The sequence below is a fragment of the Martes martes genome (assembly GCF_963455335.1).
Source record: "Martes martes genome assembly, chromosome: 11".
NCBI classification, from domain to species: Eukaryota; Metazoa; Chordata; class Mammalia; order Carnivora; family Mustelidae; genus Martes; species Martes martes.
The window spans coordinates 94,173,710-94,234,657 of NC_137899.1; the positions used below are offsets into that span (position 1 = coordinate 94,173,710).

At 47.5% G+C, this 60,948-nt stretch overlaps 2 protein-coding genes across 2 annotated transcripts in view; one reads left to right on the top strand and one right to left on the bottom strand.

Moving 5' to 3' along the window:
• Window positions 1-9,097, top strand: part of TBXAS1 (thromboxane A synthase 1) — a 161,545-nt gene extending 152,448 nt beyond the window's left edge. The window contains exons 11-14 of the mRNA XM_080818371.1: window positions 1,249-1,340; window positions 5,023-5,160; window positions 6,519-6,681; window positions 8,856-9,097. Of these exons, the coding sequence (XP_080674497.1) occupies window positions 1,249-1,340; window positions 5,023-5,160; window positions 6,519-6,681; window positions 8,856-8,930 (468 nt within the window). The 3' untranslated portion in view covers window positions 8,931-9,097. The remainder of the gene's footprint in view (window positions 1-1,248; window positions 1,341-5,022; window positions 5,161-6,518; window positions 6,682-8,855) is intronic.
• Window positions 9,098-11,773: 2,676 nt separating this feature from the next.
• PARP12 (poly(ADP-ribose) polymerase family member 12) lies at window positions 11,774-52,367 on the bottom strand. Its single transcript, XM_080818372.1, has 12 exons — window positions 51,863-52,367; window positions 47,904-48,039; window positions 44,888-45,188; window positions 42,987-43,088; window positions 36,714-36,837; window positions 31,531-31,726; window positions 27,161-27,302; window positions 24,272-24,368; window positions 18,753-18,828; window positions 16,840-16,970; window positions 15,848-15,999; window positions 11,774-12,911 (listed from the first exon to the last, which is right to left on the bottom strand). The coding sequence occupies exons 1-12, from the start codon at window positions 52,189-52,191 to the stop codon at window positions 12,586-12,588; spliced, it is 2,112 nt and encodes a 703-aa protein (XP_080674498.1). The 5' UTR covers window positions 52,192-52,367; the 3' UTR covers window positions 11,774-12,585.
• Between the last annotated feature and the right edge of the window lie 8,581 nt (window positions 52,368-60,948).

The following is a 60,948-nucleotide window of genomic DNA, read 5'->3' on the forward strand; positions in this document are numbered from 1 at the left end:
TGGGGGCCCTTCCCTGTCCTGCTAGTCACTAGCCCCAGGGAGGGCAGCCGTGTGGCCAGCTGCAGGCCTGTGAAGGGCTCCCTGAGGGAGAGAAAGGCCACTCGGGGCCCATTCATGGACAGCTGGGGGCCACAGCCTGGACTTGCCCCCCAGTGCTGCCCTCTGTTGCTCTGGGAGGGGAGGTCAAAGGAAGCCAACCTCCAAGTTGGGGACGGCTCTTGCATCAGCACTATCTGCTTGAAAGAAAGGAGGCAGTCTCCTGCCAAGCGGGTGACCCCCTCTGGCTCCCTAGGGAATGGGGTGAGAGAGATTTGGGGAAACTCAGCAGAGCCACAGAAAAGCCTCCATGACCCCATTCTAACCAATCCTCCCACAACATCCTGCTCCCTAGCTCCCATTCCAGGTGTCCCTCCCTCCCCAGGCCAGGGGGAGGGGAGGGTGACAGTGTCACCCCAGTGGGCATTGTCCACAGGACTCTGGGGTCCCCCCAACACAGGATGCTGGGTCATGCTTCTCCACACCTTCACCCTTGATCTAATCCGTATTTCCCGACCTTTCTTGATCTGACTGAAGACCAAAATCTCTTTGTCTTCATTTGTATTTTTCATCATGGGCAACTTTATTTCTCCTTCTAGGCTCTACCTGTTCATACCCTTCGACCATTTTCCTAATGAGTTTCTTTCCTTCCTGACTTAGAATAGCTCTTTGGGTTTTGTCACTATACATCTTTTATGTCACTGGAACTTTTTTTTGCCTTTTCTGCGATTTCCCGCTGCATCTTTTAACTCTGTGATGTGCCAGTTACCGCCCCCCATGGCCACCCCCTCACCCAAGGCTCAATCTTCTCATCTGAGAGATGGGGGAATGACTGCCTCGTGGGTCTGCAGGGAGGATTAATCCGGGTCCTGTCTATGCGACGTGTAGCCACCAAGCCCCCTTCTCCCCATAAATGCTCACAGTCGCACCTACTGCCGTGATGTTAGAACCGAACTTCTCTGTAGGACATTCCGAGGTCCCCAAGGCCCAGGCTGGCCCAGCTGGTCCACGAGAACATACAGCACCACAGCCCAAGTCCGAGGCAGCATATGGGGCGCTGACCTAACACCGTGTGGACCGCACTGACCGCGTTTTGCCGAGTCTCCATTTACCACTCTCCATTCAGCGGGACCCTAAAGCTGATGGAGACGCCAGAAAGCTGCAGGGCTCCGTGTAACTCACCTTTCTTCCTCTATCATGACCCCCCACCAGCCGGCCCCTGACTACAGCAGCTTCCAGGAAGGCCTGCCCTACCTGGACATGGTGATCGCGGAGACTTTGCGGATTTACCCACCGGCTTTCAGGTATGCCTGCGCTGCCCCCCTCCTCCCCCTACTCAGCCCCCCCACACCCCAAAGCCCTTTCGAGGCATCACCGTCTAGGCCCGTCACTAGTCCTCAGTCTGTCACCACCTGCGTTATCAAGAATGCTGGACTTAGGCTCCTGGAGGGCAAGGTCTGAGTCCTGGGTTTCTCGGGTTTCGGTGCCTTCCACAGAGTGACCACAGCAGTAAATGTCTGGTTCATTTTCCTCTACGTGAACCACCTTCTCGAACTGTCACCAGTCTGTTCTTCACATGACCTTCCTCCCCAACCCAAGCCAATCTCCTTGGCCCCCTAGGCCTGAATGGTGTTTGCCGGTCCCCCTGCTTGCGGGTCCGTTCATCCATTCTTCCATTTGGTAACTATTTATTGAGCCGAATGCTGTGCCAAGCACAGCACAATCGGCCACGTACAAAACAGATAAAATCCCTGCCCTTGGAGTTGACAATCCAGGGAGAACCTTCCAAGGCCTGGGAATCCTCTCTTCACTCTCCAGCTACCCACCCCTGCCCCATCCTTGGAGCTCCAGCCCGACACTCGCTACCCCATGCAGTCTGCCCCCTCCTCCCCCAGCATTTTCCAGAAGACTGTACTTCCTATTATATTTCTGGACACTTCTCACCCGCTCTGCAACATCTCGCCCGTGGACATCCACTCACACCAACCTGTGCCTCGAGAGCAGGAATCTGGTCTTCTGCTTCTTTCCAACTCCCCCTAAACGAGGCATTCCGTGGGGCACAGGGTCTTAACCGGGGTCCTCAGGCCCACAGGGTGGGAAACAGTGGCCAGATTTCAGGTTCTAGAAACAGAAGCGACACAAAGCATTTAACCTATCCTAAGTTCCACTCTGCATGTCTTTAAATTAATACACTCCATCATCCATACGGAGGTAGATTTTGCCATTCTAAGAGAGAAAATGTGGATGCTTTGAAGGTATCTCATTATATTCCAAACCAAAAACATCACAGAGAGTGTGATCATAGATATTGTCCAAAGTGTTCAGACCCGGAGCAAACAGGATTCCAGAGACGTGAGTGGAACCACATGGTCCTCAAGCACACAGGGTATCAGTCCCCTGCTCTCGGAGCAGCCAGGACACCAAGACCTGCCTTGCCGCTCTCCTGGTGCGGACGTGAAGACAAATTCTTCCCTGATTTCCTTGGGAGCCACAGGGCACGCTGTCATCCAATCTTTGTTTTTTAGTGATTTACATCCAGCTTCCTTCCAAGGGAATGTGGACAGCTGGCGTCCACATTAAAGTGAAGCTCAAAGTAAAACATTCAGTGATGGAACAAAGGCCGTCCAGGGGGAAGAAGCCTTTACGGGACCCCAGAGATGGCTGATAACTGGGGTCAGGTCCCTACCACGGCTCCTCCCGAAGAGAAAAACCAGCAGAGTCAAACCGCTGCATTCTCCAGCAGGAGGAAAGTCTATACAGTGGTCAAAGGCAGGTCCCTTCCTAGACCTAAACCCAATCAAGAACTCATCACGTAAGACCTTGTAGAGGGGATGCATTGAGTGACGAAGTGAACAGGCTCTTCAACACCCAAATGCTCTGATCGATTCTCTGAGCGACCCCTAGAAACTTCAGAAACAGTACCGCATAAAGACGGCCAGCAAGGGCACGGCTCCCAGGAACCAGCAGCGGGTGGTCTCACTTGAAGGCAGGACACAAACGAGGGAACTGGGATGAATTGATTGACTCCCTCCTCAACCCACATCGAGTGCCAGTGGTCCAAAACTACAAAACAGACTGAGACAGAAAGTCGAGACAGTCTCACACCCCGACCTCTTGCTGGCTGTGTGACCTTAGGTAAGCGCCGTGCTGCTCTGTGCTTTAGCTTCCAGGGCGTTCAGTGGGCACATAACGCCTGCTCGTCTTCCCAACACGAGTGGAGAGAAACAGTGGGACAGAACGGCTGAAAAGCCATACACTCTAAGTCTCGCATCACGTATGAGGGGAAAGCAAGAAGGACTGTCCTTCCAGTCGAATGGCCAGCCTGCAGCCAACTCTGGTCCCGGCAAGACACGATTTCCTGGGCCTCACCCTCCTCCATACCCACTACGCTGGAATTTTTAATCCTATCAGCTTGCAGACTTCTGCTGTCAAACAACAGAACGGAGAGAGAGAAGCCATCACTCTTCTCAGCCAAACGAGGCCAATTCGCTTCAGCCCAGACAACAGATACGGGGGCGAATAAAGATAGAATGCGAACTTATCTATTTTATTCTATTTTATTATTTTCATCTCAGAAAAGTGTGTTGGCTTTTCCCAAGCCCTGATGCACCTGGACTGATTACCATTATCCACCAAAAAAACCCTCAGAATGGCCCCTGTGTAAAACACAGCAACTCTTGCTGAAGGGTCGTCAGTGTGAATCCAGGATTCCAGGCGGTATAACTCAGCAGATTTTTCTGGCCTTGGATATGGCCTGGCCTAGCCGGACAGGAGGCCTGACCACATACAGAAGCAAAGGCCCTATTTTCTGGTTTCCAGGGGCCTTGGATCCAGGTCCAAGAAATTTCCAGTAAAGATGAAAAAGAAGAGGACTTTGGAAAAGGACCCCTTTAGAACCAAGGCCGATTTGAGCACTGGTGTTTCGCTACCAGATCCAAGCACGTGTTAACTGCTTTGGTAGCTCAGGATCTGAAAGGGGGGTTTCCCCAGTCCTGGCCTCTCTTGTTACATTAAAGGCCCCTGACGGAGTGATGAAGGCTGCTGGGAGCCTCGGATCGCTCTTCATTTCTTTTATAAGTGAGAACATAATATAATGGTAATTAGTATAATAATTTTATCTCCTCTAAGATATTTAGGGAAGTCCAGACTTCACAATCTGAAGTAAAAGCCAGCATAGATAATTTTTAATTTTTAAAGTGAATACCTGCATTACAAAAATAATAGTCTTATGCTATAAGAAAAAAACAACAATCAAAAACAAAAACCCTAAACAATACAGAAGGATCTGAAGAAAGGTTGGCATCTCTGATCCCCTGCCATCCTCGACCCCAGTCCCATCCCTTAGAAGAAATCATGGTGGAAGTTCAGGTATTCTTCCAGAAATTGTATATTTGTGTGCAAACATCTATAGTCCGGCTCTTAAAAACACAACATAAAAAGGATTGTGCCGTGGCCTTTGGTAACCAATCAGACCAGAAGTTTTACCCTCGAGTAGAAGTTATCCGTAGTGACGCAGACAAGGAACGGAGATCAGAGGTTCAAACTCAAATTTCCTTTAGGTAAAGCAAGGGGGTGGATGAGGGCCATTTAAAGAGGCTTGCCCATGGACGGAAGATGAGGGAAAGCGTGGCCAGAGCGATAACCCTACAACCCCCGCCCCCTGCAGGGAGAAGCCCTTCAGAGGTACCCCTGCTCCCCTAATCAGGCCTAAGAAAAGCTCTTCAGGCTTGATGGATGAATGCATTTTCACTGAGGGCCAAGGGAGTCTAAGAGCTCGGAGGCTGCAGGGCCGTGGGCAGTGGAAGGTTGGGGGTGGGGGCAGGGGTAGAAACCATCCTGGTCACCCTTGCAAGAGGGCTAGGCCTCCTGTCCCCCACCCTCTTTCCACACTTCAGGCTCAAACCCCATTTGCCCCAGTACGCCACTGGCAAGCTCTCCTCGTTGCTGCTGTGCCTCAAGGCAGGGGTGACCGACTTGTCCCCACAGGTTCACGCGGGAGGCGGTGCGGGACTGCGAGGTGCAGGGGCAGCGCATCCCAGCGGGCGCCGTGGTGGAGGTGGCCGTGGGCGCCCTGCATCATGACCCCAAGTACTGGCCACACCCCGAAACCTTCAACCCGGACAGGTGAGCTCAGTCCCTTCAAATGGGCGACGCGAGGGTAAAGCGCTTAGAGGTGGCCAAGGGGAGACGAGGATTTAGTAAAGCTGTCCCCAGACAGTTAAAAGTCATGGCCATTAAACACATGAGAGACATAATTTCTAAAGGAAATTAACTGTACCATTTTTAAAAGCCCTGAACAGAATACAGAGATTTCACATCTCAGCAGCCCTGCATGCAAGTAACGGGGCAATTTCTAACGGGGGTCCTTTGTCCCAGCCAAGAAACAGGACATGTGACCAGATTTCAGTTATGCACTGGAATGTAACAAAACATCATTTCCTTTTTTAAAAATTGGAGCTTGTTCCAAAACAAGCCATCAACAAATTTCTCCCCAATTTCATGAGACCCAGCTGTGCTCGCAAGGTAGCCCTAGATCCCCACTCCTGTCCCTTGTGTGGCTCTGGTCCCTTGTCTACATTTCATTTCTAGGCTCCCGGACTGATATTGTCTGAGCAGGCATCCACGCCCTTCTCGTGGGAATTGAGGGATATCCCCTCCTTGGCCTGATCTGACAATGGGGAGGGCCAGGCAGACAGACACTGTTTCCACCTTTAGGAATTTCAAATTTCCATGAAAAAGAGGCCCCAACCCTCCCACCCCACCTCGGGGCGAAGCGGTGGGCAGCAGGACCTAGATCAATTCATACCCCGCGGAACACAGGGGACCCCAGGCACCAGGGCTGCAGCTGAAGTGAGCTGGCTGTTATGAGGCAGTGGTGGACACCAGCTCTACTGTCACGGAGCACAGGTGACAGATGCTATGTGACAGCAGGGAGGACAATTCCTGCAGTGGTTCAAAGACAAAAAACCCCCAGTGGTTCCGTGTGGGCAGAGGAGATGGTGGCCCAGTGTGGCCTCCAAGGCTAAATCGGCAGGAGGCGGCCTGGAGGGCTGGTGGCCACTGGTGTCCTGCTGGGGCTCCTGGGGAATTTGGAGCCACAGGCTCAGGTGAGAGCTGTGGATTCCTGAGACTTTGATCCCAGTGGGCCTTCAGATCCATTAACACAATCAGTTCTTAAGGGGAGAGCGAAAGGGGCCAAGAGGGTCCTCCGGGTGATCCTCCTCATCAGCAGGGCCTCCGGGGCTTTGAGGACGGAGGAGAGGGCAGGACGGAAGCTCAGGGAGCAGCAGCCACCAGCTCCAGGGCCTGAGGGAGGCGGCCACGGGAAAACGGGATTCTGTGGACCGCGGTGGGGCTCAGGTCCACGTGCGAGGAGTGTGGGCTCAGATGAAGGGGTCCCTCGGCCACTGCGTGGGGCTGACGAAGCCCACGGAAGGGAAGCGGGTGTCCCGGGGCCTACCCTGACCGCCCGGCCCCCGCAGGTTCACGGCCGAGGCGCGGCGACGACAGCGTCCCTTCACATACCTGCCTTTCGGGGCGGGCCCGCGGAGCTGCCTCGGGGTGCGGCTGGGGCTGCTGGAGGTCAAGCTGACGCTGCTGCACGTCCTGCGCCACTTCCGGTTCGAGGCCTGCGCGGAGACGCAGGTGAGCCCGTCGCTCCCGGCGCGGGGGGAGGTGCTCTTGATCAGCGTTAGGGGGGCTAATAATCACGCCCTCTCCCGGTTCTCGTCGTGCGAGGATTAAATGGGTCCGCCCGAGTGGAGTGCTCGAGTGCTCGCGTACGCGCCTGGCCGAGTCTGCATTCCCATTACTATCACGGACCTTCTCTGTTATGCGAGGCTACGCCTCCGAGGCTGTAGCTCTTCCCTGTTCGGCGAAGAGAACCCAGGGATCCCCCAGAGTAGGTTGTATTATTCCCATTCTTCAGATGAGAAGCTTAAATAAAGCTCAGGTTAAGTCACTTGCCTGAGGCCACGCACTTGGACTGCAGGCTCTGTGAGGGCAGGAACCCAAGTCTGCCTTATTCACTGTGGCAGCCTCCAGCACCCGGCACCGCGCAGGTGCACACGCGTGCACTGAATGGATGTTGATGAGCAAACGAGTGATTAGCCGGGGAATGAAGAAACCGGCTCCAACCAGATCTGGCTCGCCCCTGTCTTCCTCTAGCCGCCTCGCTGCAGTGTGGGCTGTTCCCTACACAGCCTGAAACTTGTGTCCCTCCACGCCTATTCAGAGTCCCTCTGCACGGACAGGAGCCCGTTTAGGGACAGATTCTAAGTACACAGTGATGAAGGGACAACTGCTGGAGTCAGAGCGTGGCATTGCCTCTGACAGAGTCTGGCTTCCAGGCTGGAGAGAGGGAGAGGCCAGTTGGGAACAAAGAGCCAAACCAACAGAAAGAAAAGCAGGCCCCCCAAATGCCTGAGGTGTTTGTGTGTGCAAGACTTCCTTTTGGGGTTTGTCTCCTTAACCCTTGATCTTGACAGTACAGCAGCCATTGTCCCCAAACACTGCTTGTGCTTGGCATTCCCCACCTCAAGAACCAGCCGTGCTTCCCCCAGCCTGGGGGATCTATGGAGAGCTTGTCTGAGTCCACTGTGTTCCCTGCCCCAACTTCCCACCGTGAAAGGGCTCTCCCCACTCCTCCCTAGCTGGAATGCCACCACCTGCCCCTCTTCCCTGCCCCCAGCCTAATCCCGTCTTCCAAATCCTTTGGTGTTCCCTCAAATCTGGAAGTGGTCCCTGAGAAGTCCTGCTCATAAGGCTTCTCCCATTCCTAGGCCCACCTCAGGTGTCCATTCCTCCAGGAAGCCCTCCCTGACTTTGCTAGCCCCAACTGATCTCCTTTTTGGAAGTCCAATGGAGTTTCCAGTTTGTCTAGACCGGTGTTAATACAGTAGCTGCCAGCCACATTAACCTTTTATAATCAAATTTAAAATTCATTTGCTCAGCTGCCACACGTGCTATTGGCTACCGGACAGGATAGCACGGGTTTAGTTCATCTTGTTTCCTGGTCATGTAACTGGTCTCCCCTCAGAACTATAACCCCCAAAGACATCTGAAAAGCCCGCCAAGGCCCCAACACTGAGGCCCGGTGATTCTTCTTTCCCTTAAAGCGTTCATTCACATTAGCCACTGAACCATCATTTTACACAGGGCTCCAGGGGACACCGTCCTTCTTGAGCAATCCTCTGGCTTTTCTTCCAAGTCCCCAGTCCACCATCAATCTGCCTTGTAAGTTGGACAGGAAAGCTCTCTGAATGGCAGCAAGGTAGACCACACAGCACACATGAGAAGACGGTAAGGCTAGACCACAGCACACATGAGAAGGGGACACTACGAAGCCACTCTCCCAAAGCCCCTTGGAAAGAGAGGGGGCTGCGCAGTTACCGCTGGGGCACCAGGGAGTGAGAGGAGGGGAGGTGAGAGAGTTTGAGGCTTTGGTCCTCACTTTCAGGTCATGTGATCTTGGATGAGTCACCTGGTGTCTTTGAACCTCCATTTCTTCATTTGCAGAGTGAGCCGCTACCACGGCCTATGCAGGCTTCCTGGGAGGATAAACGCGGGACCGAGTACCTTACTCACCTGCGGTATTTCATCATGGGAAAGCGGGTCCGGCACCAGTGTGCTGCTGGGGCGCCAGCGTCCATTTTCCCCGAGACGCAGTTTTGCTGGCTTCTCAAGGCCGTGCTAGGAGGCTGCTTTGCCAGCTCAGCCCTGCTGTCCCTCATTCCCACAATCATTCTCCAGGCCCTGTTCCAAAGAAGCTACCTTGCAGATGCAGTTAGCTGTAACCAGTCTCTTCATCTCTCTTTCAGGTACCACTGCAGCTAGATTCCAGATCTGCCCTAGGGCCTAAGAATGGCGTCTACATCAAGGTTGTCTCCCGCTGACAGTGTTGTGATGACACTCCCAGATTCAAAGTAAACCTTCCTGTGGAAATTCAGATTCTGGGGAAAACATCACTGAAGCAATTGAAAGGGTGCCTGATGTGCAAGTAGAAAAGAGGTATTTAGATAACATTTCCTAAATGCCTAATAAATGTTTATTGCACTTGGTTTTGACTTTGCTGATGATGTATGAACCACTGACCCACCTCTCTCCATCAGGGATTGCTGACAACGAAGCAAAAATGTAATTTTGTCAGAATGACTGAGAACTCGGGGTTTTGAAGGAAGTCCTGGCCTCAGGATGGAAGGGAGCTGTAGGGCAGAGGACTTGGGGACACTGGGTGAGCTGCCTATACAGCACCAGCTCGTGGGCCTCCAGCTTCTGGTGCACTTAGGGCATTTGACTTAAAAAAATGAGATTTATCAGAAGCCCAGCTTTAACAGTGGCTCAAAAGCTTTCTTATGCTTTGATTTTCCTAGGTAGGATAATACTAACTTTATAAGGTTTTAATGCACAGAAGAGTGAGAGAGACGGAAACGTAGGCATTGGACCTTCTCTTCCTTTTGATCCAAGAGTCAAAACATAGAAGTGAATTTATTAAAACTATCGTGTTGCTGAGAAGTTGAAATTCAACAAGGAGCTCTCAAGTTGAATCCCACATCTGCCATCAGCCACATGTGGTTGTGGCTGCTGGTCTTCCCACGTCCCTGTGCCTCCGTGTCCTCATCTGTAAAACAGGGCCGCTGACCTAGATCAAAGCCCCCTCCCCTGTGCACCATCTGAGCAGCGAGAAGGGGCTGAGTGTCCTGTAGGTAGCATTCCAAGCAGGGGTCCGTGAGCGTGGCTACCCAGATGCTGGGCCACATGTAGGCTGTTTCAGAACTGGCACAAGAGGTTTCCATGTATCCCTGGCTGTGGATCCTGCCTCTGTCATTGGGTCCTCTCCTACTCCAGCCCAGGAGACCTCATGCTTCCCCCAAAGTCCTTCCTTGGAGAGCCCTCTTCTCACTTTCGGGCTTCCCCGGAGGCAGGAAGGCAACCTCTTCTCCCGGTGCAGTCCCAGCCCTAGGAGCTGCCCGGCCAGCCCATCACACAGCTCTCTCTGCACCCTTGCCCTCACCACTGCTCCTCCCTAGGCCCCAGCTCCTTCGAGATGTCTGGCTGTGTATGGCCACACGTTCCACTTCCTGGTGACCCATCTGTCCTTCCTGACCGGCCTGCCCGTCTCCCAGCCCCTAGCCCTCTATGGCCATCACAGAGCATCATCCTGCAGAAGAGCTCAGCTGAGCACCTGACTCCCTCCTCAGAGCACAGTCCGTGTGCGGCGCCCCCAGCCTGTCAGCTCCACTGGCTTCCCTCACCTTCTCTGTCCAGGTGCTTCCCACCTTCAGACACAGCAGTGAGGCCTCCTCATATTCTAGAATTGCTGGACTCAGCCCTTCCACTGTTTCAACCCACAGTCCCGAGCTCCCCTGAAATCCCACCACCCATGTTCGACACCAGCTACCACGGGGCTAGGAGCTGGCACGGACTGGGCTCTCCACAGGACCCTTTAGCTGAATCCCAACCAGGTCCTCGTGACAAGTCAGTCACACACACTTGCCCTGGGTCCCACCACCTCTCTGCACCAAGAGCTACTGTTATTTTGACTTCTTCCCATCACAGTGCCCATCCCCCCCCCCAAAAAAAAACAGGTCACATGGACCCTGTCCCTCTCTCAAATTTCAGGTGCAAGGTTGCTTTCTGAAAGGGGAGCAAATCCAGGGCCCCCGCAGTCTTCATAGCTCAACTGCCTTTTCTGGAGCATGTGACCACCACCCACACCAGGTTTCTCCAGCCGTCTGTCCCACTTACACTTCCCAGTGGACCATCCCTGCTGCCCACCACTCAGCTCCCAGCAGCGAGATGGGTAATGAGACATTTGAGACTTGGCTGGCAAGTACCTGACTTCATGTTTCTCCCTGACACCCTCTGGCCCTCCACCTCCACTGGAGTAGGACCTGGACTCAGTTGAAAAGCAATCAATAAGATTTCAGGATCAGGCAGGGTAGGGAGGAAATATTTGGGGGGCTCTGAAAAATCACACCATGTAAAACCCGGTGACTAGCCTGGCAGGTGGGGAAGATAGTACTGCTACTGCTACATTTTTCTGGTCAAAGAATTCAGTTCTTCTCTGCCTTGACCTGTGTAAGGTTACAAGGTACTGCCTACCCCTGTTCCAAAGATGGAAAAACTCAACAGCCTTGGATCTGAGCACTCGAGGACAGAGTGACAGAAGCGGAGGCAGCAGGCGGAGTGGACACACTGTATTAGGACGGTGGGGGATGGGCAGGAAAGGTGTAGGGGAAGAAGAGGAGCCCATTACTGAGGACTGAACTCAAGAGACCAACAGGGACGGCCACATCATGACACGGAGCTGCCCTGCCCATCCCTCCTCCCCCACAGCCAGCCAGTGCCCAGCAGGGACTCCCATCAACTGCTGTGTGTGCAAGGCAGAACGCACCCACCCCTCCACATCCACAACACACTCTGCTCAGGAGTCAGTCTGGATTTTGCAGAACTTGAAGTTCACAGCGGTTGAGGGAAAGAAAAAAAAATACGAATATGTAACTTCTGTAAATTGAACAGAGATGTAGGACCATGTGGCCATGTAGTTGGGGCTCCTCTTAGGATTGTGGAAGGAGCCCCAGGGAGTGAGAGGTCCTGAACCTTCAGGTTCATCAGCTTTAGGGTAAGTCCACACACAGCCCCCAAGGCCAGTACTGGGGGCTGTTATATCCCGACACCCAGAAAAGTACCTGTATCCAGCAGGTGCTCGATAAATAGACACTGAAGAATGAGCTTTGGTCGCCGCCCACTTCAGATAAATATTCTTTTATTTCCATGCTCCATTGTGACATTTGCAGCTCAGTTATTCAAATCTCACAGGAACAGAAAACCCACATTCGGAGGGTGTCCAGTGTGCTCAGATGTGGGAATGGGCCTTCGCGGGCAGAGCCCTGGGGGTCCTAGGGGGCGGCCACCCATCCCTGTCACCTTCCACTGAGTGATGCAGACCCCACCAGGACAAAGAGAAGCTGACAGGGCCCCAGTGATGCCACACAGTAGCCACTTGCTCTAACACCGTGACTGATGGGCCGACTCCAAGGCCAGAAGACCGGGAGGAGAGGTGCCTGGATTAGAACCAGAGCAACAGACAGTGACGGACGGCCTCCTGCACTGATGGCTACTGCGTCATTTTGACAAAAAATTAAACAAGATGCCACTGAGACCCTGAAAAACCAAATGACTCACTGCAGAGACAGAAACTTAAATTTAAAATCAATCCATAAAATAGTATCTAGAAACTCTATGCCTGGTGCCCATCGGCCACAGAGTCAACAGAGATTATGAATAATAAAACTTTAAGAGACTAGTAAAAGGCAGTAACGGGCCCACCTATAGTCACTTCCGGTTAGTCTACTAATGATCCCAGAAGTGGCTTAAAACTGAAAACCGTTATCAGTGAGAGATTAAGAATATAACTTCATCAGGAAGTCAACATTAAATGAACAGTTCATTAAAAGTTTTTGTTTAAAAAAAAAAAAAACCCCACCTTCCCAAATAGCTACTCCAAGGAAGCCACTCCTGAAAGGCATTAAAAACATCCTCACAGGCTCACTGCCGGCCACCAAAGAAAGACGCCAAGGAGAAGAGGGCGGAGGCACCAGCTGTGGGCTTGGTGGAGCTGGTATACTGAATCACATACTCCGGGTAGACCTGGTGCTTCTCGAAGACCACGAAGATGGACGGGTCGGACATGCTGTTCACGCAGCTGTCGTAGAAGACATTGCCAAGGCCCTCCTTGGCTGGGGGACGGACGAAGGAGGCATTGCCTCGGATGAACTCCCCCACCAGCACCCGGGCCAGGAACATCATGTGGTACTTGGTGTCAGATTTGCTGTAGTGGTGGGAGTACGCGGCATCCCGGGCAAAGTAGCTCCCTGCAAGGACACACACGGGCTCAGCTGGGGGGGCGGGGGGGTGCAGCCCGCAGCCTGGAAGGGGGGGCTTGGGGGTCCCGTCAGCCAGGCGACACCCCTGCCTCCCTCTTCTCACATTTCTCCAGCCTCTTCCCTCGTGAAGGGCATCAGAGGTCTCACCAAACTCTGAGACAGAAAGCTCAAGTTCTGACTCTGTCCCTCAAATCCTAAAGGTTCCCCTGGGCACATCACTACTTAGCCCCCAAACCTCAGCTCCCTCAGCTCTAAAATGCGGCTATCACACCAGCCTCATAGGGTTGGTGTGGAAAGGGAGCAAGATCCCATACACGGACAACTGTAGCCACTGGCAGCCCCGCAAAGAGAATTCTGAAGCTCGTCGAATGGGACCTACACTGGAGGCTGCCACATACACATTCAGAAATATGACCCACCACTGGCCTCCATCCATCCTGCGCCCACAACTGCTGCCACACCTGATTAAGGCTGATTGATGGACAAGTGACAAAGTCCAAAGAGGGCTGCGGACTACAGCATCACATCATATGAGATTTTCAACTTAGCAACTGTGTCATGGTTACAGCAAAGAACATCCTTGTTCTTAGGAGGCACTCAAGGGGGAAAGGGCATGACATATGCCACTTGCAAATGGGTCTAAAGAAATAAAGCCAATGTGGCAAAAGGTTAAAGCTGATGAATCTAGGTAAAATTTATGCAGGAGTTTTAAAAATATTATTCTTGAGGCTTCCCTGTGAGTTTAAAATTATTTCCAAATAAAGCTTGAAAATAACACAGAAAAATAGCTAACTCTCATTCTAGCTGGAATGACGCGTATACCAGCCTATCTGAAGTGTTCAGATTCCCATTCCAGTGATCACGCAGGCACAGTCAGGGCCGGACTCGGGGCTGGGAAGGCATCCTCTCTCCTCCCCCTACTCATGCTCACCATCTCCACAGCCTCCACTCCACAGGGACACAAAGCCCAGGCTGAGCAGGGCTGCTCCTGCTAGAACCTTGGGTGAGGCTCTTGGCTGCACACAGAGGACAGTAAGGGTGCCACCAGCTGGGCACCCTCCCCCAGAGGGCCGGGGTCCATAACTCACTGAGTTTAACCCCGCTCATCAACTCACACCGGTCCCCCCATGCCCTCTATCAATTTGCTTTAAAAGGGTTTCCCAAGAACAAATATTGTGAAAATGTCTATGCTATCTAAAGCAATCTACACATTTAATGCAATCCCTATCAAAATCCCATCCATTTTTTTCAAGGAAATGGAACAAATAATCCTAAAATTTATATGGAACTAAAAAAGACCTCGAATAGCCAAAGGAATATTGAAAAAGAAAGCCAAAGTTGGTGGCATCACAATTTCGGACTTCAAGCTCTATTACAAAGCTGTCATCATCAAGACAGTATGGCAGTGGCACAAAAACAGACACATAGATCAATGGAACAGAATAGAGAGCCCAGAAATAGACCCTCAACTCTATGGTCAACTAATCTTCGACAAAGCAGGAAAGAATGTCCAATGGAAAAAAGACAGCCTCTTCAACAAATGGTGTTGGGAAAATTGGACAGACACATGCAAAAAAATGAAACTGGACTATGTCCTTACACCACACACGAAAATAAACTCAAAATGGATGAAGGACCTCAATGTGAGAAAGGAATCCATCAAAATCCTTGAGGAGAACACAGGCAACAACCTCTACGACCTCAGCCGCAGCAACTTCTTCCTAGGAACATCACCAAAGGCAAGGGAAGCAAGGGCGAAAGTGAACTACTGGGACTTCATCAAGATCAAAAGCTTTTGCAGAGCAAAGGAAACAGTTAACAAAACCAAAAGACGACTGACAGAATGGGAGAAGATATTTGCAAACAACGTATCAGATAAAGGGCCAGTACTCAAAATCTATAAAGAGCTTAGCAAACTCAACACCCAAAAAACAAATAATCCAATCAAGAAATGGGCAGAGGATATGAACAGACATTTCTACAAAGAAGACATCCAGATGGCCAACAGACACATGAAAAAATGCTCCACATCACTTGGCATCAGGGAAATACAAATCAAAACCACAGTGAGATACCACCTCACACCAGTCAGAATGGCTAAAATTAACAAGTCAGGAAATGACAGGTGCTGGTGAGGATGCGGAGAAAGGGGAACCCTCCTACACTGTTTGGTGGGAATGCAAGCTGGTGCAGCCACTCTGGAAAGCAGCATGGAGGTTCCTCAAAAAGTTGAAAATAGAGCTACCCTATGACCCAGCGATTGCACTACTGGGTATTTACCCTAAAGATACAAACGTAGTGATCCGAAGGGGCACGTGCACCCAAATGTTTATAGCAGCAATGTCCACAACAGCCAAACTATGGAAAGAACCTAGATGTCCATCAACAGATGAATGGATAAAGAAGATGTGGTATATATATATACAATGGAATACTATGCAGCCATCAAAAGAAATGAAATCTTGCCATTTGCGACGATGTGGGTGGAACTAGAGGGTATTAGGCTTAGCAAAATAAGTCAATCGGAGAAAGACAACTATCATATGATCTCCCTGATATGAGGAAGTGGAGATGCAACGTGGGGGGTTTGGGGGGTAGGAAAAGAATAAATGAAACAAGATGGGATCGGGAGGGAGACAAACCATAAGAGACTCTTAATCTCACAAAACAAACTGAGGGTTGCTGGGGGTCGGGGGGGTCAGGAGAGGGGGGTGGGGTTATGGACATTGGGGAGGGTATGTGCTATGGTGAGTGCCGTGAAGCGTGTAAACCTGGAGATTCACAGACCTGTACCCCTGGGGCTAATAATACATTATATGTTTATAAAAAAAATTTTTTTAATACAATAAATAAATAAATAAAAGAGTTTCTCAGACCCTGGGAAGAAAGCCAGGTTCTGCCGGTGGGGCCACCTTTGCCCTTACCCTTGCCGTAGGAAGTACCATGAAGACCACAGACCCGCCAGTCGAAGTTCTGCTGGCAGATGGCATCAACAAAATTCACACTGGTGCCGTGGAAGAGCTGCCGCTCATCGACCACCTTCCCTCCGTTTCTCTTCTGCATCTGGCCTTTTTGCCTAGAATCATGAGACAGGAGGCAAAGGGTTCTTGCTGCCAAATGCAGGCCACTTGACCCAAGAAAACACATTTTATCAGAAGTGTCATGAGTCCAGGCCCGTGAGACCAGGGTGAACAGCACAACCTGGGTGAAAAACCCACGGGAAGCCTTTGCCTCCACAACTCAAGGCCTCTTCAGCTTCTTGAACTCCTGAAGCAGACCAGACCCACTTCTTCCCCACTACCTTGCTTCCTTCAGAGCTTAGCTAGGGAAGCTGGGAAGCTGGAGGATGCTGGTCAGTGGGGGGTCATCCCTCTCCCCCTGTTACCCCGATTTCATCACTGGTCCCAGAGTACAGATGACACTGCTCCAACCCCCTCTTCTGGGGACAGGTCAGCAGGACCCCAGGCCCGCCATGGTGACCTGCTGCAGATCTCCTCCCTACAAGGACAAGTCACTGAGCACCCAAGAACATGCTAGTCCTCAAGCACAAAAATGAGGCATGGCTCCCTGGCTGTCAGGACACAGCTCTATCTCCCTCTGCGCGTGGGTGGCTTATACAGACTGGTCCCGCTGATCTTCAGGCAGGGAGGCAGAAGGCACCAGCACAAGTGCTGGCTATCACTAGGGCAGCTTGAGTCCCCTCAGCTTAGTTAGTGTGCCAACACTAAGCTATAAAGATGGAGAGATGGGGAGAAAAGCAGGGACACAGTCCCTGATGCCCCCAGCACTGGGCAAGCAGTAGCCACCATCTCAGATTGTCCCTGAAACCCAGGACACGTCTGACAAGCAGCTAGCCTCCCAGTTATGTACTAGAGGGGATGGTGAGCAGCCCAGCAAGAGTGGGCCCTTCACGTACCACTGGTAGACTTCCCAGAGGGCCAGATTCTGGACTCGCTCAATCTTCTGAACAAAGCAAAAAGGCAGCGTACGGTTGAATAGGTTCCAGACCTTTTGATACTCGTCTGATGAAGAACTGAGGGTAATCTTCTGCAGGGAGCAAACATTTTTTTTTTCTCCATTATCCTCGAAGTGTATATAGATCAGTCCCTTCCCAAGGTTGTTTATAAAATGCTAGAACTGCAAGCAAGCCCAGACAGTGATCACTACTCTCCCTTTGGCCAGAGGTACAGTCTCTCCAGCTGTGGGGTGTTTGCGGTTTGTGGTCAGTTCCCTTCTGTTCACCGTGGAACCCTCCTGAAGGACGGGCACGTGATACGTCGGCACCACTCTGGGTGTCCCCAGGACATCCCCGCTCCTCCTCTGTACCCACACAGACTACATAGCCTACAGGACCAGAGCTGGTGTTAATACACGTGGAGTGTGCACGTTTGGCCGAGCAGGGCAGACCCCATTAAAGCAGGAGCCCTCCTCACCACAAGCGCCAGGGAAGATGTCAGGCTGGCAGACAATACACAGCAACGCAGGAGCACGAGGAGATTTGCAGGAATGGTGTCTGGCTACTGCGTCCTCCCAGCAGAGCCCACCTCTCCCTTAGCGCCTTGCTCTGGGAAATAGCACCCCCTAGGGGCCAGGAGGGGCCCTGACCAAGGGCAGCTGATCTCTGCAGTGACAATCCATCAATTCCTGCACTTTCAGCCTGCAACTAACCCGCCGCCCTGTTCCTGCTCCTCGAGGCTTGGCCCGATGACAGCCTGTTAAGGGATCCCTGGGTGATGGCTCTGTACCATGGCATTCCCCTATGGCGAGTGCCATCTGAATGTCCATGCATCTCCTGCAACTGAAGTTGTGACTCTGGTTTCCTTGCTTCCATCCCATGGGAGGACACCAAACTCCTCTCCCTCAAGCAGGGAACCAGCCTGCCCCTCCCCCAGACCAGACTGTCAAGGGCTCCCATACCTGTCATGGCCTACAGCTCAACCCCACAACCAAGCACTCCACAGCACTGCCTGATCTCCCTCTTGCTCCCCAGGGGCTATGCATGCCCTCCACCCTGATCTGGGCTCCTTCCCTATGCAGTCTCCATCGACCTGTATGTTCTTCCCCTACTTCTGTCTGTACAAGCATCAGCCATCACTTAGGTGCAGACCCAGTGAAACCTTCCCTATTCCCCTTAATCTGGCCACCTGGCCCTGTGATGCTGAGTACTATCGCTCAAGCTCGCCCAGCCCTTCGCACATGTGTCTGGGCTGCTGGGGTCTGTGTGCATACTGGGGTCTGTGTACAATTCGATAAGAGGAGTCCTCCCAGAGAAGATAGACACAGAGCCGTCCGCACAGTGCTCAGCAGGATGCCAGCATCAGAGGGCAGTCTGAGGGCCTCACATACACAAGGCGGTAGTGGACAATGGCCTGAGTACTGCATAGAACTCAGTGTAGCTCTTATCGGCTGGAAGGCCCGACATGAGCCATGTGAACTGGTGTCCCTATCTTCTGGTATCTGGCACCTTTCTACAGCAACGCCCCTCGACATGTCCCTCATCACACTCAAATCCTCCCCCCGTTTTTTCTTTTCTTGTTTAGTAAAACTAATACTTATTGGCTAAACAGCTGTTAAGCTCTTATTTCTGCCCTTTGAGAAATTTCCAGGTCATCATCCTTCATCCACAATACAGCCTCTCCCCTTGGGGCCCCAACCATCTTCCTGGTGGTCATCCAGCCTTAAAACCCCTAAGACCTGAAACTAAAACCCCACACGGCTCCTGCCTCCTGCCCCAGCCTCGCCTCATGGCTCCCTCAGTGGTGGAGTCTGCTCACTCACTGTGTCTAAGAACACCCTCCTCCGTGGCCCGAGGCAGTGTGAGTCCCATACCTTAAAGCCAGGGTCTGGCAGGGCCGAGGGGTCCCAATGGTCTGGGATGCTCTTTGGGCCTTGAAACTTGACACTGCTACAAAATGTAAACAAAAACACTGAGATTTTGTTTAGACTTATGCAGATCTACTACTGGTGGCTGCCACTCACAGGTACCAGCGGTCTGGGGTCTCAGCATACCATTTGGTAAGAGCAGGTAGAGGTGGGGAAGCCCCTAAGCACACTATCCATAACGTGGGAGCACATCTATCTTTGCCCACGCGGCCAAACCCCAAAACCTCAGGCACGAGGGATCCATTTCTCACCTGCATCTCAACTCTTGGATGGAAGGCAGAGATTAACTGATAAAAGGAGCACATACAAACTTTCATCCACAATTTAAAAATTCAAAGAGCTCTTTTTTCAAGCAGCCTCAATGAGGTGTAACTGGCATACAAAAACATTTTTTAAAAACAGGAAAGGTATGTCACAACTCATTTGGCAGGAGAGCCTGGCTGGCTCAGTCGGTTGAGCATCCCCCTTGATTTCAGCTCAGGTCAGGAGACGGAGCCCCGTGTCAGGCTCCACACTCAGTAGGGAGTCTGCTTTCCCCCTGCCCCCCAACACTCGTGCTCATGCTCTCTCTCAAATAAATAATAAAAAAAAAAACCTCCTCTGACAGTAGAAATTTGACTACAACTGCTAAGAGGCTATTTGTGGTCTGTAAATATCCTATTTAAAGGGACTAAGCTTATTTCATACAGCTGCAATATTAGCATGTTTAATTACAGGTTTCACATAACACAAGCACCTTATCATCTTTCCAAAAAATAAAAATAAACAAAGACTGAGTTCTAAAAGACATGTGACCCAACAGGTCTAGGAACAGGAACTATGTCACTGTAATACCAAATCCTTCTGATTCCGTTTCAGAATGATCTGTTCTTTCTACAATAGATCTACCTTCTGTTTCCACTGGCATGAGACATGTACCTTCATCCTAAGCCTCAAAGAACTCCTACAAATAACTCTCCTAGGAAAACAGCACAGTTTAAAATAACTAACCAAGGTCCCATAAGCAAAAATTAGCCAGAAACAGACTGTGGAGACTGAAGATGTTGAAATTATGAGGCAAGATTATAAGATTACAACACAACAATTATTTTTTCTGTGTTTAAAGAAATAAAAGAAAATTTTTAAAAATATATGCAAGGAACTGAACTATAAAAAGATGTGGAGGGTTTGAAAAAGAACGAGAAAGAACTTCTGGAAGTGAAAGACACTCCTTGCTAGGCGAAGTTCCAAGGACAGCCTTGTGAGCAAGGGAGACCGCCTGAGGAGAGGAGTAAGCTGAACGAAAAGGGAAGGGCGGTTATCCAGAATGGGGCCCCGGCAATGAGGAGATGAGAGATATGGAGGAGAAGCTGGGACAGGGAGAAGAGAGAGAGAAGGCCTGGTTCTGGTCAGAACCTAACCAAAGCTCTGAAAAGAGAGGAGAGGAAAGGCTGAAGGCTATTTTAAGGAGAACAAAAAAGATTCACGGACACAAAGGTCTAAAAAGCCCCAAGAATCTCCAACAGGATAAATAAGAGCACACGTCCTGCCACACCAGGGTGAGAGCACGGAACAGCAAGACCAACACAATCTGAAAAGCAGTCAGAGGAAGACAAGAGTGAGTCTGGAAAAGGGGCTCTGCTTAGACCAACAACCGATTTTCCAACGGCAGCAATGGAAACCAGGTGACAGTGGAATGACCTCTTCCGTGTTCCAGAAGAAAATAACCACACCCCAAAACGCTAGAGCCAGTGAAAATATCTTTCAAGACTGGGGGCAAAATGAAGAAGTAGTCAGGCAAACAAAAATACAATTTTCCAACAGATCTTCATTTAAGAAAATTTGAAAAGACAAAGCAGTAAAACATGAGTAAATCTAATGAAACATTCATTGTATAAAGTAACAATACTCATGAAGTTAAAAAACAAGAGAGGAAATTAATGCAATAAGGTATTTGAAAGCTCTTACATTAGTCGATAGGAAGACAAAGATACTGACCAACTCATAACTAAGAACACGTTATAATTTCTAGTGTGGCCTTTAAAAAAATAAAGTAATACAGTACATAACTTCCAAACTAATAGGAGGGAAAAAAATGAAATGACCAAAAATATCCATAAGGCGGCAAGAAAAGAAAAAATAGGACTCAATCACATGAATGAAACATTTTATGCAGGATATCAGGACAGTAAGGAACTAAACCAGAGAGCCGATGTGTAAATGCCATTTCAAACTTCACATCAAACTCTGGTATTAAAACTCTGGAATGTGGAGATCATATTCTGTGACCCTGTCATTCATGTAAACAGAGAAGTTGTTTCTGAAAGCAACCCACTCTAGGAGTCCCAGCTGGCTAGAGAGGCCGGAGCAGACTTGCTTACTAGAGTTGCAACAACAGCTGGCAGCCGTCACTTGGATTAGCAGGAAGAGCCACAGGCTTCACTGCACGGACACTGTGTGACTCTCAGGTTATACACTAGGAAGATCCTGCCTGAATCAGGCATATCTTAGTCTGAATCTGACCAAAATGATCGCTTTTATTTCTGATGTGTGGTGTCTATGGCCCTCTAAAGACCACCTTACAGTGATAACAAAAAACATCCAGTCTCAGAAAGGTGACAGATTTTTCCAAACTGTTATCTAAGGTAGGCTTTGATTAGGGGAAAAATAAAAAATAACTTCCAGAAGTAGAAGCGGCCACAGTTAACTAAACTCTAAATCCAGAAGCAATACCCAGGAGAGATGGATCCATTTTACTAAAAAATAAACATTTCTGCCTGGGTACAATACTTTATAAACAAAGCTGGCAACTAAAAAATCAAGAGAAAAGGTTTGTGATTTGTATAAGAAACTGAGTGCTGATCTCCCCAGTAGATAAAAGGCTCTTAACGTATCAAAAAAACCCACCAAAAGGCTGACAAAAAATTGAACAAAAAGACAAACTCCCCACAGAAAAAGAGGCAAATGGTTTGCAAATAGCAAAAAAACTTTAAACTTCACTCATAAGAGAACTCAAATTAAAATACACTGAAAACACCCTTTGCCACACGTGAAAACAGCAAAAGTCCAAGAGCTTGATGACTCACTTGTTGGCAAGACCAAGGCAGTACCTCAAGCACCTTGAGGCAAAGTGCATAATGGTTCAACCCCATTAAGAGGAATTTGCATTTACCTTCTAGAACGTTAACCTCCCTGAACATGAAACAGCACGTACACCAGATCATCCACTGTGGTGTTACCCTTGTAACAACAAAAGATCTGAAACAAGGCAAAACATCCCTCCAAAGGGGACAGATTAAATAAATTAGGGTATGCACAGGTGATGGAGAGCCATGCAGACAGACAGATTTCAGAAGACTTCAGTGTCCTGAAAGGGAAAAGAAAAGGTACAGAACAATACATACAGAATGCTGCCTCTAGTTTGGTGCAAGAAAAGTGAAATCCGAAAATACTTTTATGTATACGCATTTGCTTATTTTTGCAGAAAGAAAGATAATAAAGATAAATCAGAAATGTATGCAAATAGTGACTCATCGTGGAAACGCTGGAGACAACAGGGAGGAAGACGCTGACTACTGAGTATACCCTTTTCTTCAATTGATAATACCTTTTCCCTCTAGTTTGTATCAAATTTCTTTAAATGACCACGGTCCACAAATACAACAACTGAGGTCCATCTGCGAGACCCCAGAAGAGCCAGCAGAGAAACTATTCGGTTCACCATGAAACAGAAATGAGCCCAGTTTCTCTGGTTAAAGGCAGGCATAGCTGGTTGAGGACAACACTGGCTGAAGTCCCAGCTTAGGCTCTGACACACCCAATGTACCAGGTGCTGTGGTACCTATTGCCATCCAGCCACTCTCCCCCTGCATGTGGCCACGTGGATTGGAGAGAAAGGACCCTTCTCCCAGCTCCAATCCCGGGACATCTGCACCCAGCCTAAAACTACTGGTTCGGTGGGGGTCTGGGTAGAGCCAAGCTCTTAAATATGCCCCATCAGCTGCAGGAGGGCCCTCTCCTGCTCCTAAATGCTTACAAGGCCCCTAGTGGCTTCTGGAACTCAAAAGGGAACCCATCCTGAGGAAGAAGAGACTAAGCGGCCGCTAAGAGACCAGCAGCTGCAGCCATTTTCAGGTTTTTGGTATCCCATGATATGCAAGTACATAAAACCATGCAACACATGGTTTTCTTATTGGTATATAATTCCATTATTTTTCTATCACTTCGACATCTTTAAACACTCAGGTCTATGATTCAACTATTCAACTGAAAAATACAAACTGATGAGCCAGCTTCAAGCCTAACTGGCTTGCAGAGCATAATAAGCAGCCTTGTAATTGTGCATCACAAATCTTCTACCCAAAAGATGACGCTCTGGCTCCAAGCCTTTCCCAGCTCCTGGCATACGGACACCAGTAGTCACACTGCCACAGGTGACAGCACCAAAGCCGGCATTCACACGTGATGCGACTGTAGAACAAAGAGCAACGTGCTTTGTCAGAAGCGAAGACCGCAGCTCACTACCAATAACAAAATCGGACTCCAAAAACAAACAGAAAAACCCAAAGAGCTACTAAGACGATCCCTTCCAAGTTAAAAAACAAAATATACAATCACTTGAAGATGGAGACAGAGAAAAATTATGAGAAGTGAGATTATTACTGTTCCCTAACCATTCTCTAAATTAGTCTAAAGTCAGGAGTAAGTTTTTGGTTTCTGGAAAAATCTGCACAAGAATACCCTTATGAATCAGGAACACCACTCGCACACTTACAGTTAAAATATCTAATTATATGGCATGCGCCTAGGTGGCTCAGTCGGTTAAGTGTCCTACTCTTGATTTCAGCTCAGGTCACGTTCTCAGGGTTATGGGATCAAGCCCCACGTTGGGCTCCAAGCTCAGTGCAGAGTCTACCTGAGATTCTCTACCCCTGCCCTTCCCCACCTCTGCGCACACGCATGTGCACGCATGCACACACACACATACGCATACACTCTCTCAAATAAATCAATCTTTTTAAAAAAATCTAATTATACAATTTTTTCCAGTGTCTTAGGTCTTTTTTTCCCTTTATTTCATGTTGCACTTCGTTTGGCACCTTAATGCTTTATTAACTAAAAGTTAATTAGTCTACCACACAATTAGAAAAATATTCTGACATCTCTCTATAAACCTGAATTATATTTATCATCTTATAATCCATGCTAATACTTCTCTCTCTGAAATGTGCTAAGTGTACCCTGAATTTCCAGTTTCATGAATTCTCAGACCTCTTCTGGAACATGGATATTAATACCAGCACTATAGTATTAAGTGAAGGAAAGTACGAAGGTCCTGCCTGGGGGGCGGGCCTGGGTACTCAGAGACAGAGCGCTGGCACATTCAGTGACACAAGCCAACAAACCCTCTTACTGCATTATGCCAGCCCGAGGAGGCTTCCTGTACGTGCAGCAGAGCACAGCCCCCCGGTTCTCATGCCACCTACCAGGCTTGCTTCACCTTCACCTCCTGCGGGGACACGTATCTGGGTCGCCGGCAAACCTTTCTGACTGTGCCATAGACCAGGTTTTTCTGAACAAACGCTGAAGAAGAAAAAAAAAAAAAAAACACCAAATGCATATATATATACACATAGGATGGCAATGTTTTTTAAATACAAACTAAATGGTTTAGAAAACTAATCCTAATGTGTAAAGCCTAGAGTCAGTCTGTTAAAAAAACAAGGCAATTTTCACATTTCAAATATTCATAAAAGAAAATAGGTATCCTTAGGAGACTGGGTTTAATGAACACATGAATGATGAGTAATTGACGTATCAATTATACATGAGCACTTTTAAATTGTTCCTTCCAATCTTGTTTAAATCATTATTTTGCTTAGCAATTTTTCCCAACTTGGATATAAAAAAAGCTTCAGCCCAGCCTGAGACCAAATTACCACATTTTGAGCCAAGGGGATTTAGAGTTAATACACTAATTTTACTCTTATAACTTTTTTTAATTTGACTAAACTGACTCCACAGCAGTATTTCTCAACCTTTTTAAACCTGTACCATCTTTAATAAACAAAATCCTTGCCCTACACCCACCCCCAGGATCCTCAGGTTCATCCTGAGGGTTGAGGAGACATTGATCCTCAAGTTGAAAAATCACAAACAACTATGAGCTAGATTACATGTCCCCTGCCACCAGGAAAACCCTGTCACATCTTACTTTCTGCACCTAGAGTACAAAACCAGTTTTTTTTTTCCATTTAAAAAAACATTTTAACATTAATTTGTAGGTGTCTGTGACTTAAGTTACTGCATTTGAGCATATACTGTCTGATCACTGAGGTGGGTGTCCCTCACGCTGTTGCCCAGGTAGTCATTAAGATCAGAACTCCCAGGGGTCCCCCACCTTCTAATCAGGAGCCCAGGCATCAGACATGGCTACCACAAGCCCTACTGTTGTCCACCCCTCACTCCCATCAATAATTAGCACAGTTACATGGGTTTTATTGGCCTCTTGACTGACATCGTGATAAGTCTCGAATGGTCTTTCACTAGTGAAACTACTCAAGTCATGCAGACTGGCTAACTATATGTGAGACCCACTCCCTACCCTTCCGTGGATGGGGAAAAGTGAGAGTTTTTTCCCTTGTTACCCTTACCAGGGATACACTAGGCTAAGTCCCTAAACAACTGTGACCTTGGGGATTCTGCCCATCTGATGGTAGCTAACAGATACCGCAGCTCTCCCTCTGGAATCTGGGCACTGGCAGTGGCCTTGAGCAAAGCTTGTGACAAGAGTCCCTAAAATGACAGCGCCAAGTCTTCCTCAATCCTACAGAACCAATCATTTGACCTGTTGTGTGTTTCTTAACTGTACTTGTTTCCTAATAATATTTCGTTCATAAACGTGTTTGGCCGACTTGGGTCTGAGACTTGCTTTCACAACACCTCGCTGTGAGACAGGAACCTAACTCACCTCAAACTACTTCTGTTGCTGCTGTGATCCACCACCAACAAAACAAATTGTGCCTATCCACGTGAGACTGGGTCAGTGTGGGGTGAACCTGCAGTTTGCAGAAAACTGCATGTGTGTGCTCTTTCCCACCCTTATCCTGATTCTCGGTTCTGTCCCCTGGGGATGCAGTCTAGGCTGAGAATGGTAAAGGCTGCATCTGACATTTCTGGCTCTGACATTTTCCAGATACTTAAAAGGAGTGTTTCAAACAGTTGCCGGCGGCCTTCAGTTGGGTGCTACTTGCATGGACTTGATCCTCATGTAACTCGCTGCCCCTTTCCTGCATTTGTATCTATCAGACTGTGGACCGGAAACCAGACTTGACCTACGGCTGCTGGTCCCCAGCAGATGCCGAGGGCGGGTGAGCAGCTCTCCCTGCAGAGAACACACTTCTGTGTTCTCTGCAAGGGCACACTGAGGGGCAGCGGTTCCACCCTCACCAAGAAAATAAGCGCTACAAAACCACAGCGAGCAGGTCACGTGGTTTTAGGATAATTCAGCGCATGCACTCTGCTGCCCTCCACATAGTAGAAGGTCCACAAAACAGAAAAAACAGCAAATTGTATTTAAAGGAAGGCCCAGTGAATTCCCTCAAAAGGTGCTGAACATTCAGAAGGACTCAGAGTTTAAAAGATACGGCAACACTGAGTTAAACGGAGCTGGGCTGATAAAACCATGAGGAAATGTCTTAAGAGAAGCCACAGAAAACACTAAAATGAAAAAAAAAAATCTCCTCCAAAATCAGTCACTACATGAACTGGCCAAAGGGTATTTGGCCTGTTTCTGTCTGTCTGCAAAGGCAGCCAGGACGAGTCACTTAAAGTTCAGTGTCAGGACACTATGGGTGCAGGACAATCCGCTTCCAGTAACTTTTAAGGAAAGTGCATGTCTCGCATGTGCTCAGTCTGCAGCCCACCTGAGCCGCAGGTGCTGAGAGGACGATGGGGAGCCGCCAGGCTGGGGAGGACAGGGCAGAGCACAGAGCAGAATGGCTGACACCAGTCAGGGACCAAGGTTAACCCTGGGACCACAGAGCCTCGTCCATGGACTTACAGGACCACCCGCACTGCACAAAAGCGGCCCCTGCCTGTTCCTCCACACTTTGGGCTCCTGTCCTTCCTCGGGCTCCTCTCCCTTCACCTCCCTCTCCCCGGCAGCTGTTCCTCCACCCCACCCCGGGCTGCCACCATCTGTCACAGGTCTGACTCCCCTTCCACGTGGACAGCACTTCAGGAGCAGGGACCCCCTCTCCTTTTCTTTCCTGGCCCTCAGTGTGTACATGGAACTTCTCCAGGGTAAAGGAGGGAAAGGCCGGGCCAATAGATGGCCAAACCCTGCTGGGTGAGGGCAATGGGTCAAGATGTACCTTTGAAGTCTAACTCGTATTTGTGCTTTCCGGCCTGGAACTTCAGGACGGCTGCCTGGGCGTCAGAGCCCGGGGCACAGTACGCCAGGTAGGCCTTCTCCACATCGCTGCTGCTGACAGTGGTCACGGGGTGCTCCATGCCCTACAGGGAAAGCCAGATAGATACTCCATGAAGGCAAGAAGCTACGATGATGAAGAAAGCTGCTGGGCGCGATCCACACCACACTGCAGACAAGCCTGCGGTGGGTATCTGTGTCATGGGGGAGGCAGGGAAGTGGGGATAGAGAAGCCAGGGAGCAGGGGTGTGGCAGGAGAGGGAGACACAGAATAGAAGCCATCACGAATGCCTCCTAAAAGCTGGCCAGGAAAATAGTAAATGCAGGTCCTGCTAACCAGGTAAGTAGAAGGCTGCAACAGAAGAAAGCAGCATTCAAATTACTCATAATGGATGACACAACCGTTTGAATGAGGGTGAACGTCAACACTGAATTCTTCGATCCACTTGGAGGGATGGGCTGAGCATGGCTGCCTCTTCTCTGCCCATTCTTGCACCACCCACCACCCTTCAGAGCTTAGTCCCTCTCTGTGTTCTTTCCTGAGCCCGCGGAAGCTCTCTATTTTTGCATTACCCATTTTGATCCCACACCTTCTCTCTAATTACCTATAGGACATCTAAGATTTGGGGATGGACTGAGTTTGAATTTTGGCCCCTCTGAACTTCAGTGATCTCAACAGGACAGGAACAGGAACAAACTTAAGTCACACCCCTAACACGGGACAAGAGTGCCATCCCATCCTCAACAGGCTGGAAGAACCATTAAAATAAGGCCTGCAGGGGCGCCTGGGTGGCTCAGTGGGTTAAAGCCTCTGCCTTCGGCTCAGGTCATGATCTCAGGATCCTGGGATCGAGCCCCACATCGGGCTCTCTGCTCAGCAGGGAGCCTGCTTCCTCCTCTCTCTCTGTCTGCCTCTCTGCCTACTTGTGATCTCTCTCTCTCTGTCAAATGAATAAATTTAAAAAAAAAATCTTAAAAAAAAAAAAAATAAGGCCTGCAGCACAGTGCCTGGAACCAAATGCAAAGGTGCCACAGAAATATTGGGCCGGTTTCTAGAAATGCCCGTCTGAAGTTTGAAGAGGAATCTGGTCTGGAGACAGAGGTGTAGAGATCACTTAAGGTGGCCACTAATGTCAGAAGAACATCAGGCATGGGCTGAAAGTTCATGAAGGAGAGCAGAAAGAAACAGCCCATGAAGGAGACAGAGGAGGAACAAGGCAGCCAGGAGAGTGAGGAAGGAGTGGGCCAAGGCTGGAAATGCCACCAGATTTGGCACCTGGGCGCTTGACCATTTGCAGTGTCTACAGCACTGTGAGGGCTATGCCTGGCAGTGTCCCACCTCCTGCGGGCACTCCAAGAATAGTGACTAGATGAGGGGCACCTGGGTGGCTCTGTTGGTTAAGCAACTGCCTTTGGCTCAGGTCATGATCCTGGAGTCTAATCCCACATCAGGCTCTCTGCTCAGCAGGGAGTCTGCTTCTCCCTCTGACCCTCCCCTTTTTGTGCTCTCTCTCTCTCTCATTCTCTCTCAAATAAATAAATAAAATCTTTTTTTTTTTTTTAAAGTGACTAGATGAACAAGTAACAGGAACAGAAGTCAGATCCTGGCAAGTAGGGGAATGAACGAGGGTCTTGCCTTTCAAGTGGAGATGGATGCATTGTTCAGGTACAAAAGGGTGAGGGCAACAGTACAGGTTTTATAGCAAGGTAAAGAGGATCACAGGAAAGGGGGGAAAAAAATGCAAAATGTCAATCGACATGAGAAGCCTTCTGAGAATGATCCAAAGAGGATACAGGTCAGGGTAAGGCATCCTGGAGCCCAACACCTCAGGGACGTCAAGGTCAACACAGGAAAATTCAGTGGGCCAAGAACAGTAAAACCTTTATACCCAAGATTATGTTATGAATTGAATTGTGACACGCTGGGTGCCAAAAAAGATAAGCTAAAGTCTTAACCCTAGTACCTCGAAACTTGACCTTATTTGGAAACAGGGTTACTACCCTGTAATTAGTTAAGATGTAATTAGTTAAGATGAGATCATGCTATGCCCTTATAAGAGAATGGTCACATGCAGACTCAAGGAGAAGGCCACATGACGACGAGGCAGAGCCCGGACTGAGGCACCCACAAGCCAGGGAAACCACCAGAAGCTAGAAAAGCAGGTATGACTCTTAACAAGCTTCAAAGGGCACATGGCCCTGCTGACACCTTGGTTTTGACTGCTGGCATCCAGCTGTGAGACAATACATCACTGTTGTTCTAAGCCACCCAGTCTGTGGTAGCCTCAGGAAATTAATATAGGGTGGAGGCAATGTGGACCTGAAATTGGGCTGTACATCCTGAGCTCAGGCAGAAGAGAAACTAGTTTCCCTGAATCAAAAGATAATGGTCCTAAACTGTCAATTAGCAGAAAAATAAGAAAGAAATCCACATATGCAGGGACGCCAGGAGTGTGTCGGGAAAAGAAGAGCTAGAGCGGACAGGCCACCCTAGGAGACGATCCAGCCAATGGTACCAAACGAGACCACACAACCAAAAGCCACTGAGCTCACACACGTGCATCTGTACCCCAGCACCGTGCAATATATCAATGATACCCAAATACAGGTCATTGCCAGAGATTCTCATGTCCTGAATGAGGTTATACACTCTGACTATACTGCAAGAAAGTAGCCACATAGAAAAGAAAAAGGGAAAACTCTTAAGTATGGGTTGTTTGGAGGAGAAAAGCCCCTACTCCCTAAAGTCATGACAATCCAGTATGCAAAGTCACCTAAGGAAAAATACTTTTGCATAGGGTGTCACTAGGGTCTAGTGTCATCCCACTCAGCTCCCCAAGAAAGGGGACAAATCACAAAACAAAAGGTGAGAGGTTGTTGCATTAGCTAAGTGTTTCTCACCTGCCATAGGTTCCTCCATGATGTTACCAGGTAAGCTCCATTCAGGGAGCATGACCAGCCCCTCATTCTCTCCTGCTCCTCCATGCCAGGCGCGGCCTCCTGACTCCTGCTCCTGACCAAACCACGAACAATGCCGGGGAGCCTCCTTGAGCAAATCTACATGGCAAGGAAGGTGGAAAAAACCCCAGGATGCTCAAGAGGGGCAGATAGGTGGGAAAGAGGGCAGACAGAACAGCCACCAAGGAAAGGCTGGCACTTGAGGACGCAGAGGGGAAGCAGATGAAGGCTGAAGTGAGGCCCCTGATGAGCGTGACCATGTCCAACAGGCCAGAGGACAGCAATTACTCTGTCCTTCAGCCAGCCAACGTCTCTGCCCTGAGGACCTGCTAGGTACAGGCACTATTCTCCACACAGGGGCACACTGGAGGCACAAGAGAGACCAACCTCCCTGTGCTCATGCAGCCCTCATTACAGTGTTCCCAGAGAAGAAGACATTCCAGGTGCAGGTAAGAAAAGAAACTCAAGCTTTAATATAGCCTTTTATAACCTGGAAGAGTATAAATGTCTCTCAGCCCATAATCCCAATATCATTTTGGAAAGCTATCCATAGAGACGTGGTGCCCTCCCTATCCGTGTACCTCTACAAGTGACCAGGGGACTCAATATGATCCAGTCATGAACTTCTTCAAATAATTGACAGCAGCAGTTATTAGATCCAGATTCCAAATCAATACCTGAAATGAATCCATTTTCTCACACTTGCCCACATTCTGTGAAGTTGCTGCTACAGAGAAGGCAGAAGGCCACCTTCGAAAAGCCTTCAAGTATACTGTGCAGCTACCCAGACTCTCCTGCACACACACGCACTTGCTCTGGAGTTACCTGTTCGACAATTAGAGAGGCATCTTTCTACCCCATTTAACAAAACCAATGAAGAAATGTCATCTCATTGGGGCGCCTGGGTGGCTCAGTGGGTTAAAGCCTCTGCCTTCGGCTCGGGTCATGATCCCAGGGTCCTGGGATCGAGCCCCGCATCGGGCTCTCTGCTCGGCAGGGAGCCTGCCTCCCCCTCTCTCTCTGCCTGCCTCTCTGCCTACTTGTGATCTCTGCCTGTCAAATAAATAAAATCTTAAAAAAAAAAAAAAAAAGAAATGTCATCTAATTATAATCTATAGTCATTCAGTTCTCATGAGGCCAACAGATACCTAAACATTCAAAGACAGAACCTCCTACAAAGGAATGACTAACTAGTTTTGCCCTAATTCCCCCAAAGCAAGTGAGTCATAGGGGGATATGGGCATCTTTGCCTCTGTCAAGGACTCTCCAGGACAACCCTCACGTTCATGTCTGGGAACGGCTCCTCTACCACGGACGCTTGGGGGAAAATACTTGCCCTCTTTCTGTGACACTTACTTGTTGTCCATATTCCTGCCAAGAACCAAACTCATCAGTCCAGTACCAAACCCAGTCAGTGGTGAGGATGAAGTGTGGAGGTTTCGTAACCGAGGAGGCCGTGGAGAGGCGGCGGGCTGGGGCCGCGCCAAACATCATAGACTCAAAGTCTAGACAATCAAAGTGAAAGTTGCTGGCTGACTCAGCACACAGGATCCTGCAAAAGAACATGAGAGGTAAATGGAATTCTCCACCAGCCAAGTGAACACTCGGGTTCCACCTGTGGTCTTCTAGATGCTCAGCTGATAGACGTGAACTTAAATATAACAGTGTCACACTGTAGTGGGGGGAAAAGGTTCCAAGTGGGAAGAGGGGAGGACAGTCGGTTCTTATACAAAAAAATAATGAAATTAATATTCTCTGAAAATAAAATTAGTCTCTGCAAGAATGATCAAGAAAAAAGGAGAATATTAGAAATACAGACGGTAAAAAGTGAAAGATGCCATAGATACTAAAAGGGATATTATAAACAACTTTATGACAATTAGTTTGACAACAAATAAAATGAACAAACTCCTGAAAAATATGATAAATTTACCAAAATTGACTCAAGAAAAGTAGAAAACCTGACTGATCCTCTAACAATTATAAGAAACTGGTCAGTAGAAACTGACCCCTCAAATAAATAAAATCTTAAAAAAAAATCTTCCCATAAATTAAACATTATGCCTCGATATTCTTTAGACACATGGTCAATTATTCAGGAAAAAGTAATTCTAACTGTACATGAGTGTTTTCAGAGAACAGAAAAAGAAACCATCCCAATCTCATCTTTATGAGGTTAGATACTTCCTAAGATAAAAACCAGATCAAGATAATATGAAGAAATTATAGACCAATCTCACTCAAGCATGGATGCAAAAATCTTTTTTTTTTTTTTAAAGATTTTATTTATTTATTTGACAGACAGAGACCACAAGTAGGCAGAGAAGCAGGCAGAGAGAGAGGAGGAAGCAGGCTCCCCGCTGAGCAGAGAGCCCGATGCGGGGCTCGATCCCAGGACGCTGGGATCATGACCTGAGCTGAAGGCAGCGGCTTTAACCCACTGAGCCACCCAGGCGCCCCCAAAAATCTTAAATTAAGTACTGGCCATCCAAATTCAGCAGTGTGTGTGTGTGTGTGTGTGTGTGTGTGTGTGTGTGAAAGAGAGAGCGAGAAAGAACTGCACAACTATGACTTAAGCCTAGAAATATGGTGGACTTATCAGAAAATTAATGTCGTTAACTGCATTAACAAATAAAGGAAAACAAAGCATGGGCTCTTGATACAGAAAAAGCACTCAATAAAATTCAAATTTTATACACAATTTTTAAAAAACCTCCTAGAGGTGTCTGGGTAGCTCAGTTAATTAAGTATCTGCTTCGGCTCGGGTCATGATCTCAGGGTCCTGGGATCAAGACCCATATGGGGCTCTCTGCTGAGCGGGAAGTCTGCCCCTCCCTTTCCCTATACACACACACTCTCTCTCTCTCAAATAAATAAAATCTTTTTTTTTAAGATTTTATTTATTTACTTGAGAGAGAGAGAGAGAGCATGAGAGGGGAGATGGTCAGAGGGAGAAGCAGACTGCCTGCTGAGCAGGGAGCCGATGTGGGACTCAATCCCGGGACTCCAGGATCATGACCTGAGCTGAAGGCAGTCACTTAACCAACTGAGTCACCCAGGCGCCCCTCAAATAAATAAAATCTTGAAAAAATAAAAAAACCCTCTTAGCATACTAGGAATAAAATTAGGATTTGTTAGCAAGTCAAAGATTCCAAACATTCACTCATGCTTAAGGTGAAATATTTAATAATTACTGCTCTTAAAATCAAGGGAAAAAAGAAAAAAAATAATATTCCAGCTAATCACCACTTACATTCAGCATGCCACTGGAGGTCCTAGCCACTACAATAAGGCAACAGGGCAATAAAAAGAAGTAACATGCATAAGAATAAAAAAGGAAGAAATTAAAATGCTATTCACAGGGGTTCCTGGGTGGCTCAGTCAGTTAAGCTTCTGCCTTTGGCTCAAGTCATGATCCCAGGGTGCAGGATGGAACCCCACATTGGACTTCTTGCTCACTGGGGAGTCAGCTTCTCCCTCTCCCTTGTAAAATCTTTTTTAAAAATGCTATTCACAGATACTAACTTCTAGATAGAATACATAGACAACTTTGAATTACAGATAATTCAAATTATCAGTAGAGTCTTCTGAGTTCAGATATTTTAGTGAAGTTGCAAGACGTAATAGTTGACAAAAAAGTCAACTGCATTTCTGTGCATCAGCAGGGAGAAACACATTTTTTTTTTACTGGGGATGCAATGTACAACATGATGGCTACAGTTAACAATGTTTTATGGTATACATATTTTTTAAAATATGTATGTATTTATTTATTTATTTATTTATTTATTTGACAGACAGAGATCACAAATAGGCAGAGAGAGAGGGGGAAGCAGGCTCCCTGCTGAGCAGAGAGCCCGATGCGGGGCTCGATCCCAGGACCCTGGGATCATGACCTGAGCCAAAGGCAGAGGCTTTAACCCACTGAGCCACCCAGGCGCCCCGTTTTATGGTATATTTAAAAGTTGCTAAAAGAATAAATTCTACAAGTTCTCATCATATCATAAGGGAAAAAATTGTTTTTGTAACTGTATGAAGTGAGGGAGGTTAACTGAACTTATCGTGGGGGTCGTCATACAATGTATACATCTGTCAAGTCCTCGTGCTGCCCACCTTACACTTCCACACTGTTGTATGTCAATTCTATCTCAATACAGCTGGAAAAAAAAAGTAATTCTCTAACAAAAGATACCCAAGACCTTAATGGAGAAATTACAGAACTACTGAAAGATATTTTAAAATACTTAAATAAATCAGCTGCTATCATGTATATGAACAGAAAATCTCAGCACCATTAGGATGTCAGTTCTCCTAGGACTGACAATAGTCAATGCAATTTCAATTTCAAAAATTACAATAGAGATAAACCAGTAAGATTTAGAAATTTCTAAGGAGGAGCAAAAGACCAAGAGCCCAGGGAGCTCAAAGACAGACAAGATGGGAGACTGCCTTATCAGATGCCAACACATACTCTAAAGCTCCACTAGGTAAGACAGTGTGACACACAGACAGACAGACCAATGGAAGAGAAGAGACCAGAAACAGACCTGGGTGTATTTGCTAATTCCGCACCTGTCCCAGGAGGCCCTGGAAATACATAGAGAAGAGATGGCCTACTTAAACAAGTGATATTTGGCACACGGGTCTGAAAATAAGCTATAAAAGGTGTTAAGAGTTTGCCAAATTTGGCTCAATTTTGACAGGTTTAAAATAACTGCTGGCAATGGATGTTGGGGATAGCCGCACAACGATGTGAATGTAATGCCACCACAGTGTACCCTTTAAGATAGTTAGGATGGCAAATTTTGTTATGTGTATATTATCACAACTTTAATTTTTTTAACAAGTATGTTTTTAAAAAGCAATTTTAGCAAAACTGGTTAATTCATCTGTGTAAGAATGAAAGTGGACCCATACTTCACCACCTGCAGCAAAAGAGTAAACACAGTCCTTAAAACATCGAGACTTTTTAAAGAAAATTTAGAAACATTTCCTTATGGTCTTGGGATAAGGATTTCTTATGACTCAAAAAGTACAAAACCATAAAGGAAAAAGATGGTTAAATACTTCTCTATATTAAAAAATACCATAAGTTGACAGGAAGAGTTTATTTTCAAAGCACATTTAATATCCAGAAATTTAAAAAGTTCCTAAACTAAAGAAAAACTAAACACACAACCTTTCCCTCCAACAAAACAAGCAAACTACAAAAAATGGCCCCAAAACAGGCAGAGACACTTTCCCTCATTAGGACCTGGAGATAGGAAAGCAGAGACACCACTTTACACCCCCAGGCTGGGCAAAGTTCAGATGGCAAACGATACCAGACATTAGGGAGACGGTCACCACAGACCGTGGATGGGGGTGGAAAGCGGCAGGATCACTTCGGAAAACAGTTTAGCATCACCTGGCAGAGCTGAAGACAGACCCAGCCTAGCTGCCCCCCGCCGCCCCCTGCAGTTTCATCTGCCCCCCAACCCGCACGCATGTGCACCGGGAGACAGCACACTGTGGCTGAGTCTTGAGAACAGAGCGCTGAGAGAAAGGCGCCAGACATGGTGGTAGAGAGGGTAAGTCTCCATTTAGATGGGGTTCAAGAACAGGCGAGACTAATCTGTGGTGACAGATGTCGGAACAATGGTGGCCCACGGGTGGGCACTGACGCAAAGGGGACAGGAGAAGACTTTCTGGGGTGATGTAAATGATCTCTGTTTGGATTAGAGTCTCTGCTACATGAGCGCATGCATTTGTCAAGACTCAGCGAACTATGCAATTACTATCTGTGCACTTCCCTATGTGTAAATTCTGCCTCAGAAAAAGAGAGAGGGGGGCACGTGTGAGCCAATTCATCTTCCAAAGGGGAACAATTTGTTTCACATACTTTACCAGCAGCAATTTGTGCGTAATTGCACTCTGAGCACAAATTTATTTTTCCCACTTAAAAAGTAGGCTTAAATTCTTTTCTTGGCAACATATTTTAGCAAGTTCAAGCCACAATATGAGAAGTATTTGAAAATAAGCCTCTCTGGGACTTGCCAATTGACTCTGAATTGACAAAGTGAAAATAGTGGGACACACTTAGAAAAATTAAGAAGTTAAAAGCCGAACAATAAACAGCAGTTCAGCTACAGGACTTTACACACAATGGCTAAAATTTCACAAATGAATGCCTCTTGCTCTTCTGCAGTAATCAGTGTGGATATATGTACGTGATCAATCCCAGCAGCAAATGATTCAAAACTTACTTGGTACCAACATCTCCTTTCCCCACTGCTCCTTCCTAAAGGAGAGAAAGGTAGGAAAGCAGAGGACCAAAACACAGTATGAACATTAACTTCTAATTTCCAGCCCAGAGCCTTCACCTCCGGTCCAGGTTGTTTACTTGGGATGGGAGGGGAAGAGGGTGGGTGTGTGCGTGTGCACGCGCTTGTGTGTGTGACACACGCGCGGTATCAAATCTCAGCTCTGCTGAGTCTCAACTCCCCACCCTGCACTCAAAACCCCAGGCACACAGTGGACACAAGTGACATACTTCATACCTGTCTTTCCTGGGATTGCTATATGCCTCTTCAATAAGCTCCATTTTGTCCAAATCCTTCCACTTGCCTCTGTCCAAGAACTGCCATCGATATGGCAAATGGAAATGAACTTTATTGCACTTATCTAAAATAAGAATATAAGGAAGTAAGACATCTTGGCAATACACAGCATGACCTAGTCCTGTGGTTCTTAATGGGTGTGGTGCTGCCCACTGACCTGGGAACACTTTGGAGATCCGCAGGGGAGTCATTTTTAGAGCAGTCATACCTGAGCACCTAAATACTGAAATGCTGTGTGTTTTATTATACACACTTCCCTTTTATGCTTCCCCTTTTAACAGGACATTATGTCAATTTTTAAAAACACATATGTTAGTAGGTTACATCGTGTATGAATTTCATCTCGCCAGTAAAGAAGCTGATAGTGAGAATGCCAATCAGACTGCAGGGGGCAGTCTGACGACCCGTCATCGCTATGCATGTAGCATGTGGACGAGGAGCGGTCATAGCAAAAACAGAGCCAGGTTCATCTCCACTAGAAACCCATGCAAACCCTGACACATCTGACCACAGCTAAGTCAGCAGTGTGACTCCAGCCCACTCTGATCTTCTGGCTGCTAACATACTCACCCCCTCAACACACCCCCACATCTCTGAAGGTGTTTATACACACCACCCTGCCCCTGTCCAAATATACAGACTGGCCCAGCTCTACAGTTCCCAGCCAGCTGCTTCCCCCACATCTTCCCTGTGCTCTCTGGGACCTCTGTCACTCCAGCACATCCTGCCTGCCTCGCCTGGAATGCACCCAACACTTTCTCTCTCTACCTTCCAATATTCTATATGAGGTTCTGGTACATCCTCACAGAGGAAAGGCAGACTTGAAAGAAAAGCAGCAGGACGCTCTTTGTACTCTGACACGGACCTACCTCCAACATATACACTATTGGGTAGAAAGATACATGACAAGGTACACATGCCTCTATTTGGGTGAAACACAGAAAAGAAAAATTAGAGATACTCCGATTGAATACATATACACACATATTTTTCCTTGCTGAGGGGAAGTGGGTCACCAGGGACAAAGCTATGAGGAAAGATTCCTGTTGTTTCCTATGTCTTCAGAATTCTGAACCATAAGAATATATTCCAAAAAACTAAATGTCTAGTTAAGTGAAAAAAGATACAAAACAGTGTGAATAGAGCACCTATGTGAGAAGGAAACTGACCAGACATATATGCTTGTACAAGAATAAAATCTTTAGGAAGGACAGCCAAAGAACTGGTAACAATGATTGTTACTGGAAGGGATCTGGGTGCCAGAAAAAAAAGGTATGAGGGAAACATTTCTTTTTTTTTTTTTTTTTAAGATTTTATTTATTTGACAGACAGAGATCACAAGTAGGCAGAGCAGCAAGCAGAGAGAGAGGGGGAAGCAAGCTCCCCGCTGAGCAGAGAGCCCAATGTGGGGCTCCATCCCAGGACCTGGGATCATGACCTAAGCTGAAGTCAGAGGTTTTAACCCACTGAGCCACCCAGGTGCCCCGAGGGAAACATTTCTTACTGGCTGTCCTTCATGCATCTTTAATTCATCTTTCAAAACAATGACAATGAAACATGGCTAATTTGACACTGGAAAAAAAATAAAATTTTCTAAAAGTCTATGTAGGGGTACCTGGGTGGCTCAGTCAGTTAAGCGTCTGACTCTTGATTTCAGCTCAGGTCATGATCTCAGGATCGTGAGATCAAGCCCAGTAGGGCTCCATGCTCAGCAGGGTGTATGCTTGCAAGATTCTCTCCCTCTGTCCCTCCCCCCGACTTTTGCACATGAACTTTGCTCTCTAAAATAAATAAATAAATATTTAAAACAAACAAATTAATAATAATAATAATAATAATAAAATTGTACACAGCCTTTCAGGCACATTTCAATGCCACTTCTTTCCCACAGACTCTACAAAAGTTACCTTGCTGGGGAAGGACCAAAGAGGCAGGTAAGCAGGCTGCCTGAGATTGTCAAAAGCCAGGCCTGAGGCCAGGCAGACAGGACAGACAAGAACACCCAGCCAAGGAGACTCAAACAAGGAAATTCCCCAGTTCACCAAGTCTGGGTTCAGCCACTCTGGGGACTCAGGACATCATGACTTGTCCAGAGTTACAGCATGGACAGCTCACACCAAGCTAAGAGACCTCTTGGACTCTCTACCAGAGTATGTACGATAGAACGATAATGAAGGCCCAATCTGCATAGATAAGGTCACAGCCATGGTCCAGAGATCATAACCAAATAAGATTTCTTATTCCCTCCCTGAGGGCACTAAGGAAATGATCAGGGTTAATGATTGGTGTTCAGTCACTGCACCTACAGAGCCCAGCTCAGGTGAGCACTGGACAGCCTGAACAAAGACACTCCCCTTAAGAAGATCCCCTTCAGAGAAAGCACACCACCCACTGCCCCTCAGGCTGACACCTCCTTGTGAAGGACACAGAGGCCAAAGCAAGGGGCTATGGTCGAACAGCAAGTCCTGGGGCTTCCAGTTCTTAATGCGAGCTCAACATGGAGCCCACATCACTCACAAACCAGAAGGAGCCCAAGAAAAGAAGATGCCATGCAGGCCCTACAGCCATGGTGGCGGGTGAGGGCAGAGTCTCAGGTGATGAGGCCCCTTGTCTGCCACATCTTCCCTGGTCCTCTTGACCCCTTTCTCAATTTCCTTTCCCTCCTTCTAATGTTCCCTGCTTTGTTGTGGCATTCTAGAGTCTAGGCTTTCTGGAAGGTGGGTTGCAAAAACCACATCAATTTGGGAGGCAAAATACAACATCCATATCCCCTTTCCCCCTACATCACTTTAAATGACAGGCTGGATGGGGATATGGCTCAGTGGGTTAAAGCCTCTGCCTTCAGCTCAGGTCATGATCCCAGGGTCCTGGGATGGAGCCCCGCATTGGGCTCTCTGCTCAGCAGGGAACCTGCTTCCCTTCCTCTCTCTCTGCCTGCCTCTGCCTACTTGTGATCTCTGTCTGTCAAATAAATAAATCTTTTAAAAATAAATAAATAAGTAAATAAGTAAATAAATAAATGACAGGCTGGAGAGAAGAACAAATCCAAAAAATGCTGGAAAACAATAAGGAGTGCCATCAAAAAAACCACAGAAGCACACAGAATCAAACTGACAAGAGTTAAAGAGAGAAAAAACACAGGTAAAATATGCAGAAGAGAGCTGCTGTGGAAATGGGGTCTGGGGTGGAGGTCCTTAACAAACTCAGAGTTACATGTAACAAAAAAGCAAGGACACCCGGCCAGTCACAATGAGAGTAACGGGGACCCACCCACTAGAGCAGGCACTCCCTCCGTACTCTGCTTGTGCCCTGCAACCTTGTTCTTTGCCCCAAGGAACATGGGAATGTGGCCAGAGTGCTGGAGAGAGAGAGAAGCCATCAAAGCCCCCACCCCACTCCAAGGATACATCCCAGCAGCCCACACCACCAAGCAGCTCTTCCCCACTAAGCCCGAATCAGAATCGGCATCACCAGCAGACCCCAGGATTCTCAAGGCGACAACCAAGAGTCACCCAACATGGGGAAAAATAACACGGACGGGAAGCTAATTCACACACAAAAAATCAATACCTAAGGAATAATTATTAGAGTAAACAGATCAAGAGTAACAGCTAGACCTAAACATAAAAATGAAACCTACAAAACTTCTAGGAAAAAAAACTATAGAGCCATTTTGGGGGGCTTGGAACAGGCAAAGATTTTTAGGACACAAGAAACAAACTATAAAAGAAAAAGGTACTAATATGGTCATTGATATTGTAACTTTTATTCCTCAAAGACACCATAAAGAAAATGAATATGAATGATACAGACAGGGAGAACATATTTTCAATACCTCTATCTGACAACGACTTCTATAAACAATTCTCAAAACCCTCACAACTCAATAATGAGAGATCAAACAACCCAATTTAGAAAACGGGCAAAATAGTCACAAAACACCACATACTGTATAATTCCATTTACATGAAACATCAAAGCAAATCCATACAGACAGGATGTAAACCTGTGGTTGCCAGGAGCTGGAGCAGGGAAAATGGGCAGAGTACCTCTTTGGGGCTAAAGAAATGTTCTAATATTGACTTGATGATATCTGCATAATTCTGTAACTATGCTAAAAACTATTAAATGGGTGAATTGTATGGAATGTGAATTATACTTAATACCTCAATCAAGCAGTCATATAAAAAATTTAGCAAAAAATTTAACCAGATACTTCACAGAAGATATACAAATGGCCAGTAAGTACATGAAAATAAACATTAAACATAATTATCATCAGGGAAAGGTAAATTAAAACCACAATGAGATATCATTACTCACTAATTATAATGGCTAAAGTTTAAAAGACTGACAATACCAAGTGTTAAAAAGAACACAGAGCAACGAACTTTCCTACATTGCTTGTGGGAAGGTATACCTACTTTGGAAGACAGCGGCAGTTTCTTATAAAGTTAAACACATACTTACATATTCTAGTAATTCCATATCAAGGCCTTCACTCAAGAGAAGTGAAAACAGATATCTGCATGAAAACTTGTACATATTTATAAAAGACTTATAAAAGCCAAAAACTTGAAACCCCTCAAATGTTCATCAAACATATGAATGGATAAAAAAAACTGTAGTCAGTCCATGCAACAGAATACTACTTAGCAATAAAAAAGACCAAACTACTGATCTCCCAGCATGGACAAATCACAAAAACATGCTAAGTGAGCAAACACAGGGACAGAAGAATACATGCTGTATGATTCCATTTATATGAAATTCTAGAAAGGGAAATTCTACAATGACAAAAAGTACATAGGGGCTGCATGAGGTCAGGAAACTAGCGGGTGAGGATTAACTGTAATGGGACAAAGGGACACTTTTAGAATTAAGAAATTCTTCCATATCTAAATTGTTATTACCAGAACTCAGTATATAATGAAAAATTCTAAATATTTAAAATTTTACAGTGGGTAAATTATAGCTCAATAATGTTGATTTTAAAAACATACATGTATATATGACACACATATATGTTTGAGCTAGCATTCTGTTTCCAGGAACCAAGCTATGGAAATATGCATGCATACTCAGATGCTCAATGGACTATCATTCTCACTGGATACTACAGTTGCTTTTTAAAAATAAGATGCACTAGGGTGCCTGGGTGGCTCAGTTGGTTGGGCAACTGCCTTCAGCTCAGGTCATGATCTCAGGGTCCTGGGATAGAGCCCTGCATCGGGCACTCTGCTCAGCAGGAAGCCTGCTTCCTCCTCTCTCTCTCTGCCTGCCTCTCTGCCTACTTGTGATCTCTCTCTCTGTGTCAAATAAATAAAGTCTTTAAAAAAAAATAAAAACAAAAATAAGATGGACTTACATATACTAAGGTGGAAAAAATCTCCAAGACACAATGTTAAGTAAAGGAAACATGTTAAGGAATACCTATCACATGTACCCATCCATTAAAAAATATGCAAAGCAAGCATCATGACCACACAGCACGTGTTTACCTTTGGGGAAGGCTGAAGGAGAACTTCAGAATTTACTCTGTATTATTGGACTCTTTTACAAAGTGAAAGTAGTCCTGAATTGCTTGGGTGGCTTTTAAAGACTGAAAATGAAACAAGAAGTTTGGTGTGTTTTTTTTTTAAGAGTCACCAAATTTGAAAAGTAAGCTTTCTTCAGTCAAAGCCCAGGCCAACGAGAAGAAGAAAACAAAGGTTTAGTAAAAATACAGACACACATGTACCCACAAGAAGTGCTACTTTTGATAAAAGAGGGACCATGGAGAGAAAACCCCAACTTAAGTTCTTGTTCCCCAAGAGCATACAGGGACATATCCTCAGGGAAGGCCTTCTGGGTTTCTGAGGCATTTCTAAGTCTACAGCAACCCTTTACGAGGGACACTCATATTTGTTCCCACTATATTGGGCATCTGCGCTGGTCTGTGACCTCATGCTAAGTTGATCAAGGGTCAACACTTGACACTTCCTGCATGGACCAGTTATATTCCCCAAAACTCACCTATAGTCTGATTTCCAGAAATTCAATTGTTACCATCCTCAACTCCCCCAGAAATGCCACCCCAGCTCACAGTTAAGAAGGCCCTAACCCTCTCTGGATGGGAGAGAAGACCTTGAAGGGTGGCCTTAGAGCAGAACTCTTGAAATGAGAAGCAGCTGTCCCGCCTGCAAGTGGACGAAGGGGCTTCCTCTGACCTACCTTGAAAGCTACAACTTTTCCGGATATGGTACAAGCAGATCTGATCGCTCTCCTCTTGGTTAGCAGTGTTTGGGGACACAGAACCTGAGCTATCTCTTCTTTCTACAAAGAAACACCACAAAGACATATCAGCATCCATCAGTGCTTCTGATACGATGGAGTCAGAGTAGTTCAAGATACAAAGGAGAGAAAAGAGAATTCATTCATTTCTCTGCAGAAGACAAAAGTGGGTGAGGCAATCTCACAAAATCCTATGATGTTCAGAATGAACTTACCCTCAGACATGTAAATGGACCCTCTGGCTTTTTAGAGAGGAGCCTGAGGCCACACGGTTGCTTGCCGTGTGGACACCACAGAGGGGCCCTTTTTTCTCATCTCTGGCTGTGCTCCTAATCTTGAAACCTCCTGAAGTAACTTCACGTCAATTGTAGGAATTTTAATTAAAAACAGGCACGGAGGGGATTTCAAAGTTTACCTTTACTAGTAGTGCTCTAATGAGACTTTACCACTGGTCCCCCACCACCATATAAGTACATAAAATTCGCAAACCTTCAGTATTCAGTATCACCTGTTATTTTGTTATTCATTTTCCTTTTCCTTTATATAGGCCCCTCAAGACACCCACAGGGTGGGCCTAAAAACCTACACCTTTGCGGCCTTTAAGGACACCATCTTTGCTCTCCAAGGGCAGACAGCCTTCCCTCCCTTCCTAAGGCTAAAATTGAACTGACACTTGTAAAGATCTATTTAAAACAAAACCTATCTATATCTAGCTTCCCACTACTGAAAGAAATTAACCCAAAATAACTGAAGAAGATGTAAAGAAAAAAAAAACACATATAGCAAGGACAATTTTTAAATATAAAAAATCAGATAAGAAAATGGTGTTAAGTTTGTTTGCTGGTAGTCCCAGCACTCACCAGATATTTTAGCACTGTTCTATTAAAAATCCTAGATAACCCCTATTAAAGGTCTATTAAAATCCCACAGCCAACACATGGTTTGATTATGCATTCTGGTGGGGGGTAAGGGGAGTACTGTGTCCTAGTGTCCAAAGTATAACCAGGGCCCAGGCCAGTGCCTAGCACCTGGCAAGCACACAAATTTGTTAACTGAGAGAATGGATAACCAGAACGGCCAGCCAACAGCTGATACTGTGAAATCTAAAGGACCCCAATGTGTCATAACCTCTCTAATGGACTACATTATTTATTTCCCACATAATAAGTGAAGAAATGCTTATTTAATAAGCAATCTCTGCTCAAAATTTCCCCATTTGCCTGTCACTAAACCTGATGTTCTTTAAGGAAAAAAAAACAAAAAGTATTCTAGCATGCTTGGTCATTCAACAAATGCCTAAGTGCCCACTGTGGGCCAGGCACTGTCAAGTACTGGAGAGGAGCAATGAACAAAGCAAATTTATGGGGACTAAATAATTTCCTTTATTCATGTCAAAAAGAGAGCTGAAATTAAAATAGGCTTTGATCCTCTGCCTTCGGCTCAGGTCATGATCCCAGAGTCATGGGATCAAGCCCCGCATCAGGCTCTCTGCTTAGCCAGGAGCCTGCTTCCCTTCCTCTCTCTCTGCCTGCCTCTCTGCCTACTTGTGATCTCTGTCTGTCAAATAAATAAATAAAATCTTAAAAAAAAAAAAAAAGATAAAATAAAATAGGCTTTGTTTACTGCAGATTAGACCTGTTAGGAATTCATTAACCTTTGACATGAATTGGCATTTATCTAGAGTATCTTGCTTGTTTGTGGCTATGATTTCAAGTCATCTTCAAAACACCCACTAGCTGGGAAGGAATCACCAACGGCACTTTACTAAAAGCAGCAGAGACTTGCCTGAGGTCACACATTCCATTAATGTGGAATCCAAGGGCCCCAGTCCAAAGCCTTACCAGAAGTCCCCTGTGGGCCTGGGGTAGGAGGATGCCCTCTGCTGGTGGTGGAGCTCCGATTCTTGATGTCGTGAGCATTTCTGTAAATGGAAGGCAGTCTGCTCACCAGATCGGAGCTCATGCCCAACCTCTCCAGTTTTTCCAGGTTCTCAGCATTAGAGATATCATGTGATCTCTTACAGCTAGTGCCAAACTTGCATTCACCCTGTAAAAAATACTGGCAGATATGGAGTTTGATACACTGCTTTTGAAAGGAACAAGAGCCGTAGGGTCCATCTCCTTTGTTGTAATGAAGGCAGATCTGTTGACAGAAAAGGAAAAAAACACCAGCTTAGGAAGATGGCACAGGACACTACCCCCACTCCCGACCAGTGCATGGTCACAAGAGGTTTCCTCTAGAGACCTGGCCAAAGCTGTGATTCCATCATCCTCACAAGCCGCAGAGCTATAAGAACATCCCCGACTCTAGACGGATGGCTGCTAATGGATGCCCTTGAATAAAATGAGAACTGGGTGGACAGGAGATTGTGCAGAATAAGCTCTTCCACTGGGAAAATCCAAAGAACTTCCAACTGATCAGAGTTGCTTCCTTCACAGGAGACATTTCAGTGTAACTCATATAGCAGCAAGCTAACAACTTATACTCCATTTACAACCTTCCCCCACTGACTCACCAACACTCCCTAAGCCAGGCCTCAATCGCACCATCTTCTTTTTCTGAAATCCAGGGTCAAAGAGGCTCTGAGTGTTTAAAGCATCTTGGAAAAGGCCAAATACAGCCCTTCCCTTTCTCAAGAGCTAACGGAAACTCAGAGAAGTTCACTGGCTTGCCCTAGGTCACACAGCTACCTACATTTGGTATGTACAATGTATACTGAATTTGGTTGTTGGTAAAGCTGGGACTTGAACTTGAATCAATTGCACCTTCCCTACATTCCAAATTCCTGAAGATGAGATCCAGGCCAAAGACTACCAAGGGTCTACCCAGGCAATTCACAGGCATTACACTGAACAAGAGATAGAAATGCAGCAGAGGGCTGTAGAACCCAGACTTAGATCAGTAGGGACTCCGCTCTGGGGATGGAAGCCCCAAAGGAAAAGGCCAGAAAGAGCGATGACCTAACCTTGATTTTGCCACTTACAAGATGTCTGACCTTAGGCAGGCCACTTACCAGCTCTAAGTTTCAGCTTTTTAATCCCTAAAATGGGAATACTGCCACCTATAACACTGGGCTATCACGAGGATTAAATGGGAAACACACAAAGTGGCTAATACAAATGTCTTTGAACATAGCAGGTGCTCGATTCATGGTGGCAGTCCCCAACTGCTCATCTGATAAGGGGACCAGACTGCGAGCAGAAGGCCTGGCAGGAAAGCTGCACTGGGTCCAAATTTATGGTCACAGCTCCCAGTTGCTGCCACTGCGTTCTGAAGCAACCTGCACACCCAAGTACACAGGAGGCTACACACTCCAACTGGTTCATTTACACCTTCTGGTTCATTTTTCATACTATTGACAAGACGATCTCTCCAAAACATTAATGCCCACTCTCCAAACACAGGCCCCCTCACCACAACTCCTTCCCATGACACTGAAGGCTGCACAGATGAGTCTCTACTCACCCATTTCTCCTTCTCCGCTCTCCCACCCTAAATCCACTTTGTGCTGACCTACATGTGGTCCCCAACCATGCCAGTTCCATCCTTTCTGTGCCCCCTTCTTCCCAGACCTCCACCCTTCATGCAACCTTCAGCATTCAGACCACACACCATCTACCCCAGGATGCCTCCCCAGGTGCCTAAACTGGGCCCCAGAGACCAGAGTGCTGACTTCCACTGCAGCATCTAGAACAGCACCTTGCAATCCATGCTCACTTATCTGTCTCACCCAGGAAACGGGCCTTCTGGAAGGGCAGAACAGGGTTTTTTCTCTCTTTATCACCCGTGCCTAACTCATAGTGGAAAGTCAATAAAGGTTAGCTGAATTAAATCAATACTAATTTCCAAAAGGCAAAAGAAAAAAGTTAATACCTATTATGTGCTAATAATCACTAAGCCATGTAGCACCTTTCTCAAATGGGTGGTTTTAATTAAATAATATGGAAGCATTTTCATTAAAACAGGTCAACCTAATCTGCATAGCCTTACCCCACAAACCTGTGCCGGCCACAGGACACCACTGGGACGTGCTGCACCGCTCAATCACCTCAGCTCAGCTGCTGCCCTCGGGAGCCGCCACCTTATTCACACAGAGCCCGTGCTCCCACGGGCTGCTCCCAGGCAACAACGAGCTACTGTAGTTCCGAACTTCCCTTTGGCTAGACAGAAGCTCTCTTGGAACTGTGCTACAGTGAGGGTCTCTTCCTACCCCGGCCTCTTCCTTTCCCCAATCCTGCCACATCACTGCCCAAAGACTCCCCACCTTCTTCGGTTCCCTCTCCACTAAATCTCTTGCACTTCGAATCCCATCTTGGCGTCTGTCTGTTTCTCAGAGGACCCAAACTAGTACATAGTCATTGCAGCAAGGTTTGCATAACATCTGAAGTGCATTATGAGACTTTACATCAACTAAAGTTCGAAATTCCCTGGGTGTGACTAACTTAGTAGAGACAGTATCATTTCCTCCCAGACCTCCTGGATCTGGCAATAACACATGGTTCCAAGTCCTGCTAGATGGGGAGGAGCTTGCTGGAAGTCTCTCATCCCCTCATCCCCATGTAAGGAACATCATGCGGCAGCCACCGGCCAAACAGACTTTCCCAACCTCAAAGAAGCCCTGCAAAGGTGGTGCCAGCACAAATGCAATAGAAGGAAAGGAGTCTTCTAGACAGGGCAAGGTTGGCCCAAGGTCAGAGGTATAAAAATCAGCAGAGCCAGGAATGTAATCCAGGTCTCCTCCAAGCAGATCCCTGTGGTCACTATGGGGTCTCTTCTGCTGTAATATTTCCTATCTTCCAACCTTCTGGCTTCTCCCCCGTCACTTACACACACAGACATCCCCTCCTGGGAACTCACCTCTGGCAAAAGCCAGGGGTCATTCTGAAACAAAAGCTGGCAGAGCTCATTGTAGCTGAGGTGGTCAACACCGTGAGTTCTCAGCACGCTCAGGTTGTGATCTGTCGTCAAGCTGTGACTGTTTCTACAGTTCTTCCTGTAAAGAAGCAGAGCTGGTGTCACAGTTCAACTGAGCCTCCCCAAAATTCTTATGTTGAAGTTCTAAACCCCCAGTGACCGTATTTGGAGAGACTTTATAAAGAGGTAATCAATGAGGCGCCTGGGTGGCTCATTTGCTTAAGTGTCTGCCTTCAGCTCAGGTCATGATCTCAGGGTGTCCTGGGGTTGAGCCCCAAGTCAGGTTCCCTGCTCAGTGGGGAATCTGCTTCTCCCTTTTCCTCTGCCCTTCCCCACTGCTTGTACTCTCTCAAATACATAAAATCACTTTAACAATTTAAAAAAATAAAGAGGTAATTAAGTTAACAAGAGGTTGCTGGGGAGGAGGGCCTAATCCAATCTGACCAAAGTCTTTCTAAGAAGACAAAATGAAGACACAGATGCACACATGTGAGGGCAGGAAGAAGACACCATCTGCAAGCCAAGGAGAGAGGCCTCAGAAAGAAATCAATCCTGCCTTGATCTTAGATCTCCAGCCTTGAGAATTGTGAGAAGTTTCTGTTTAAGCCCCCAGTCTGTGGTACCTTGCCATGGCTGCCCAAACTCATACAACTCATAAAATCAGTCTTTAAGATAATTTTTCAGGAATCGTTCTTGATATTGTTCAGCAGCACCAGAGAAAAACCAGCATGTTTATACAGTGAAAAACCACAGTGCTTGTTTACAAAGGAAGAGGTAGCACCTTGTGAGTTCTAGGGACCAGGACAGCACCTCCTATCAGTGTCTGGTAAGAAAGGGCCATTCCCCAAAGTAGAGTCACAGCATGCCATTCAGTGGGCACTTAGCAAAAACTTAAACAATGGCTGAATAAATGAGTGTGGACACCTACGGTTAAAGGTATGTGTACACCCACTCATGTCTTGAGGCCCAGCCCTTTTCTCTGCTCCCCTCCCCCACTCTTATTATTAACAAGCCCTTGTTGAACATTCACTGCGAGCCAGGCACTGGTGCCACACCCCGATGATCAAAAGTCTTCAAATCATCACCCAGGTCACCAGGACCTAGAATAGTCAGGCAAATATCATTTGCTTTACTCAAACACTGCCCAACCTCTAACGTCATGTTAATAAACACGCATTAATTAATAAGTTAATTAGCATTAATAAGTTAATACATTTTTCAAAAGCAAGCCAAACTCCTGATAGACTCCCCCATCTCAGTAAAAGACAACTTCCCTCTTCCACTGCACACACCAACAACCGTGGAGTCGTGTGGACTCTTCCCCTTTCCTACGCTAGTGAAAGTGGCAGAAAACAGAGAGGATTCTAAAATGGCAGGGCAAGTTCAAGGTCAGCCGTGCTCAGAAGATATCAGTGCAGACAGGAGGGGCACCTCCTGAGCCTGAGAGAAGTGGAGAAGCAATCAAGGGACACTGTCTGGAAGGTGTCAAGCCTGGGCCAAATATCTGGGTTGCAGAACCAACCAAGGGGAGAAAATTAAAACATTCTAGGCAAACTTGATGCCACCAAGATGATGAAGATGATGATGGTGACAACAGCTGCTAAAACTTGTTGAGCATCTATCACAAGCCAAGGATTACCTGAAGGTTTTATAAGTCATTCAGTCCTCAACAAGCCCATGAGATGGGTGATATTATCCTAACTTTGCAAATGAGGGAACTGAAGCTCGGATATAAAGTCACTTGCCCAAGATCATGCAACTAGTAAGGAGCAGAACCAGGGCTGAAACAAGGTAGTCTTGTCTTGGGGCTGTGCTCTTAAGCAACATGCCCACTGCCCCTAAGCACAGGATGGAAGTCAGGGACCTGGGACCCTTCCCAGCTGTCATCAATGATCAAAAACAAGAGCCATGATCTGTTTCTGAAACAGCTGATCCTGTGGTTCAGGAAGACAAAGCACAGTAATAGGGAAAGCATCAAAAGGGCAGCCAACCACACCCACTCTCCCTTATGTGACCCCTAAAGCGGTCAGGGAAGGAAAGTCTAAGAAACCGTCCTGAGGGGCGCCTGGGTGCCTCAGTGGTTTAAGCCTCTGCCTTCGGCTCAGGTCATGGTCTCAGGGTCCTGGGATCGAGCCCTGCATCGGGCTCTCTGCTCAGCAGGAGCCTGCTTCCCCCTCTCTCTGTCTGCCTCTCTGCCTAGCTCTGATTTCTCTCTGTCAAATACATAAAATCTTTAAAAAACAAAACAAAAAACCCTTGTGTGAACCACAAGGAAAATGGAATCAAGAAGACTGAAAAAGAAAGCTCAGAATCATCTACGCCAGTAGATATCAGACTTCCAGATTTCCAGGACAAATACAATCCAACCCCAAATTTTGGGAACTAGCTGGAGAACAGGGCTGCTGTCTTTATTTTACCAAAAACGGACATTAACAAGATGCACCAGTTAGAAATCATTCAATCCATCTATCCACCATTTATCATGCCCACCTTCTCCAGCTGCCGCTCCTCATTCTCCCCTGAGGTGACACTTCTCTGCCAGTTCCTGAGTTTCCCTGAGGTCCCACCCTCAGCCTCCACCTCAGCTCTGACTTGCTCCTGGGGCTGCAGCGTCGGCATACACAACCAGTAACTCCCAAACTTGCACTTAGGACCCTGGCTGGGCTCCCAGGCTTCAGACTTGGCTGTCCCTGCGCACACTTCTCCTGCTCTCTCAGCCAATAAGAAAGAAAAGGAAGAATCAGCCTTCAGTCAATAATAATAAAAGTATGCGTCATCTCTTGGTCAACAGTAAGGAAACAGCCATCACCTCTCTCCCATCCTGTCACCACAGTCACACCAACTTCTCGTCTCTCAAATCTCTCATATACACATCCCTCCCGCTTAAGGCCTTAACTAGGCCCTGGAATATTCTAATCTAGCTATTTCTCAGCACCTGCTTGGGGGGGGGGGGGGGCAACATATTCCACTCCCATCCCCCTGCATCTAGGCATGGGGGGGCAACGATCAGGAGACATCCTGTGGTCCACAGGATGTGTGGGAAGGTAACTATCACGTCCAGACCCACCAACCCTCCATTGTCTGTCTTGTCCACCTGCTCCTGTAACCGGATACCCAGAGTGGCCAGAATGAGACTCCCGGAGGCGGAGTCTAGGTCCGCCAGCCGGGGTCCCTGAATGACTGCATGGATCATGCCCCCACCTCATGCTGACTAGTGGACCTGATGTGAGCAAGAAATAACATCTATTGTGTTAAGTCGGGGGTGGGGGGGGGGGAAAGGAGGGAAGAGAGGGAAGGAGGAAGGGAAGGAAGAAAGGATGGAAGGAAAAGAGAGAGGAAGGAAGGGAGGGAGGGAGGAGAGGGGGGAAAAAAGGAAAGAAAAAAGGAGCCAATTCTTCTACACAAGCGGACTAGCTTCCGAACAGGGGCACGCATTTTCTTCCAAATGCGACAGAAGCCACCAACACCCTGTAAGCAAGTGAACAAGAGCTGAGACGGGTTTTCATCTCCTTCGGCCGCTGGGCGGAGAGCCCTGGGCTGCGTGGCCCTCAGAGCTCGCTCTGGAGAGCGGGGCCTCGCGGAGCTCCAGAAGCCAGACGCGGCCGCTTTCCTTCGGGAGAGCCCCCAGCCCGGTCGCCCCCCGGGTGTCCCACCGGGTACCGCGCTCCAAGTCACTCTCTGAGGCTGCAGGAGCCTCGGCACCACCGTCCACCCCGAGTCCCTCACAGGGCGCCCGGTATTCAGGAGGTGCTCAATAAACGTTCGCTGACGAGAATTAAGGCGAGGAGGCCGGGGAACGGCCACCTACGGCGTCCCCACACTTTAACGGGGCCCCAAGCGGGCTGGGAGGGCAGAGCCCCCTGGTCCCGGGCCCGCCGTCGGGCTCGCGGAGCGGCGCTTACCCGGCCCTCATGAACTTGCAGGCCCCGTAGACCATGAACTTGCAGAGGTGCAGCTGCGCGCACAGCCCCACGCAGCCCGGCTTGGGGCTCAGGTGCGCGCGGCACAGGCGCAGCGCCGAGACGGCCAGCACGACGCGCTTGGTGGCCAGCACGCCGCCCGCGCCCGCCCGCGTCGCCACCGCGAAGCGGCCGCGCTCCCGCAGCAGGCGCTCCAGCGCGTCTGCGCCGACGCCCTCCCGCAAGCGGCGCCGCAGCTCCTCCAGCTCCAAGGCGCCCCCGGCCGCGCACAGCAGCTGGGTCACCTCGCCGAGGGCGGCGGCCTGGGTCATGGCCGCGGCGGCGGGGACGTGCTGCCCGTCGGAGAGCGCCTGGCGGGACCCCGGCGGCGGCGGCGGCCGACGCGGGCTGGGCGGGCGGCTCCCGCGGGGTGCAGACGCCAGCTGGAAGCGAAAGCGAAAGCTCCCCGGGGCCCGGGAAAAGGAAACCCGCGCCGCCTCACCACGCCCCCCGGCCCGCAGCTGAGGGGGCTCGGCGGCGCCTTCCGGCCTCAGGGCCCCCAGCTGTGCGCGGCCGCCGCGCCCCGCGGCCGGCTCCTCTGCTCCGTCGGCAGCCGGGGGTGGGCGGGGACCCGAAGAGTGGGTCTCCGGGGCTTGACAGAGACGAGCAGGCACGTCCTTCGGGGCAGCGCCTCGCGGCTCTCGAAGCGTCTTCACCTAGTGGCCGGGGGCGGAGACGCCCGGGCCGTGCGCAGCTCCCGCCGAAGCCCCGAGTCGGAAATCGCGCGCCCGCCAGACCCCGGGACCTCTCCCGCCCGCGCCCTGGCGGAGCCGGCCGGGGCTCCCCCCACACCTGGGACCGAGCCCGGCAGCCCCGACGGCTCCCGACGACGCGGGGAGGGGGGTGCGGGGGCCACGGGCTGGGTCACCTCCCCCTCCCCCACACACACGCGCGCACGTGACGGCAGTCACTCCGAATTGCCGGCGGGACTTCGGGCTACTTTGTCTCTTCAGGGCTTGAAAGCTTAAAAGGGTCTGTCTCTCCTAGAAAGCATATCCGTTTCTCCTCAGAGAATGGAGTGACCAAGTGTTTAAGGAGCATTCGGAGCCTAGGCACACACTCGGGTTGTTGACAGAAATGTGAACTGTTTAGAGAGCCCTTTGGGAAAGCAGGGGAATCGCTATGAAAATTTGTGAATGCGCATGACCTTTGACCCAGTGGTTTGTCTTCTGGGAATCTTCTAGAAGTAAAAGCAACATAGATAAGTTACGGAAGAAAATGTTTGTATGGGGGGAGGCATGGTGCAGGGAGCAACGTGGTTGGTCCTTTCCCGACTGTCACAAAACTTTAACAAGCATGACCTAGAAGGACGTCCCTGACGTGTTAAGGGAAAAAAGAAAACGGTATGGAAACGTCTAAATCAGAAGCAAAAAGAGCATCTATTTGTGTGGAAATGTGGCTATTTTTGAATGAGCAAGGAGAAGGCTGAGGAGGGACACACACTGTACCAAAATTTGCATTAACACTGGCTGTGAGGAGTATGCAGTAAGAGGTACTAGGAAGTGAAAAAAGGATGAGGGGCAGAAAGAAAACTAAGGTTATGATGTTAAAATTATATATGTTACTATAAAACCGTAAAAATCTGTTAAGTGTAGTAACCTACAAATGAATTAGGGAATGGGATGAGGGGCAATTTTCTCTTGGCTTTTAATTGTGGATTTTTAAAAATTGTGTAAAAAAATTTTTCTTAAGATTTTATTTATTTATTTTATTTTTATTGATGGAGAGGAGGATGGATGGGGGAGGGGCAGGGGGAGAGGGAGAAGCAGGCTCCCCTGCTGAGCCGGGAGGCTGACAACAACAAAACAACAACAGGGGTTTCAATTCCAGGACCCCAGAATCATCACCTGAGGTGAAGGCAGCTACTTAGCTGACTGAGCAACCCAGGTGCCCCATAAAATTGTATAAAAGTTTTTTCTCAAAAATTTAATTTTTAATTTAAATTTTTCATTGTGGTTTTGATATTGTTTTGCAGTATAGTATTTCTTAAGAAAGGAAGGTTGACATCAGTGGAAAATGGTGGAGTAAGGGCCTCAGAAAGTTTGCCCATCGGTGGCAGTGTGGCAGCAGTGAAAACCTGGCAAAAATGGTCGGAATCTGTGTTTTCAGGTATCTGGAAATTAACTAAAGTCTTGCAGCAACTCATTTACCACTGAGTCAAGAAAAAGAGCTGACTCTAAGTGAAAACATCAAGCTTTGTAGCATTTTAACTTAGCCTGGTCTTATCTCCTCCAGCTCCCTGGCAACCTTGAAAACTAACCACCCATGCTCCTGGTACCAGTACCAGAGAGGGCAGAACAGGGCCGTAGCTTTTTCAAAAATGCATCGTGTGACTTGTCTACTGGTTCCCTGGAAGGCCCTCCTGAAAAGGCTTGTTTTTGTTTGTCCTCTCGGGAACTAGCCCAGTCCCAATGGCTTCTCCCCAGGGGTGGTTCAGTGTTTTAACATCACAGAATGGGGGACTGACACAATGGATAACAGTTGAGGCAAACAATAGACTAACCAAAAGCTTAAAGTTAAAGCCAAAGGATGAGATATCTGCTGGGGCTTTGAAAAGCTCCAACATATTTCTAGGAATCTAGAAGTTTGCATGCACACCTCACTAAGTGCTTCTCCCAGGAGTCACAATAAATGTTCTTGCCCACATTTTCCCCGCTCTCTCTGCCTCCTGGCCGCTGTTGGTGCCTCCCTGCGCGGCCCTGCAGGGTGTGCTGGCCTGCTGTTAGTAGGGAAAACATCTTCCTTCATAATGGACATTTCCATGCGTGCACGTCTTACCACACCCGATTAAAACAAATCCCTTTTAAAACCCAGGTCATGAAGGGTTTTAAGACAAAAGAAGAATGAGAGGATTCTTTATTAGACATCCAAGCGGAAATGCCCAGCCTGCGCTCGAACCTGTGAGTCTGGCACTCGTAGAAGAGGTCAGAAGTAGGGTTGTGAACACAGGGATGGTTAAACCCACAGAACCGATGAGGTCACCCATGAAGAGTATAAACCGAGAAGAGAATTGCAAGGATCTGCCCCTCTGATGAAGAAGACTGAGAGGGAAAGGCCACTGAGGTAGGAGGAAAACTAGAATTAGGGAATCATGAAAGTCAAATATTTAAATATTTCACGAAAGAATGATCAACTACATTGAGTGCCAGAGAAATGTGTTATTTATTGTTGTGCAACAAATCACCCCAAAACTTAGTGGCTGAAAACAAGGGTTCATTTTTCATGGTTCTGTGAGTTGACTGAGCTCAGTTGGGTAGTTCTGCCTTACACAGCATAACCAGTCATTCCTGGGGCTGCATCCAGCTGGGAGCTCAGCTGCAGGTAGAACATCCAAGATAGCCCTCATCTCCCAGGGTCTCTGTGGCTGCTTGTCACTTGGTAGTCTGTCCTGAGCTTCACAGTATGGTGGGTGGCAGAATGGTAAGAACAAAGACTGGCGGGGGGTTGAAGCATGAATGGGCAGTGAGAACATGGAAACAGCCAATGGAGATAGTATCTGCAGGAAGTTTTAGTGTAAAAGGAAACAGAGGAGGTGGTGGTTAACAACTGACCTTCCCAGAGGGAGGAGGAGGATGTGGGGTCCAAAAAGCTTTTTTCCATATTCTGTTCTAAGACGAGGTAATCATAGCTAATGCATAGCTTCCTTCTGTATAACTTACCCAGTATGGAGATCGTTGATGTTAGGTGAATCATTGGTTGGGGCTGGGAGAGGGCCAGGTTGAGGACAGCATCCTAGAAGAACCTGGCTTGGGCAACTGAAGATTGGTGAGGCCGTTCACTGAGAAGCCTGCTTGCGACTGAACGTGGGATTTGGGATCTGATACAGAAGTGTAAGGTGTCCACCAGGTTTAGGAGTTTAGGAACCAAGCCTGGAGCTTGTGTTCTTTTGGTCCTGTTGGAGACCAGGCTAACTCTCTCTGTCGAGGAATCTTTAGAGCGCAAAGTCTCTACTGGGTTCAGTGTACTTACACGTTAGTCCGTGGCCAAGCCAGTGGCGTCGCAATTGGTCTTCCAAGATGAGCCCGGCTGAGACCCTGAGCAACTAACTCCCTTTCTGACCATCACACTGCCCAGAATAAAGCGGAGCCACAGCACTCGTGAAGCGTCCTGGTTCAAAGCTCTGAAAATACCGCTCCGTGGAATCAAGTAACTTTGGGCAAGCTCCTTTTCCTCTCCTTTTGACAGAAAAAAATCCTTTCATAATTTGGTACCACCCAATTAGTTTTGTAGTTTTACATATTAACCATTACTTAAAACCACTGCTGTATTTTCAGAGCAAGGTACACCTGTATAAACTGTTTACAAAGCAATTACAATAAAATTTAAGTTTTAGGTTCTATGTGAGCTACGTAATCCGTTTATCTCATTAAAGAAAAATCTATTCTGTCTTCTTTTTCTTACTGTAAAGAAACTTGAAACATCATTTTTATAATACCACATTGGTCAGTTTCCACGGTTCTTTTTTATTTTATTTGAGAGAGTGAGCATGCCAGTGTACGAGCAGGGCAAGGGGCACAGGCAATGGGAGAGAGAATCTCAGGCAGGCTCAATGTTGTGTATAGAGCCCGACTTGGGCTCAGTCTCACAACCCTAAGATCATGACCTGAGCCAAAATCCAGTCAGACGCTTAACCAACTGAGCCACCCAGGTGCCCCTCCAGAGTTCTTTTTTTTTTTTTTTTTAAGATTTTATTTATTTATTTGACAAAAAGAAAGAGATCACAAGTAGGCAGAGAGAGGGGGAAAGCAGGCTCCCCGCTGAGCAGAGAGCCTATGCGGGGCTCGATCCCAGGACCCTGAGACCATGACCTGAGCCGAAGGCAGCGGCTTAACCCACTGAGCCACCCAGGCGCCCCTGCCTCCAGAGTTCTTACTAGCTGAAGCAGAATTCTACAGTTGTATAAAGTTCTTTCCTCATTGTTCCACATTTTTCTTTTATCCTACCTCCTCCACCCATTCCCATCTAATCCCACTGCTAGAGAGAGAGGGAGAGAATCATGGTAATAAGGACTGTGTTTGTCTATGTGTTTATTCAGTGTAATTTTGGTGAGATTGGTGCTAAACTCTGGAAGGTGTCAAGGATAAAAGAACACACTGAGGCTGGGAGTTCAGACAAATGAAACGGGAACAAGTACACACTGCAGAGTGAGAAGTACAGCAATGGAAGCAGAGACAAGGCAGAGAGCAGGAGAGGAGGGACAAAGAACTCCCTGGTGACCTGTTCTGTGTCTGTCCCCAGACCCGCTAGGTGGCCAGTACAGCACCCCAGGAACACAAGGGCCTGATTTCTGATGGGTGCTACGAGGGTGTAAGTAGTATGTTCTTGGGCAGCTAACCCACAGCCTGTAAGCAGAACAAATTTGTCTCTTTTAATTACAAATTTAACAGGTTATTTGAATTAGGAAAAACAAAACAAAACATGAAACCTAAGTGTGTAGAAGTTCCCAGGCTCAATGATGTCCCCATTCTCATTCCCCAGGCCACCAGCCACCACTAACTTGGTGGGCGTTATTCCAGACACACATACTCTCAAGATCTTTAGGTCGGGCAGCTTGTAGAGTGAAGGAATAGAAATACCATTTCTACAATTGAGAATCTTTTGTTCCAGGTTTTATTTGACTTAAAAAAAATGTATGGAATTTACACGTTACATTCTATTTTGGGGGCCTTCATTTTTCCTTGTCAACTCTGGCATAGAAGGGACAGTGACTTTATAACATTCCAGAATTAGCACTTTAAAAATTGTAAAGGGTATTTCTGGGACCAAGGGAGGGAAGAGCCCAGGGAGTGGAGAGCCTGGAAGTGAATGAAGGTGAGGACATGGATGGGAAGGGGTTTGGGGAGGTGGGGGTAGGAGAGAAGCCAGGCTCCGGAAGGCAAGCAGCAGGCCTTTTCTTGCCCCTTCCTTACCAGGGCTGGCCTGCTTACAGAGCTGAGGGGCAGAAAACGGCAGGAGAGGCCTCCGCATGGGAAGGGCAATGGTGGCAGCAGGAAGGGAGGCAGCTGTGCTCCCTGACAGGGGCCATGTCCCTGCCTGGGCAAGCCACACCCCGGGCACAGCCGGTTCTCGTACCCTTAGTATGTGGCTTTGGGAACTGCTGTTAGGTTCATGTATTTTCACAGTATTCCATGCCCCTTGTTTACAGCCTATTGTCCACTAGAAGGTGAAATTCTAGGAGATTAACTGTCTTTCATCTGTGCCTGTCCCTGGGAAAACTAGACTTGAAGTTGAATGACAGAAAACTTCTGAAGAAAGTATGTTTCAATCCAAAATGGCTACCTACAAAGAAATGTTCAGAACCCAAACCATTCCTAAGGACCTTCTATTTCTTTTTAATAATTGAAAGTATGTAAAGTAATTAGAGAAAGACAAATTTAAAAAATTATCATAGCTTTTAGCTAGGCTTTTGATTAAAATCTCAATTTTACTTATTAGAGTGTGAATGCAGACATATTTACACTCTCTGGCCTCACGTTCATCTGCAGGATGAATGGACAATACAGCACCCACGTTGTTGGGTTAGCCTGAGGAAGGCATGAAAATCTGCCTTATACACAGGAAGTGCTCACACAAACTAATCAGGGCTTCTGTTCACAACTCTGTAGAGCGCCTGATTCTTCTCAATCTAAAATGAGGGGTGGGTAACACGCCACGTCTCACAGTGATGGGGTCTGTCTCAGTCTCGCTGCTTGGTGCCAACTCAAAAATCAGGCTAGAAGTCTGAGGAGAGTAGGTCCTGATAACGAAGGTGGAGCATCCCACAGGTATCCAGTCAGTCTGTGGATTTTTACTATTTTTTAGTTCAGATTTAGGTCTCAATCAGCTGGGCCAAAAGGCAGGCCAGTGAAGGCGAAAGAGGAGGTGTGAACGTGCTTTGGGTAACCCTCTGGTACGGCAACCGAGGGACGCCAGGGGTGTGCGCCCGGGACACCTGCAGCCTTGCCAGAATCAGGTACAGAGGAGCACAGGCCTCTGCTCCCTCTGGAGCCCGGGTTTCCAGGACCTTGTTTCCACTCGGGGTCCTCCTCCAGAGGGGACTCTCAGCCACTTGCTCCCCCCCTCCCAGGCCCTTCTTCTGTCCTCAAGTGCTGCCCCCAACCCCATACTCCTTCCTCCTTGGTCTGTGGCTTCTCTCTCACCTTACCACGTATCGTCCCAGACCCGGCTTTGGGGCCCCTCAAAAGCCCATCTGAAACAGAGTCCGTCCTTCTCACTGAACCAGCACTTCCGCTCCCACCCTCACTGGGGCAGCGGGTCACCAAGGCACACCCCTCCCCCCACATTCACATCTGCCATAAGCTCCCTGAAGACTGGGGCTGGGTTTTGTTAACTCCTGCAGCCCCAGCACTAGAACAGCACTTGGTATACTGCAGGTGCTCAACAAATACTAGCGGGGTGCCCGGGCTGGGGGCAATGAGTGCTCTTAAACGTCCATCAGCTAACACCCACGCCCCCGGCACAGCAGCATCCTGTGTTCGTTCCTCTCTTTCAGCAACTGCTTCCCCTGCAATACTTCCCGTAAAAGAATAGGGCACATTACTTTTCACATTTAAACCTTCAGAAATAGTAAGAAGCATAAGTTTGACACAGTTTTTCACATTCTCAAATCTCCTATGAGTCAATAAGCAGAAAAAGGGAACGAAAAGTCAGAATTGGATATAGAATTCAGATTTTTTTTTCTTTCAAAGACACATTTTATACAACTTTCAACATTTATACTTTCAAACAAAATGAGCAAAAAATACACCGAGTGCTAAAATAATCAAAACAGAAGTAATACAATTTTAATTTCAATATTTTAAAATACAGAAATTGGAAAGTAAGAGTACTAAATACAACTTTAAACAAGTCACTTGTTGTCTCCTATAATAACCAATGTAAGCTACTTAAAGACTTACAAATTTAAAACAGAAACAAAATAAATACTGTACACTTTCCCTGCCTGCAGGCAAAAGATGGGAAATACTGTTATGAATCCAAAACAAAAAAAATGCTCTTAAAGCTTCAGCATCCCATTTCCCAGCCACACCCCACTCTGTTGTCACACCGTGTGCTTCTGTATTCAAAGGACACACATGTGCACACATACGGACTGCCTATACAAACAGACAAGACACTACTCCGCAGACACCCCAAACAAGAAAGGGCAACAGTCACCTTGGACCATGGGCATAAAAATCAGTTAAGGAAAGTCAGTCAGGCTAGCAAAACATTACTACAAAACTAGTAAATACCATAGCCAACAACTGTCCCCTTTTCAAATTTCACAGATTTAAAACCCCTAAAACCAACACTACCCCCGCATCGCCACCCTCTACGCCCCCACCCCCACCCCCAAAAAAACCTGCTGAAGCACTGGCAAAGTTAGACATTTCACAGTAAATGTGAAAATTCATATTATATAATCTCTTAAAATGAACCTTTTCACCCTCTTTCCACAGCATGAAACTGTTATGGCTTAATTTATATTAAAAGTAGAAAAGTCTTTTCGGAAGGAAATACAGTCTGCAAAGATGCATATGTGTTTCCTGATCAGTGCTATTTCATACCTAACAACTGCATGACTTGCTTTTGCAGTCAGAAGCTGTTTTTGAAAAAACTGAGGTTATAGCTTTTGATTCAGTCTAACCATAAATGTAAGGCCCTTAGTTTGGTTTAGGTTTCTTTTGCAAGATAAAATAACCTTGGGGTTCACTTAGCAAGTTACACCTCAGGTCCCTGACTATAATGTAGAAGTTTGTATGTATGCTTTGTAAAAATAAAAGGTTACTTATGAATCTTAGAGGGAAGAAATGATTCTAGGCAAGGAATCAACTCCTCATTATATATCACACGTAATGCTGGTAACTGTTACCAACCAAAATCCACCAAAGAAACGTGAGAGTATATCTGGGTTACTTTATTCCTGCAAAATATTCTATATTCCAGCACTTACGATCATTGTTTTGGTGAAAAATCTTGGGGAAAAAGAGCTGAAAAGGAAATGGCCTTTTTGAAAAGGAAATGGCCAAAAAAAAAACTGGGTGGAG

Excerpts from the sequence above, each read along its gene's own strand:
- PARP12 (XM_080818372.1), bottom strand. The coding sequence starts at position 52,191 with ATGACCCAGGCCGCCGCCCTCGGCGAGGTGACCCAGCTGCTGTGCGCG. Across the intron at positions 27,303-31,530 it reads GGCAGGAATATGGACAACAA|GGCATGGAGCACCCCGTGAC; the intron begins GTAAGTGTCACA and ends CTTTCCCTGTAG. Across the intron at positions 24,369-27,160 it reads ATACGAGTTAGACTTCAAAG|CGTTTGTTCAGAAAAACCTG; the intron begins GTACATCTTGAC and ends TTTCTTCTTCAG.